This window comes from Palaemon carinicauda, chromosome 31, assembly GCF_036898095.1.
Source record: "Palaemon carinicauda isolate YSFRI2023 chromosome 31, ASM3689809v2, whole genome shotgun sequence".
In the NCBI taxonomy this organism is placed as follows: domain Eukaryota; kingdom Metazoa; phylum Arthropoda; class Malacostraca; order Decapoda; family Palaemonidae; genus Palaemon; species Palaemon carinicauda.
This window is the reverse complement of record NC_090755.1, coordinates 72,398,964-72,471,052: the sequence shown is the minus strand read 5'-3', so window position 1 is coordinate 72,471,052 and position 72,089 is coordinate 72,398,964. Positions and strand designations below refer to the sequence as shown.

The following is a 72,089-nucleotide window of genomic DNA, read 5'->3' as shown; positions in this document are numbered from 1 at the left end:
TGGGGACTGGAGACCTTGCTGCTAGTCCATCAGGAGGAGAGCCGCAAGAGTCTGAGCATGCCTTCTGGCAAGTTCTGACTCTGATGAGGAACCTTAACGGATTCTCGGATCCAGAGATTCCTCCTTGAGAGGGCAAGAAGCCCCCTAAAGCCAGCGCGGCTTTGTCTTGGTCCCAGGGGGTTAAGAGTGCCAGAGATAGGGTCGAGAGCCAGCTCTCCGACCTAGCCTCCTCCAGCCGTTCCAGTGCCGGAAACAAACTCCTCCTACCTCCTCGTATCCACCAGAGGAGGTACTTTGAGATCATGGAGGAGTCCTGTTTAGCTCATCTCTTCCACCACTCAGTGGAAGAGCTCTCCAGGGGAGTCCCTCTCGAGAGACTCTCCAACCGGCCAGTGTCGTTCTCGGCCTCAGAGATCCTCTGCTAGGAGAAGGTAGCAAAGTGTGCCATGCAGGCCACTTCGTGGCTGGATATCTGGCTAAGATCTCTTGGCATCCTGATACGATCCGAAGGCGTCTGGAGGCTGGAGACCAGTCATCGACCTCTCAGCTCTGAACAGGTTTGTCAAGCAGACCCCGTTCAGCATGGAGATGGCAGACACGGTCAGACTCGCAGTGAGACCGCGAGACTTCGTGTGCACAATAGATCTGAAGGACGCGTACTTCCAGATCCCAATCCATCCGTCTTCAAGGAAGTACCTAAGATTCAGCCTAGACAACAAGATCTACCGGTTCAAGGTGCTGTGTTTCGCTCTCTCCACAGCACCTCAGGTTTTCACCAGAGTGTTCACCCTGATATCTTCGTGGGCACACAGGATCGGCATCCGTCTCCTCCGTTATCTGGACGACTGGCTGATCCTAGCAGACTCGAAGTCAACCCTTCTTCGTACCAAGACAAACTTCTGGGGATTTGCCAAGATCTAGGGATCATGGTAAATCTCGAGAAGTCTTTTCTGCTTCCTACCCAAAGACTGGTATATCTAGGCATGATATTGGACACCAATCTCCACAAAGCCTTCCCATCAGACAACAGGATAGCAAGGCTGAGGAAGGTCGCAAGTCCTTTCCTCAGACGAGACGAAGTCCCAGCCCAATCGTGGTTACATCTCCTCGGCCATCTCTCATCCTTGGCCCGTCTAGTTCCCAACGGTCGTCTCAGAATGAGATCCCTGCAATGGCGACTCAAGTCCCGGTGGAGTCAAGGACACGATTCCCCGGACGTCTTGATCCCTATGGGTCTCGCGGAACGGACGGACCTTCAGTGGTGGGTGGCAGACGAGAACCTACGAAAGGGAGTGGATCTTCTCGTGCTCCCCCTGGATTTGATGCTGTTTTTGGACGCCTCAGAGAAAGGGTGGGGGGCCCACGTTCTGAACCACAGGACCTCAGGCCTGTGGTCAGAATCAGAAAAGTGTCTCCATATAAATCTGCTAGAAATGAAGGTCGTTTTTCTGGCCCTTCAACAGTTCCAACAGCACCTGGTGGGTCACTCTGTGGTGGTGATGAGCGACAACACCACAGTAGTGGCTTACATCAACAAGCAGGGTGGTACCTATTCAGAACAGCTATCCCATCTTGCAGTAGATATACTGACATGGACCGAAGTCCACTCGATTCCACTATCGGCTTGCTGCATTCCAGGTAAGAGGAATGTGCTCGCCGACAGTTTGAGCAGAGCGTCTCAGATAGTGAGTACCGAGTGGTCTGTGGATCGTCAAGTAGCCAACAAAGACCTGACTTTGTGGGGTTCCCCGATTGTGGATCTGTTCGCGACAGCGTTGAACTTCAAACTGCTGCTGTACTGCTCCCCAGTCCCGGACCCCAAGGTTCTCTGGCAAGGTGCTTTCCAACAACGGTGGGACAACATCGACGTCTACGCCTTTCCCCCATTCTGTCTGATGAGGAGGGTACTCAACAAGACCAGACTATTGGTCAACCTCTCGATGACTATCATAGCTCCGCTGTGGCATCACTCGGAATGGTTCCCGGACCTTCTGCAACTCCTTACGGAGCCTCCGAGAGAACTCCCTCCGCAACACGAGCTACTCAAACAACCACACGCCAACATCTTTCACAAAGCCGTAGCTTCGCTTCGGCTTCTCACCTGGAGACTATCCAGCATCTCCTCGCAGCGTGAGGATTTTCGCAACAAGTTACTGAAAGGATGTCTGGACACCTGGAAAGTCTTCCGCAGGGGTCTACCAGGCGAAGTGGAGAGTTTCCTGTGGTTGGTGTCGTGGAAGGGGTATCTCTCCACTCGATGCCACTATTCCAGCAATAGCGCAGTTCTTTGTGTACTTGCGAGAAGAAATGCGCCTTTCAGTCTCGGCAGTGAAAGGCTATCACTCAGCCTTGAGTCTAGCCTTCAGGCTCAAAGGAGTGGACATTTCTTCTTCGCTATAACTTTCCCTACTCATACGTAGTTATAAACTTACCTGCCCTCAGTCGGAAGTGAGACCTCCTCCATGGAACGTGGTTCGAGTTCTCAGGTCTCTTAAGAGACCTCCCTACGAATCATTATGCCAGGCTTCAGATCGCCACCTGACTTGGAAGACGGTGTTCCTACTAGCTTTGGCGTCAGCCAAGCGAGTTAGCGAACTTCATGGTCTCTCGTATGACATCGCCCATTCAAGGGGATGGAGGGAGGTAACGTTCAACTTCGTCCCTGAATTTATTGCTAAGACTCAGAATCCGGGAGTGCCGGACCCTCGGTTCGACTCCTTCCGGATTTCGAGTCTTCGTTCCGTAACAGATTTACCAGACCATCTCCTACTGTGCCCAGTAAGGAGTCTGAGGCTATACCTGAAGAGAACAGCTGCAGTTTGTCCCCAAGTGCAGGCATTGTTTGTTAGCACTGGGAGATCGAAGAGGAGGGTTACCAAGAACACCATCTCAGCATGGATTCGAAAGGCAATCCATCTGTCCCTGAATCCTGACCCTCCTCCATCACGTCGTCCTAGAGCTCATGATGTCAGGGGAGTAGCTACGTCCCTGGCCTTCATGAAGAACTTCTCAGTGACGCAGGTTCTACAAGCAGGGGTATGGAAGCGTCAAACGACCTTCACAGCTCACTACCTGCAAGCCGTGACCCACAGGAGGCTCGATACGTTCTGTATCGGCCCTGTGGTGGCTGCACAACAGCTAGTTTAAACCTCAGGCTCCTTAATGGACAAGTAGCAGAAGGTTGAGGGCATTGTTACCCGGTTTTAGTCTGCATGAATGAAAAGGTATGTGTGGCCCTCATTCTTTTCTTCATCCTCCCCTCTCTTGGGGAAAGCAGCATCCTGGGTTCTCTGCACAGCTGACCTCAAACCACTGCAGGTAAACCATGTTCCCTTGTGTTCCTAGTATTAAGTTAATACTGTCGCGTCCCCATACCCTGACGAGGTGGTATTGGGAGAGTCCTAGCCTAAAGTTTCCATCTAAAGAACTTCAGGTCAACTTCCTAGGACGAGTCACACTTTTTCCTTCACACACAGCTTACGTAGGCCGCAGCCATTGCATAGCAAGGTGCGAGCGAGGTGCAGGGACTCTTTATTGTTGAGTGCTGACACACTCAGATAATGAGTCCCTGGGCAAAGCCAAAAGCCAGTATGGCTGGGACTTATTCCATCCTTCCCCAGGGTTAAGTCACCCACTTTAAATAGCGTGGTTTGTATTCCAGTTACGGAACAAATGACAAATTCGGAGATAATTTGTATTTTTCCTAACTATACAAACCTTAGCTATTTAATCAAACTTACTCGCCAGCCCTGTCCCCCATGAAGTCCTACCTCTAAGCAAAGTGAGCTTACCACACAGGTGTGTGAGGGGGGAGGGTAGCTAACTACCCTCCCTAACCCCCCCCCCCCCGCTAACTAGCGGTGGGGTAGTAAACCTTCGTTAAAATTCTAATGGCTCGTCCTTTCAGCTACGCGGAAAGTAATTACCCACTTTAAATAGCTAAGGTTTGTATATTTAGGAAAATACAAATCATCTCCGAATTTGTCATATTGTTATCCTCACCTTTCCATATCCAAGGGATATACTTTCCTACTTCTTTTCAATACTTTGCCCATACTGTATGTACTGATCTTCCTTTTACCTCCTTCTAATACCAATTATGGTTATCTCCACCTTTCCATATCAAAGGGATTTCATACTTTCCCATTTCCTTTCAATACTTTGTCCATACTGTATGTACTGGCCTTCCTTTTACCTCCTTCTAATACCAATTATGGTTATCCCCACCTTTCCATATCCAAGGGATTTCATACTTTCCCATTTCCTTTCAATACTGTATGTACTGGTCTTCCTTTTACTGTACCTCCTTCTAATACGAATTATTTTTATCCTCACCTTCCCATATCCAAGGGATATCATACTTTCCTATTTCCTTTCAAGACTTTGTCCATACTGTATGTACTGGTCTTCCTTTTACCACCTCCTAATACGAATTATTTTTATCCTCACCTTCCCATTTCCAAGGGATATCATACTTTCCTATTTCCTTTCAAGACTTTGTCCATACTGTATGTACTGGCCTTCCTTTTACCTCCTTCTAATACCAATTATGGTTATCCCCACCTTTCCATATCCAAGGGTCTTCTTTCAGTTGTGTTTATGTACAAGGACAAAATACCATTAGACACAAGTATTTTTACACAACTTTTAAGTTTGTCTCAGCCATATTTGGTTTTAGTAACACTTACACCCCATGTCCAGACGTAGAATGTCCTCTGTACCTCACCTTTTTTTCCACTTACTTTTAGGTATTTACTTACCTTCATTGGATAATCTTTGAATACTGTAATTCAGGGCACCAGCTGGCCAGACAGTAATGCATTGGATCCCGCTCTCTGGTCACGGCTTAATTTTTTCTTTGCCTACACTTACACAGATTAGTCTGGCCTATTCTTTACATATTCTCGTCTTTCCTCATACACCTGACAACAATGAGATACTTAACACTTCTTCACCCAAGGGGTTAATTACTGTACTGCAATTTGTTCAATGTACTTTCCTCTTGGTAAGGGTAGTGGAGACTCTTTAGCTATGGTAAGCAGCTCTTCTAGGAGAAGGATACTCCAAAATTAAACCATTGTTCTCTAGTCTTGGGTAGTGTCATAGCCTCTGTATCATGGTCTTCCACTGTCTTGGGTTAGAGTTCTCTTGCTTGAGGGTACAATCAGGCACACTATTCTATCTTATTTTTTTTTCTTCCACTTGTTTTTTTGAAATGGTGTGTTGGGCAGGCTTAATAGAAGGGCCATGGATGCCTGGTGGTTAATCAAGAGGTTGTCTTTTCCTTTTTCTGACTCTTTTTCTTCTCAAAACCATCCTTACTGTCCTCCCTTCAGCTGAAGTGGCTATCCTGGAGGGTATTTAGCCTTGCATGGTGTATCGGCTCCTCCATGTTGACCAGTTTTTCCGACTTTTTACTATAGTCTATGGGTATCATCAATCACTTTATTTATAATTCTGTACATATTGTTTTTGTTATAATTCTTGTTAATCTAGTTTTTAAGTATGATGTCTTTTTTTTATTTCTATTAATTCTTATGCTGTCTGGAGACATTGGGCGAAATCCGGGACCAGTATGTCCTAGATTTCGTCAATGTCGTCTTCTGTATTGCAATATTCGTGGTCTTCATGCAAATATCCAAGACCTTACAGTTGCGTACAGACAGTATGATATTCTTTTGTGCTCAGAAACTTTGGTCTCTAATATGAGGCACTCATCTGAGCTCCTTATAACTGGTTTTAAGAAGCCAATAATGTTGAAACGTGATGCCATCCCTAGGGCCAGGGGAATGGCGGTGTGTATTAGGACCGAGTACCCTGCTTCTCATAAGTCCTGCTATCAATGTGGATGTCATGAGATTCAGGTAATAAAAGTTTGTGGCAGGCATAACAACTTTTATTTGTGTTCGATCTACCGGAATCCAGACATGGATGATTCTATCTTCGATTGTCTTCTTACCATTATGGCTAAGATACAAGATGATAGAAAGGCTTCTTTTGTCTTTGTTGGTGATTTTAATGCACACCATAGGGAGTGGTTAAGTTCTATCTCTCCTACCGATCGCCATGGCTTAAGAGCTTTAGACTTTGCCTCTGAATCAGGCTGTGAGCAAATCATAGATGAAGCCACTCACAGGTCTGGTAATTGCTTGGACCTCGTATACACTGACTCTCCTGGCGTTATATCTAGTAAGGTTGGTTCTCCAGTCGGGACATCTGATCATGCCTTGATTTCATTATTAGTGAAGACTGAGCAGCCTGTCCCTGATATATCTTATTCTTGTAAGATTTTTATGAAATCCCAAGCAGACTGGAATGGGATTTTGCATGATCTTTTGTGCTTGAATTGGTCACAATTATATAATAGTGTAGATCCTGTTGTCCCTTTGAATGAGAATCTAGTCAACATAATTGATAGGCGTATCCCTTCTCGTTTGCTCTGGTACCGAGTGAAGGACAAACCGTGGTTCAATGATGACTGTAGACATGCTTATTTGGAGAAGCAGGAGGCCTATCACCTTTGGAAGGGTAACAGATCAGATTTGACCTGGAACAACTATACTCAGCTTCGAGCTTTTGCTCAGAGAGTTTATGCCTCAACTGAAAAGGAGTACAATTTAACCATAAAAGAAACCTTTTCTGGTACAACTCAGGAACATAAATGGTGGTCTACCCTTAAATCTGCACTCTTTGGTGTAGATGCAAAAGCTCCTCCTTTACTTGAACCAGATGACTCAGTCACTCACTGTCCAAAGGAAAAAGCAACCCTTTTGGCTGATGTTTTTGACAGTAAACAGAGTAATGAAAAACTTGAACTTCCTCATTCCTGTTTTCCTGAGGCTAAACTAACTAGTTTAGCTTTTCTATCTCGTGAGATTAAAGCTCTGTTGATGGACCTTGATGCTTATGGAGGTGTAAACCCAAATGGTATTTTTCCTTTGTTTTTTCATAAAGACAGCAGATTTCTTAGCTCCAAAGTTATCTGTTATTTTGCGCAAGTTAGCAAGAAGAGGAGCTTTTAGCACTTGTTGGAGAATTGGTAATGTTACTCCTCTACGTAAATGTGTTTGTGGTAGCTCAAGTCCCACTGATTACTGCCCAATTTTCATAACTCCCATATTATCTAAAGTTTTTGAACGTGTTCTGGCAAAACGTCTTAATAGGTTTGCTGAAGGTAATCATCTACTCCCTAGTTTGCAATTTGGTTTTCGTAAAGGCCTTGGAGCATGTGATGCCCTTCTTACAATCTCCAATGCTGTACAGAAATCCCTTGATTGTGGTCAGGAAGTTCGTATGATTGGCCTTGATTTTAGTGCTGCCTTTGACAGTGTTAATCATGAGGCCCATGTTTTCAAACTCAAACAGTTGGGAGTGGGTGGGTCGTTTCTTAGTATTATTATTGATTTTTTAAGTAATAGATCTCCAATTGTTGTTGTTGATGGGCACCATAGTGATTATAGGAATGTGATATCCGGTGTTCCACAGGGTAGCGTTCTTGGCCCATTACTTTTCATACTATATAACATGACATGTGGTTTGGCCTAGAAAACAAGCTTGTTGCATATGCAGATGATGCGACTCTCTTTGCATCAATTCCATCCCCTGAATGTAGATCTGGGGTTGGTGAATCCCTTAATAGAGATTTAGCTAGAATTAGTGCAAGGTGCAAATTATGTGGTATGAAGTTGAATCCTAACAAAACTCTAAGTATGATTGTAAGTAGGTCAAGGACGGGGGCTCGTCAACATCCGGATCTCAGTATTGATAATGTTTCTTTAAATTTGTATGACTCTTTCAAAATTTTAGGTATGATTCTCGACAGCAAATTTACTTTTGAGAAACATATAAGGTCAGTGTCTTCTTCAATTGCACAAAAAATAGACTTATTGAGAAAGTCTTTCAAGTTTTTCGGTGATCAATCTATTCTGAAGAAGTGTTTTAATTCTTTCATTCTACCTTGTTTTGAGTATTGTTCTCCTGTCTGGTGTTCAGCTGCTGATTCTCATCTTAATTTGTTGGACAGAAACTTACGGTCTATTAAATTTCTTATTCCTGATCTAGATATTAATCTCTGGCACCGTCGTTCAATTATTTCATTATGCATGTTGCATAAGATTTTTCATAACTCTGACCATCCTTTAGATTCAGATCTCCCTGGACAATTCTATCCTGTTCGTAATACTAGGCAGGCAGTTAATTCTAATAGCCAGGCCTTCTCCCTCATGAGGCTCAATACTACGCAGTACTCTAGAAGTTTTATTCCAGCTGTTACCAAGTTGTGGAATGATCTTCCTAATAGGGTAGTTGAATCACTAGAACTTCAAAAGTTCAAAGTTGGAGCAAATGCTTTTTTGTTGACCAGGCGGACATGAGTCTTTTTATAGTTTATTTATGACATATTTGTTTAAGATGTTGTTAATAGTTTATCTATGACATGTCTGTTTTGACGTTATTACTTTTCTTTTATAATGATTTATTGTTAATTTGTTCTCTTCATTTATTTATTTCCTTATTTCCTTTCCTCACTGGGTTATTTTTTCCTGTTGGAGCCCCTGGGCTTATAGCATCTTGCTTTTTCAACTAGGGTTGTAGCTTGGATAGTAATAATAATAATAATATATCCCTTCATTCAGGTAATATTATTAGACTTGTTTCTTTTATGAATTTACTGTTATTTAAGAGAACTTGTCTTCGATTCCATTTCACTATAGCACTCACTCCTCTCTCTCTCTCTGTTTTCTATTCCTCTCACTCTCCCCTGTTACTTACCTAACTCCTCTCTCTCTCTCACTCTCTTGCTTGCCAGCCCTCTCTCCTCCCCTGTATGCCCTAGCTCCTTTTACATCTCTCCTCTCCCTATCTCTTTTTCTCTTTTCAAGATCGCAATGCTTGCTGTCACACCTTCCAATCCCCATCTGTAATTATTATCGACGTGGCTGTATGCCTTAACTACTTAATTCGCTGTAAAACTAAAGCATGCTTAATTATAAACTCTCTCACACCCTAAACCCTCTCTCTCTCTCTCTCTCTCTCTCTCTCTCTCTCTCTCTCTCTCTCTCTCTCTCTCTCTCTCTCTCTAGAATACTTTTTCATACATAAACTATATAGACTAAAAAAAAAAAAGAGGAGAAACAAGATAAAAAAAAACAAGAGGAGAAACAAGATAGAGTAGTGTACCCGAGTGTACCCTCAAGCAAGAGAACTCTAATCCAATACAGTGGAAGGCCATGGTACAGATGCTATGGCACTACCTAAGGCTAGAGAACAGTGGTTTTATTTTGGAGTGTCCTCCAAGAAGAGTTGCTTACCGTAGCTAGAGTCTCTCTCCTACCCTTATCAAGAGGAAAGTAGCCTTTAAACAATTGTGTTGCAGTTGATCCCTTGAGCGAAGGAGAATTGTTTGGTAATCTCAGTGTTGTCAGGTGTATGAGGACAGAGGAGAATGTGGAAAGAATAGGCCAGACTATTATGTGTAGACAAAGACAAAATGAGGCGTAATCAGAGAGAAGGATCCAACGTAGTTCTGTCTGGTCAGTCAAAGGAACCAATAATTCTCTAGCGGTAGTATCTCAACTATGAACTATGTAGAATTCCTGATTCAACTGTAGTTTTTTTTTTTTTTTTTTTTTTTTAAACAATCTTCTTTTATAAATAGCCCGCAGTTATAACAAAATAAGATTGCATGTTTCAAATATTTGATCAGATTTTAACCATATGGGCTACTTTTTTTAATAAAAGTGTTTATTTGTATTTATAACATGGTAATTATTTACACGCAAATACGCCTTCATGAATGTTATATTTGACAGTTTTCTTAATGACTTACAATGCATATCATTATCATAAATACTGTAGGTTACTCATCCTTTCTTTCCAAAGTGTTTGTATACGAGATTTGTGGTTTCTTTATTTTTGTATGGTTTTTTACATACAAATGTGTTGTGGTATCCAAAGATTTCCAAGTTTCATATTCATAATTTAATAAGAAAAGCATTCAGTAGCTTTGTAGCACATTACACTTTCTAATATATTCGGCAAACATTTTATATTCCTGCTATTATAGCCACAATTCTAGAATATTGAAAAAAAATTGCATTTGCTGGTGAATATACCGTATACCTGTGTATATATATATATATATATATATATATATATATATATATATATATATATATATATATATATATATATATATACTGTATATATGGAATTTAAATTAAATGCTTTCAAGTTCATTACACATTTATTAACGACTCGATCTTTGAAATCAAGTCTCTCTCTCTCTCTCTCTCTCTCTCTCTCTCTCTCTCTCTCTCTCTCTCTCTCTCAGAGGATAACAAGGTGCATTAGTTTAGTGGTTTAAAAGTTTAGAGAATGCACGCGAATTAGTGACCAGAAATTCTCTTTACAAGTGATGGAAATAGACTTGGGGTCTAAGCTACGCTCCAAGAAGCGGAAAACCAAGGAAAACTTCACCAGCAAATGATCAAAGAATTTTAAGCAGCATTACGAGATATTCTAACACAAATGGTATTGAAGTCCGTGATGTCTTGTGACTATACGTTTCATGAAGGTAGTAGGTTGGTTAGGGCACCACCCACACTTTGAGATAGTACCACTTGAGAGTTACGGGGTCTTTTGACTGGCCAGACAGTACTATATTGAATCCTTCTCTATGGTTACGGTTCATTTTCCCTTTGCCTACACACACACACACACACACTGAATAGTCTGGCTTATTCTTTACATATTCTCCTCTGTTCTCATACACCTGACAACACAGATTACCAAATAATTCTTCTTCAGTCAAGGGGTTACTGCACTTTAATTGATAGTGGTCACTTTCCTCTTGGTAAGGGTAGAAGGGACTCTTTAGCTATGGTAAGCAGCTCTTCTAGGAGGACACTCCAAAATCAAATCATCGTTCTCTAGTCTTTGGTAGTGCCATAGCCTCTGTACCATGGTCTTCCACTGTCTTTGGTTAGAGTTCTCTTTCTTGAGGGTACACTCGGGCACACCATTCTCTTATTTCTCATCCTCTTGTTTTGCTATAGTTTTTATTGGAGATATTTATATTAATGTTGTTATTCTTCTTAGAATATTTTATTTTCCTTTTTCCTTTCCCCACTGGGTTATTTTCCCTGTTGGAGCCTCTGAGCTTATAGCATCCTGCTTTTCCAACAAGAAAGTAGCTTGATTCCTAGGACTTGCTGAGTATTACCGTATATATATATATATATATATATATATATATATATATATATATATATATATATATATATATATATATATATATATATATATATATATATATATACATGTATATATATAGCCTCGATTCCTGGAATTCCCAAGGTGGGCAAGACAAAAAAATCATGTCTAAACTTCAGACTCCACCTTGAATTTGACGTTTGTTGTATGGTTTATGTGTAGTTTATTTCCTCCTGACGTGTCAAGAACAATGGATGCCGCTGGCTGTAATGGATTTGATGAGAATCTTTTTTCAATCAATGAAACACTGGCTCGTGTCAATTAGTGCTCGAATGGATTTATCTTGCAGGTCGATCCTAACTGCTAACATTCCTAGACGGCCAAAAGATGGAGGTCCCAGTGCCTGCTCTGTCACGTTTGTCGTCACTGCTTCCTCGGCTACTGCTTGTGATGTCATGCGGGGGCGCATCGAACTCCCTCGTCTTCCCCTTTCTCTGTTTCCTTTTCTTCGGATGTTGGGCGGGGGGAGGTGTGCGTGTGCCACAGCCCGCCTGCCATGGCCGTTTTTTGCTGAGTACTCTCGAGATAGATGACCGTAGGCCTGACAAGTGTAACAGCGGGGGGATCCTTAGGTGGGGCACTCCACTCGTCGGTGCCCCTCTTCCCCACAGTGCCAACATTTGAAGACTGCTAATCTGCTGACTGCATTCCCCCTTACCTCTCTTCAGGGGTTGACTGCCTCTCATGGTTGCCAACTTCTCGGAATTGGCCCCGTTATTCCCAGACCTTTTTTCTTCTGGCAAACTGTCTAAAATTTTTTGTATCACGCTCACTATGTCTGCTAACGAGCGATTGTCATCGAACAAATAACTACATAAATACGGGATTACTAATCAGTGAATATGTTTACGGGCAATTGCCTCTTTATCACCTTCCGGGAGATTGGCACTCCGGGTAGCAAACGAATCGCAATCCCGAAAAATGCGAGTTGCAATACTAAGAACGGATTCACCTTCCCGTATTTTGGGTTTGTAATTCTCTTTTAGGTCTCCCTTTCTCGCATCAGGCAAGGTATACTTTTCAATTAAATGTCGTTTTATTTCAGTGTAACCTCTTAAACTGTCTTGTGGCCAACACCTTACCTCCATTGCTGGAGCATCTTTCAGCAATCTGATTACTTAAATAGCTTTTTCTCTTTCCGACCACCCATATGTAGCTACTTCAGTCTCTCAAAAACACTTCAATCGATTGAAACCCTTCATTAGGTCGTTGATCATCAAAAGGCATAACACTTGCCTGGAGTTCTGGCAACTTCTGAACTATGATTTGCCTATTTTCACTCGGCTGTGCATGTGTACTTTCACTTGTGTGCTTTTGAACTTCATCCATGTACGTCGGATATGCTGTGGTTGCGCGATGCTCCTGTTCTCGTTCCACCAAAAGTCTTTATTTACTGTTGCAAGTTACCTAACTTATTTGCCAATTCTTGCGTCCTAATTTCCTGTCTATATTCTTCATCGGCAATGCTATATCCCAGTGCTCCTTCGTTCTCATCTCCTGAAGCAGCAGCGTCTGCCATGTTAGTCTTTGTGTATCTAGGCATCTTGAACTTTTATTTCACCGGCTCAAAGAACAACTTCACTCACAGCATACACAAAAGATGTATTTTTTACACCTGACACCAATATGACCCGTGTAGATGGATAATGAGATATCAGCATGTGTTTTCTTCATTTATTACAAAAGGTTCATTCGTAAGTACGCTATACACAACTACCCTCTCAGGTGAGGGACTTATCAACTCGAGCGCCCACCGGCAACTAAAACTCCCTTTGCTACCAAATTGCAACCTCTGCAATAATAAGCTAAGACATAGATTTTTGTGGAATACTCATGAATATTGAGTTCATTTAACTTGTCGTACATGACATCTCTGCACACATGAATTAAGACATATATATTATGAATGTGTATATAGATATATATATATATATATATATATATATATATATATATATATATATATATATATGTGTGTGTGTGTGTGTGTGTGTGTGTGATGTGTGTAATGTGTACGTTTTGTATTTGCAGTGGATAATTGAGACGTCAAATGATAATAAAGAATTGAAATATGGCAACTCAATTTGTAACTTTTGTATGCTTTTGCTAACAAAGACAGCCCTTTACTGTCTTTGGTTTGCTAAGGTTGGAGAAGGCTCCGCCCATTTCGTAGAAGTAGTAAGAAGAGCAACGCCCTGCCTATTTTTGTCATGGGAACACTAGAGACATCTAACGAAAGATCCTCTGAGTGTTGGCGTTCTTTTGATTCGAACTGTACCTACTTCAAATTTACCTACTGCTGATTCTCCTCTCTTTCTTTGACCTACTCTAGCATTAGAATCACCCAAAACAAATGTAAATTGAATCATATGTTATTTTCATAGATATCTCTATATCTTCATAAAAGGTGTCTAATTCTTCCTCTGTAAGGGATGTTGTTGGTGCATACCTTTGAATGATAATGATAATGACTGATGATAGGTAGACATCTTATTCTTTTCTTGTCAAAATAGAAAAGTTAAATACACACACACTGTATCATGTCGACCAATAGTTTATATGCACTCCAAGTGAAAAGTCCTTACATCTACTGCTCTCTTTCGAGACGGTAGGTTGATCCTGACGTTACAACCACGTTAACTAGCGGCCAGGCATTTCTGTATTTAAAGACAGATCTCTCTCTTTCTCTCTCTCTCTCTCTCTCTCTCTCTCTCTCTCTCTCTCTCTCTCTCTCTCTCTCTCTCTTTCTGAGTGAGTCCCATTTTGTGATCCGAGAAATCAGCTGTTTTAACGCGAATAACTAAAGCCTATCGAATGCAATTTAGCTACAAGTTTTTGTGAATAGTCGGTGATTAGTTTGAGGTCAGAAAAGTAGGATAAAATGTCAGCATAGGATAGTTATCTTGTGAATTACTAAAAATCTGAACAAGATAACAGCCTCTAACACAAGCAAGGCATGGTTGGATATTGCTGCAATCAGCAAGAGCAAGAGTAAATTCCATGAGTTGGCACAACAAGAACTAGATCTACTGATAATAGAGGTCACAAATAGCTCCAACCAGTGTGACGGAAAAATATTCTCAAACATATTGAAACAATATGATCCAACAAACTGGAGCAAGTCTGCGGAAAACATCATCAAAATAATAGAAGAAATTCCAAAGAAGATCCAGGTGATAAAGAGAGTTATAAAGAAAGTTTACAGAAATCAGCACATTCCATTCAAGAACAATAAGAAGTCCAATATGGTGAATATGCTGATTGATGCATTGGGAAAAAGAATGCCAAAATGGTGCAATACTTGTAAGATGTGCTACAGTATTCTCAATCCACAACAATTATTAAGGAAATGCGATAAATGTCATGTACCAATACACCTTACTTGCGCTGAAGCACAAAAAAAAAAATTAATAATAAAGTCACATAGATATTCTGCTTAACATGCTTAATCTGGATAGAAATTATAATTAAGTCGAGACAGAATCTGCAAATAGTTGAAGAAGAAGAAGAAGAAGAAGAAAAATAAACAGGATATGTGTAAGGATGCAGAGGAAATCATTGATACAACATATGATGTCATTCAGCAACATACTTACGAAGAAATAGATAATGGAAACAAATAATAGACCCAAGAGACTCTACCCAGACCTACATAATTTTAGGGAAGAGCAAGAAAAAAAAAAAAAGAAATATATATTCTGCAATTTACTGAAAAGAGGAAATTGCAGATTTGGCGAAAGATGCTACTACCAGCATCCAAAGATATGCCATAATTATGAAATATATGGTAAATGTGCATATGTAGACGGATATGGAGACGAATGCAAAGATCTCCATCCAAAAATATGCAAAAACCTAAAAGAAGGAAAAGGGTGCAAATTCAACAAAAATTTTCGAAATATGCATCCTGCAACCATGATTGAAAGTCAGAAAATTCAAAAGCAAACAGACAAGAAAAAGGAAAGCAAAAATGAAACAAAAAAGAAACAAAAAAAACAAAAAAAAAAACAAGCCAAGTATATACCGCGCTATGCACAAAAGGCCCCAAGATATTATGCCTTTCAACCCAAATATGCGAAAATGCCAGGGGTTGGTGCAGATATGGGAATAATTGCACGTATACACACAAAAATAAATATGAAGGCAAAAGAGCAAATATAATAAAAAAGGCTGGATTTTTTAATGGCAGAATTCCTGGAAATGAAGAAAAGAACATCATATTAGAACAGGAAGGAAGCATGGGAGAATCCATATTATCACCAATATTATATAATGGGGATGAAACACAAACCATCATAGTGATGAATTGATGAATGCACAAGGATTAGTCACGAGTAACTCTAAAAGGAAAATAGAGTTCTTAGAAGAACTAACCCAAATTGAAAAAATAGATATATTAAATATAAATGAAACACGGTATTCCCAAGAGACTGACAGTGATGACCAGATAAAGGGTTTCCAAACATATAGATCAGACAGAACAAATAGGAATCAAGGGGGAATCGCAATATATGGAAGAGACATAAATCAAGGAAAAGTCTGTGAAAAAATACAGCAACACAGAATGTGAATTTATTGCGGTAGAATTTGAATACGAAAAATTAGTGAATTTTATAGTTTACAGACCCCCAAATACTAAAGAGTTTGACATAATAATAGAAAAATAGATTATATATGTAGAAACCATAAAGACTGGAATATACTCCTATCCGGAGATTTTAACTTTCCTTGGAAAGAATGGATAGAAAAAGTGGTTGTATATATGCATATAAAAAAGAGAGTAATAGTAGCGCAGAAGATAAGAGGCAATTTGAAAAGCTTCAAGATATGCTATTAGAACATAATATGCAACAAATAAACCACATTCCAACAAGAAAGGAAAATGTCTTAGATCTAGTATTTGTGAATGAGGTGAATTGTGTTAAAGAAATAATAGTGTATAACACGGGAATTTCAGACCACAATGTCATAGAATTAACACTCCATTCCAAAGCGAGTGAACGCAGATATAAACAAAGCACAAAACTATGGGAAGGATATGGAAAATATAATTTTTATAGTAAGAATATAAAATGGTTAGAAATAAATGAAGAATTTATCAAAGATTGGAAAAATGTATTAGTAAGTAATAATATATAGGTAAATACGGATATACTGCACAAAATACTGGATAAAATTGTTGAAAAATATGTACCGAAAAAGAAAAATAAACATCAGACATGCATACCAAGAGACAGAAGGATCTTATTTCAGAAAATTAGAAAGTGGAAGAAAAATCTTGCAAAAGAAAAAACGTATGGAAAATGATTGAAATAAAAAGTAAGATAGAAAATGCATAAAAAAAGATTATACAATCGAAAGAAAATTTAAAAAGGGGACTTAAAAGAAAGGACACTTCAAAATATCCAGAAAAACCCCAAAGTACTTTACTCCTATGCAAAAAAGATGAATAAAGGGAGAGTAGAAATAGGCCCTCTAAGAATTGAAGGATGGGTAACGAATAAAAAAATGGAAATATGCAACATAGCAGAAAAAGATGAGAGTGAATTCACGCCAAGAATTGCGAATGAGAATAATGAAACAGAAATGAGAGAAGAAAATATTGAATATCTAACGGATATAGATATTAATGAAGCAGATATTGTGCAGGCTATAAGCGAAATTAAAAATGGATCAGCTGCCGGGCCAGATGGAGTTCCAGCGATTTTGTTAAAAAAAAAACTGCACACACTATCGAGAAGTCGCTTGCAATACTGCTAAGACAAAGTGTTGATATGAGCGAGATATATGTTAAACATAAATTAGCATATATAACCCCTATTATCAAAAGTGGATCAAGACTAGAGGCAAGCAATTATAGACCTGTTAGTCTAACATCACATATTATGATTGATTGATTGATTGATTCAAAGTTTTCAGGCATCCTGACATCTGAGGTCATTGACGCCGGTAACATTTAATTTATGTATACAAAAATAAAAGATAAAATAAAATAAAAAATAAAAGAGTATTCAATTAAAATCATAAAAGTTGAATGTAATAAAAGTTAAATATTTTTCAGAAGACCTGCTTCTGAAATAAATCTAAAAATGCCACTTGCATGGTAGGACACATCATTTCCAAGAATCTTGGCAAGGATGAACCTGCCACCCTCACCTCGAGCCTCAAACAAATATCTATTCCGCAAGTTGTTATAATTGGGGCATTCGGTCAACAAATGCCTTACTGTTAGAGGTACTACACAGTCGTCACAATATGGTTGGTGTTGGCCCTTCAGCAAAAACTCGTGTGTAAACCGAGTGTGACCAATACGGAGACGACAAAGAGACGTCTCCCATTTTCGGGGCATCATATTATACCTCCAAGGAGATATGTCATTTGTTATCTCTCGCATTTTATTGCCATCTTGACTATCCCATTGCTGTTGCCATTTATTGCAAACCAATTTCTTGATGTCAGGTAAGAAATCATCACAGGGAATGGGATACCTTCTTGGCAGCAACTCTGATGCAGCCTCCTTAGCCAGTGAATCTGCCTTCTCATTCCCAGACACACCTACATGTGCTGGAACCCAACAAAATTGAACTGTTATACCTCTCCGTCCAATTATGAAAAGCCATTCTAAAATCTTTAAAACTAAAGGGTTATTAGAATTAAAAACTTCCATAGCTTGAAGGACACTCCTTGCATCACTAAAAATTGTAAAATTACCCTCCTTCTCCAACGCTATTTTCTCAATAGCGGTTAATATGCCATACAGTTCGGCAGTAAATATGGAAGCGGTCAGAGGAAGTGCACCTCTACAATTAAAACCATTACTATGTACTCCAAATCCAACGCCAGCATCAGATTTGGAGCCATCAGTATAGATAAAAGTTGATCCTCTATGTTCTCTAACATGTTCATTAAAAAGAGACCTGGCTTCTAGGTCTGACATATTCTTCTTATCTCCAATAAAATATTTACAAAAAGATATCTCTGGTAACTTCCATGGAGGCGTTGGTGATACCTTGAATGGAAGTACCTTATTTCTAATTAAATCCAGACTATTTAATAATCGTTTCACCCGAAAGCCATAAGGTTGAGGAGATTTTGGGTGCAACTCAAAGTATGATGCGTGTCTTACAAGGCTTGCAGTCTGAAAGGCGAGAGAGTTAGGGAGTCTTTGCAATCTAAACCAATACCGAAGAATGGAAGACATTCGGTATAGGTCTAGAGGTAACTCTCCAGCATCAACAAGGAGACTTGGGATAGGCGAGGTTTTAAAAGCTCCAGTAGACAATCTAATACCTGCATGATGTATCGAGTCTAATATTTTTAACCGGCTTGGGGTGGCTGAAGAATATACCTCACAACCATAACTAATTTTGGAAAAAATCAAGGCCTTGTATAATTTTAAAATAGTATTGCAGTCTGCCCCCCACGATGTATGGGACAATACTTTTAAGATGTTCAGAGATTCAACACATTTAGCTTTTAATGCTTTTAAGTGAGAAACCTATGTCAGCCTACAATCAAATATCAAACCTAAAAATTTAGCTTCTCTTGCACATGGTATCCGTTGACCTTTAATGTATATATCCGGGTCTGGATGTACTCCCCGGATACGACAAAAATGGACAACGGTAGTTTTACTTGTCGAGAACTTAAATCCATTCATGTCAGCCCACTGGATAATTTTATCAATAGAGTGTTGGATTTTTCTCTCAACCATTGCCATTCTAGTGCCAGCAAATGATATTGAGAGATCATCCACAAATAATGTTGAGAGAACATCCTGGGGAATGGCTTTGGATATCCCATTAATTGCTAGTGCAAAAAGGGTTACACTCAGCACACTACCCTGAGGAACTCCTTCTTCCTGGCACTTACTCTCAGATAGTGTTTCCCCAACTCTCACTTGAAAAACTCTACGTGAAAGAAATGCCTGAATAAATAGTGGCAGCTCTCCTCTCAATCCCAATTCATGAATGGTTTTAAGTATACCATATCTCCATGTGGTATCATATGCCTTTTCAAGGTCAAAAAATACTGTAACATGGTGCTGTTTGGAAGCAAAGGCTTCACAAATAGAAGACTCTAGTCGTATCAACACATCAGTCGTTGAGTGCATTTTTCGGAATCCACATTGAATCGGTGATAAAATACCTTTCTTTTCAAGGTACCATATCAGCCTTGCATTGACCATCTTCTCCATGATTTTACATAAACAAGATGTCAATGCAATAGGACGATAGTTTGCTGCTAAAAATTTGTCTTTACCGGGTTTTAAAAAGGCTAAAATAATGGCTAGTTCCCAAACACTTGGGTAACTATGATCATGCCATATTCTATTAATAATACTTAAAATAAATAGCTTTGTATTAAAATGTACATGTTTAATCATTGCATATGGAATTCCATCGGGTCCAGGGGCTGTATTGTTGCAATGAGCAAGTGCGGAATCAAATTCTCTTTCAGTGAAAGGAGAATTATACGACTCTTCCCTTCTTGTTGCAAAATTTAAAATTTTCTTTTCTTCAGCGCTCCTATACTGGTGACCAGGGGCTCCTTCACACTTGCTGGATACATTTGAAAAATGATTAGCCAGGGCATTGCTAACTTCATTTGCTTCAGTTACATACTGGCCATTCACCTTCAACACTGGTGGTGGGTTGGGGGTGAATTTGCCAGCTATCTTTTTTACTTTCCTCCACACAGAAGATGGTGGTGTTCTACTGTTAATGGAGGAAACAAAAGACATCCATGACTGGCGCCTTGCTTCTTTCATGGCACGACGGAACTGTGTTCTACATTTCTTGTACATAATTAAATTCTCATCAGTTCTGCGTCTACGCAATCGTGTTAAAGATCTTCTTGTGGCTCTGTGCAGGGCAGTTAGTTCTGAAGACCACCACGGGACTGGTCGTCGTTTGAATAACCCTGTTGTTTTTGGAATTGAATTGACTCCTGCTGTATGGAGAGTTCCATTCAGTAAGTCTATGGCATCATCGATATTTTCAACTTGTCCTGCATCCCCCTCAATTTCGCTTAGCTCACGAAATTTACCCCAGTCCGCCTTGTCAAGATTCCATCGTGGCGATCCCTGTAAAGGTGGACCATTGTTGGTGTTTATAATGATTGGTGCGTGATCACTAGTATGCCAATCATCTAATGTTCTCCAATCGAAGTCTATTAGGCAATTAGAGCTTACGATTGCTAGGTCAATACATGACAAGGTACCTGTCTGGACATGAAAGTGTGTGGGCTCTCCTGTATTAAGGAGTCCCACATCTTCATTTTCCACAATTGATGATATGATATTTCCCCTCGTGTTTGCTAAAACATCACCCCACAAAGGATGTCTACCATTCAAATCTCCAAGTAAAAGAAAAGGTTGAGGGAGTTGTTGAATCACCTCCACTAAGTTGTCATACAAAATGTTATCATTTGGAGGCAAGTACAGAGAACAAATTGTATATTTTCGCCCTATGTCGATCTGTACAACCACTGCCTGCAGAGGTGTACGAATAGACAGAGAAACTTGGGGAACATCTCGACGAACGTATATGAGACTTCCGCCATGGCTCCCCACTTGGTGATCATATGGTGTCCTATAACTAATGTATTCGCGAGGACATGGGGTATTATGATCAAGTTTGCTCTCCTGTAGACAAATAATTATGGGGGAATGCTCATGAATAAGGAGCTTAAGTTCTTCATATTTGGCCCTTAAACCCTGACAATTCCATTGCAAAATGGAGGAAAAAACTATGGTTTATAATTTGGTAGACCCCTTGGATGGAGTCTTCCCATTAGCAGTTTTTGATCTAACACTATTTTTAGGTGGTTTTATTAAAGAAGGTCTTGATAGATTGGGTTTAGAATTTATGATTTTCTTTTTGTCTTTTTGATCTGATTGTTGAGGAGGTTGGTGGACCTCCACTTGAATTTCCGATTTATTTAAATTGACTTCCAGATCAGAAATATCAACAGACAAATCATCATATTTATTTGACGTCGTAATTTTGATATTTCTTATGGAAGGGGGTGAGAGAGATGGAGGTCTCTCTCTTTTCCGATTAGTAGGTTTTGAGCTACCAGGTTTTTGCACCTTCCCCAATACAGGTGCACCTGGTAACTTAGTGTCAGGTGGCATCTCCATCAAATCAGGCAAGGACATGGCCTGGGAGAGGTTAGTACTAATGTTAGTAATGGGGGACGAAGGCTGTACAGAAATGGGCAATGACCCATTTTTAATACGCTGTGGCAAAGCCTCAGAAGGCAATACGATTACTTTGTCATGCAGTACTTTATCATCAGAGGTTGTATTTCTTTTCTTAGAATTACTGGCAGTGCTAGGTGGGGTTGCTGTCTCCTGTGGTAAATTTACCTTTGATTTTAAGGCCTTTACATAGCTGGTTGATTTATTCAACATTTTTTTGCATGTCCCACACTTATGTGTTCTAAACTTGATTTGTTTAGGGCAGCTTCCTCCAACTTATACAGTTCGCATATCCTATCAGTTGATTTATGATTCAAATTGCAATTTGAACACCTGGCCTCAAGTGTACATTCTCCATGATAAGTTTTGGAGCAAATACCACACATTTTTCCATTTTTGCAAACTTTGGATGGGTGTCCAAATTTAAAACAATTAAAACATTGCAGGGGCTTTTGTTTGAAAGGTCGAACTTTAATCCTCTCATTTTCAATAAAAATATGGAAAGGTACATCAGCATCCTGGAAAGTAAGTATAATCATTGAAGTTCCAGGAACCTTATGCACTTTCCATACATTTAATGGACACATAGAAAGTATCTCCTCCTCTGTAAATTCGTATAGGTCCTTATTAAAGACCACTCCCCTTCCATAATTAAAATTTAGATGAGGTTTCATTTCCAATGTAATTTCATCACTGCCTGTCTGTAAGTTAGACAGTATTGCAGACTGAGTCGAAGATTTGGCATGGATGAGATAACTGTTCTTCCCAAAACGAGATATATCTCCAGGTGCTATGGTTCCTACTTTTTTTTTGGATAAACTTACATATCTTAAAATAATTCCCTATTATCCCTTTAGGTTCAGCTAAGAGCCACATAGGTGGTTTGGGTTTTCTCTGTGAAGGCATGGGTACATTTCTATCTTTTTCAAACCAATCAGCAGGTTTGTACACATCCAATTCCTTTGGGACCTTATCACAAAGAGCTCCCATGATGTTCAATTCGTTAATTTTGATACTACTAATATTACTTATGGCATTAAACGCTTCATCATGACTTTCAAAAGATATCCAAGAGTCCCATTTTTCATCTCCAAGTCGCATCCGTATTTCCTTTATCAATCCATAGCACTCAAATGCTCTATATATATCATCATAATTTGTCTCTAATGGGATTTGGGAAACATGAAGGAATCGTAGTTTCCCTGTGTTACCCAAATTGCTAGATTTTTTAACATCAGTAGAGTGGTCCTTTTTAGTTCGAAGGTCGTCAACAGAGTTTTCCTTAATTTCAGTAGCAGAAGTCGTCAACAGTGCCGGGGGGGAGTCAGCAAATCCAGGGGATGGGGAGTCAGTATTTGAAGGGTCCATATTTAAGGGAGGGATTTTCAGGTTTTTTGTTGTTTTGTTGGGGTACCTGCTTGAGAATTATAAGAAAGTATCATACGTTGGAAAGGAAATTTGCATTCGCCACTATCAGCACAATGAGAGTATATTTCCCCGATGGTCCACTCCATACCCTACCCAAAGGATAGCATCAAAACAGATATAGAGGCACAGGTGTAAGCTAAACCCGCCTGTTAGGACTGAGACCAAAGTAATATGGAATCATCCTCCCCATATCTGTAATGATGGGCTTCCGGCCAAAAGCCAAGAGTCCCACCTCAAGGATTGGATCCCCCTGGATTCCGATGACCCAACCCTTGAGAGTAGTTCCGCCAAAAAGGTCCAAACCATCTTTGGGATGGCTGAGATCATCCAATACTCTCATATATAGCTTTGAATGCGAATACCTCCCAACCGTGATCCCTTCTCCCATTCATCTAAGCAGGCAGTAATAACGAATGTGGAAATATCCACGCCATTTAAATAAAATAGAAAAAAAAATAGATAAAAAAATAAATGAACAAATAAAATAAATAAATATATATATATGCATACATCTACATATATATATATAACTAAGAAAAATAATAATCATAGAGATAGGACAGCAAGATGAAAGAAAGGAAATTTGATAAAATTAGGAGAAGGTCGAAGTAATGTTAAGCAGAAGAAAAAGATGAAAGAGAGAAATTTAGATTCGAACTGGGGGAGCAATTTCCCGAAGTTCGAGAGCCCTCTTGCCCGTCACCAAGATTCAGCACGGGAATGAAATGCCGTGCTGAAGCTCAATGACTTCATCAAGGCATTCTCTCATTAAGAGGGATCACATATTATGAAAGTGTATGAGAGGGTAATAAAAAAGAATATAATGAACCATTTGGTTAAAAATAATTTATTTAATTTAGGTCAAACACGGTTTTGTGCCTGGAAAAAGTACACAAACCCAACTGATAGCACACTATGAAAACATATATAAAAATATGATAAATGAAATAGACACAGATGTGGTCTATCTAGATTTTGCAAAAGCCTTTGACAAGGTAGACCACAATATATTAGAGAAAAAATTAAGAAAGCATAATATTGTTGTGGGAAAGATAGGAAAATGGATAAAAAAAATTCTACAAAACAGATAGTGGTTGCAAATGACGAGAAATCGGATGAAGCTCAAGTAATATCTGGCGTGCCATAGGGTACGGTATTAGCTGCACTGCTGTTTGTTATTATGATCTCAAACATAGACTGTAATGTTAAAGACTCTGTAGTGAGAAGTTTCGCAGATGACACAAGAATAAGTAGAGAAATTACTTGTGATGAAGATAGGAACTCATTACTAAGAGATCTAAACAAAATATATGAATGGGCGGAAATGAATAGGGTGGTATTTAACTCCGATAAATTCGAATCAATAAATTATGGAAACAGAGAAAGAATGGAATATGCATACAGGGGACCTAATACCGAGACAATCACAAACAAGGAAGCAATTAAAGACCTTGATGTAATGTTAAACAGGAATATGTTATGCAACGACCAAATAGCAACACTTGGCTAAATGTAAAGCAAAAATGGGAATGCTATTCAGGCACTTTAAAACAAGAAACGCTGAACACATGATTATGCTGTACAAAAACTTATGTATGTAGTACACTCGAGTACTGCAATGTGATATGGTACCCACACTACCAAAAAGGATATTGCACAAATAGAGAGTAAACAAAGGTCCTTTACTGCTAGAATAGAAGAAATTAAGGACCTTGACTACTGGGAAAGACTGCAATTTTTTAAATTGTACAGTCTAGAAAGGAGAAGAGAACGCTATATGATAATACAGGCATGGAAGCAGATCGAAGGAATTACTGAAAACATCATGGAGCTAAAAATATCAGAAAGAGCAAGCCGAGGTAGATTAATAGTGCCCAAAACTATACCAGGAAAACTAAGGAAGGCACACAGGACATTAATCCACTACGCACCAGCATCGATAATGCAGCGACTATTTAATGTGCTGCCAGCTCATCTAAAAAACATATCAGGAGTGAGCGTAGAGATGTTTAAGAATAAGCTCGATAAACACCTAAGATGCATCCCAGATCATCCGAGACTGGAAGATGCAAAATACACCGGAAGATGCATTAGCAACTCTCTGGTGGATATACGAGGTGCCTCACACTGAGGGACCTGGGGGAACCCAAACATAGAATAAGGCAATAAGGTAAGGTGAGGCTCTCTCTCTCTCTCTCTCTCTCTCTCTCTCTCTCTCTCTCTCTCTCTCTCTCTCTCTCTCTCTCTCTCTCTCTCTCTCTTATTTCCATCCTTATTTAAAGTTACATATATAGTACAATAAGTGTCGATGTTTCCGATTATAACAACTAATTGTTAAATTCTATGACATTAATTATTTTCCATGTTACCACCTTAAGGTGTGTTCCCTTAGATCGAATGAGGAGGTAGGTAGGGAGGCGTGATTCTTATAATTAAAAAAAAACTCGAAAATGAATAATGAATAAATGCTACATAAAAATAATATACGTCTAATATATATATATATATATATATATATATATATATATATATATATATATATATATATATATATATATATATATATATATATATATATACACATGCGTACGTATATTATTACCAGCCAGGTTGTTGCAGCCCTATTTATGTTCGATCTACTGGGTTCCTGACATTCTCTCTTCGATTACCTTCTTTCCATTATGACTAAGATACAAGGAGCTGATAGAGAGGTCCCTTTAGTTTTTGTAGGTGATTTCTATGCTCACCATAGGGAGTGGTTAAATTCTGTTTCTCCCACTGAGCGCAGTGACGTAACGGTCGGTCTCTTCTTCAATTGCACAAAAAATTGGCTTATTGAGAAAGTCTTTCAAGATTTTCGGTGATCAATCTATTCTGAAGAAGTGTTTTAATTCTTTCATTCCACCCATTTTCGAATATTGTTCTTCTGTCTGGTCTTCTGCTGCGGAATCTCATCTTAATTTGTTGGACAGGAACTTCCAATCTAATAAATTTCTTATTCCTAACCTAGATATTAATCTTTGGCACCGTCGTTCAGTTATTTATTTATGCATTTTGCATAAGATTTATAATTCAGACCATCCTTTGTATTCACATCTGCCCAGACATTAACTTCCTGCACGTATTAATACACTTAAAAAAAAAAACTGTAATTTTAATCGGAAATTCTCTGCATGAATATACTGTTTTCATCCGTATTTCAGTAAAATACAATCGACCGTCATTTTTACCCTACTTTATCATTACGGTTCGGTGACCGTAATATCAATCCTTAACGTCAGTATATCCGTTTTTAAAACGGTTAATGCCTGGGAATATTTATTCCAGGATTTTTACCGTTTTTAAGGCAATTTTTTAAGTGTGGGTATGCAGTTAATTCTAATAGTCATTCTCTCTCCATCATAAGGCTTAATACTGCACATTATTCTGGAAGTTTTATTCCGGCTATTTTCAGATTACTGATTGTTCTTCCTAATCAGGAAGTTGAAGAGGCTGACAAGTCTCGCTTCACAGTTTATATATGATAGATCTATTTCAACGTTGGTACTGATCTTTAGAATATTTTATATTAATCGTTCATTACTTCTCATGTAGCTTATATATTCTTTTATTTTCTTACCTTACTGGGCTGTATTTTCCTTTTTGGAGCCCTTGGGCATATAATATTCGTCTTTTATTATTATTATTATTATTATTATTATTATTATTATTATTATTATTATTATTATTAAAGCACAATGCTGTAAGCCCAAGGGGTCCAACATGGAAAAATAGCCCAGTGACGAAAGGAAACAAGGAAATAAATAAGCTACGAGAGAAGTAATGAACAATTAGAATAACATTATAAGAACAGTATGAACATTAGAATAGAACTTTCATAAATAAACTATAAAAAGATACTTATGTCAGCATATTTAACTTGAAAACATTCGCTGTAACATTGAACTTTTGAAGTTCGTCCGAATTAACTTCCTCTTTAGCAAGATTATTCCACAACCTGGTCACAACTAGAATAAAAATTCTAGAATACTGTGCAGAGTTGCACCCTATGATGGAGAAGACATGACTATTGTAATAAACTGCCTATCTGTTATTACGAACAGGATGATACTGTACGGGAAGGTAAAATATAAAGCGTGGTCAGAAGCATGAAAAATCTTATGCAACATGAGCAATGAACTGATTGAACGACGGTGCCAGAGATTAATATCTAGATCATAAATAAGAAATTCAGTAGACCGTAAGTTTCTGTCCAACAAATTAGGATGAGATTCCGCAGCTGAAGACCAGACAGAAGAACAATATTCGAAAGGAAACTGAATGAAAGAATATGAAGAATAGATTGATCACCAAAAATCTTAAAAGACTTTCTCAATAAGCCAATTTTTTGTGCAATTGAAGAAGAAACTGATCAAATATGATTTTCAAAAGTGAATTTGATATCAAGAATTACACCTACAATTTTAAGTGTCATACAGAGTTGAGAAAAAAAATATTAATGCTGAGATCCAGATGTTGAGGAGCCATTGTCTTCGACCTACTTACAATCATACTTTGAGTGTTGTTAGGATCCAACTTCATACTCCATAATTTGCACCATGCACCAATTTTAGCTAGATCTCTATTAAGGGATTCAGCAACCCCAGATCTACATATAGGAGATGGAATTGATGCAAAGAGAGGAGCATCATCTGCATATGTAACATACTTGTTTTCTATGCCAAACCACACGTCATGTGTATAGAGTATGAAAAGTAATGGACCAAGAACACTACCCTGGGAAACACCAGATATCACATTCTTATACTCACTATAGTATACATCAATAACAACTCTTTGTGATCTATTACTTAAAAATACAATAGTTATGCTATGAAAAGACACACCCACTCCCAACTCTCTGTGTGCATCGTTTTCTTGCTGCCACTTTATCATCAACATTTCTTTACCAAATTGTCGAAGTTATTCCTTTACGTTCTTTTCTGTTTTTTTATTGGAGATATATAAATATTTTTATACTATTTATATAATTACACACACACATGCATATATATATATATATATATATATATATATATATATATATATATATATATATATATACATATATATATACTGTATATATATATATATATATATATATATATATATATATATATATATATATATATATATATATATATATATATATGATCGTTGAATTGCTATGAGCGATCAGACTAAAATCTCACAATATCGCCAATCTGCAGTGCCCAGCGTTGATGAAAAATGGCCAATCTACATACATGAATAATGACCTGTCTTAGACCTTTTAACTGCAGTAGACTAAAAACGGCTATATTTGTTGTACATTGATATTAATAATTATATCATAAATAGATATTTTTGCTATTTGCTATTTTTTCAATAGCAAATAGACATCAGAAATAAATTTTATACACACACAGATATATATATATATATATATATATATATATATATATATATATATATATATATATATATATATATATATATATATATATATATGTGTGTGTGTGTGTGTGTGTGTGTGTGTGTGTGTGTGTGTGTGTGTGTACAATAGCATTATATATAATAACATATATATATATATATATATATATATATATATATATATATATATAAAACGCACACATATATATATGTATATATTTACTGTATATATCATCATCATCATCATCTCCCTCTTACGCGTACTGGCCCAAAGAACTTCAGTTAAATTTCGCCAATCGTCTCATTCTTGAACTTTTAAACAATGCTTCTCCATCCATCATCTCCTACTTCATACTTTATAGTAATTAGCCATATAGGCCTGGGTCTTCCAACTCTTCTACTGCCTTCTTGAGCCTAGTTGAAAGCTTGGTGAGCTAATATCTCTTGGAGAGTGCAAAGAGCATACCCAAACCATCTCCATCTACCCCTCGCCATGATCTCATTCACATATGACACTCGGGTAATCTCACTTGTAGTTTCATTTCTAATCCTGTCCTGCCATTTAACTCCCAATCTCACTAAACTGATATATAGCCAGATTTCATATGTAATTTCAGGCGATTTGATTTCCATATTTTACTTAACCTAGCCATTGTCGGATTTGCTTTTTTCAGTCTTTCATTAAACCTCATTTCTAAAGATCCTGTATTAGAGATCATAGTTCCTAAATATTTTAATGATTCCACCTCATTAAACCTTTCTCCTTCTAACATTATTTCATCATTAATTGCATTTTCCGTTCTCATCATCTCTGCCTTTTTATTATTTATCCTGAGCCCAACCTCATATGATATTTCATGCATTCTGGTAAGCAAGCTTTGCAAGTCCTGTAATGTTCTGCTGATAAGGACAGCGTCATCAGCATGCTCCAGGTCAGCTAATTTCCTGTTACCAATGCAGTCCAATCCTTTTCCACCCTCCTCAACTGTTCTATGCATTACAAAATCCAGGAGAAGGATATACAACATAGTTGACAACACATTCCCTCTGATTACACCACTGTTCACTGGAAATTCATTTGATAGGACTCCACTAAAATTAACTTTGCACTTGTATACTGATGAACACAGTAGATCAAATTTACTTATTTAAGAGAAGCTCCATAGTAACGCAGGACTCTCCACAAAATTGGCCGGTGCACACTATCAAAGGCTTTTTCATAGTCCACGAATGCCATAAAAAGTAGATTTCTATATTATACACATTGTTGTACAACATGTCTTAAAATGAAAATTTGGTCAGGACAATTTCTACCTTTTCTAAATCTGCTTGTTCGTCTCAGCTTTTCATCAATATTTCTCTCTAGTCTCTTTAGAATGAGTATTCTATTTATGTTGATCACAATTGACGTAAGCATGATGCCTCTGTAATTATTACAATCAGTCAGAGCTTCCATTCATTAGGGGTTGCCTCTTCACGCCACATTCTACAAGATAATCTTGTAAGTATTCCAGGGATTGATGCATTTTCGGTCAATATTATTCCTTCGTATCCAGGGGCTTTTCATCCCTTTAACTTTTTAATGATAGCTTCGACTTCAAACACACTGATTACATTCATGGGCACATTAAGGTCTTCCTCAGCTTCAGGTATATCAATCAAACTATTCCCTTCATATCTTCCATTCATAACCTCACTAAAATGTTCCATCTAGCGTTGCCTTTCTTCATCTTTTGTTGTTATAAAAGATTCATTTATTTTTTTGATGGGTATGTGTTTCTTCTTTGCTCTAGTAGAGATTTCATTAATAATTCTATGAAAAAATCGTACACCATAGCCACTCCATGAATTCATAGTTTTGTCAGCCTCGTCTGCTTCCCTGTCTGAATATTCTCTCCAGACATTCCTGGCGTTTCTTGTGACCTCACTATCAATACTGGAATACTTAGCATGCTCTACCTTGTAATTTTCATCACTTCCTCGAAAACTATCAACAATAAATTTCTGTCTTTGTCTCTTTTATAGTATCACAAGTATCATTCAGTATACATGGTTTTCTCCTTGTAACTGCAATTCCCACAACTCCACTACCAACTGACTGATAGGCTATGTGTTCTTATTATATCACCATTCTTCATTGTACATATATGTGTATATATATATATATATATATATATATATATATATATATATATATATATATATATATATATATATATGTGTGTGTGTGTGTGTGTGTGTGTGTGTATGTGTGTGTATATATATATGTATATATATATATATATATATATATATATATATATATATATATATATATTGTCTCGCTTTATATATACGTGTTTATATGTACACACACACACACACACACACACACACACACATATATATATATATATATATATATATATATATATATATATATATATATATATATATATATAAGATTGAATACCAAGTGGTCATTGTTTGTATAATAGTAAACATTAAAGGGGTATTATTAGAGTACTGTCTAAAGAAAGATATATTATCAGCACTTATATGATTATTGATAGGTAAACATTCGTATTTCGCAACAGCAAATCAACACTGACTAATTTACGCCACTGTTAAGTAATGAATCATGTTTATCTCTCGCGTTTTCCATTAAATTTTTGGAGAGAGAGAGAGAGAGAGAGAGAGAGAGAGAGAGAGAGAGAGAGAGAGAGAGAGAGAGAGAGAGAGAGAGAGAGAGAGAGAGAGAATTCTGTATCAGGGGTTTTATTCATATGATCATATTTAAAGTTTGATTAGGTTGCCTAGCGTCCAACTAAGGTCATTGACACTAGGCGGCGTCAAACTGCCAGGGTCACTGACGCCTCAAGGTAGAGTGAAACGCAGTAAAGAAGATATTATTTAATCATCATCTCATATCCCTGAAGACAGAGAATTTTGGAACGATTATGTCAGAGCATTTTTTTCAACTTAAAATTTTTTATATTATGTAAATTTATGAGAAATTAGACATCATTGAATTTTTTAGCGCTTATTTTAGGAATGAGAATTACTTTCACAGTAAACAAAAAAAATAAAATCATATTTCTAATTGGTTCTCAATTGTTATTTTAATGAATATTCAACTGTATCAAGTTGAAAAACTTATTCTCCATTACACTTCTTTAATTCCACCTTAAGTGTCCGGACGAGTTCTTCAAGATTTCTTTTGGAACTCCGGAAGAAATTCGCTTGGAAGTGATTGATACAAGACTTTTCACTCTACTTCGAACATATAATTGCGTATAATAGATTTTATTTTATAGAAGCAAATATACATAGATATAATCAATATTTTTATCAAAAGTAAAACTTATTTTGTTTTTAAAACTATTCAATAAATATAATATTAATGTCTACGGACTCAAGATGTTATTTCAAATTCTCATTATTATTTACTTGAAATCTTCATTCATATAACGTGTGCAAAGTCTTCTCCTTCTTTCGGGACATAAGAGAATCATTAATTAATATTTTCGCTCTCTGTCTGTACATCGTTTTCTTGTTGCTCCTTCATCGTCGACATTTCCTTTACCAAATTGTTGAGGTTATTCCTTTACGTTCTGTTCTATTTTTATTGGCGATATATCAAGTTATTTATACAGTATATATATATATATATATATATATATATATATATATATATATATATATATATATATATATATATATATGTATATATATATATATATATATATATATATATATATATATATATATATATATATATATATATAATCGACAAAGCTGTACTAGTAAAAGCCACCCATATTAGATTGGAATTTTCATGAGCGATCAGACTAAAATCTCACAATATCGCCCATCTGCAGTAGCCAGCGTGGTGAAATAAAATGGCCAAACTCCAGACAAGAATGATATGTCTGAGGCCTTTTTCTTGCAGTAGACTGGAGTCGGGTGTGTGTGTATATATATATATATATATATATATATATATATATATATATATATATATATATATATATATATATATATATCTATCTTAACATATTTCCCATCAAAGAATAGAAGGGACGGCCATTTTTTTCAAGATCGTCCTTCAGATTTCAGACTAGACTGCTGGTAGACATAAAAAATGATATCGTTCCTCTTGTAGTTACTACTGTAGTATTCCACCTTTGGTAGAATGTCCTTGGCGTATTCTTCAAATGTCTTCGGTGTTTTGGGTGTGACTGTATTCACCAGGCAAGAAACGTCCGCAATGAGTGTGTCAGTTTCTGGCTTTGTTTCTGGAAGCTCTACCATGCTTTGCGGGACTTAACCAGATCTGACTTACTAGTGACGTATAGTTTGCCCTGTTTGCTGAGTGATGAAGGGAAAGACTGTTTCTCATGTTTGAAAAACTAATAAATCACACCCTCTGGATTGACAGGATATGAAAAGACAGGAGTAAAATTTACAATCCTCCTTTAGTAGCTGTGTCTCTGACTTCTCTGTTGGATCTTTCTTGATTTTGCAAAAGTCTTTGTTGTTCCGCTTCATTAGCTGACAGAAATGCAGACTTTCAGTCTTCAATTTTTCCATGAATGTTTGAAATTGTTCCCCTCTGGATGTGCTGCAACCAGCAGTGCTGCTGAAGGATCGACAATATCTTTCATGTCAAGTGAAAGTAAATCCTTAGATTCCTCTGCAGATGGATTCCCCATTTCTTCTATTACGCTTGTGAGCCGCTGCACCTGTTCAAAGAACATTACTGCCAAATTTCAGGTTCATATTACAATATGAACTGTGGTTTTTTAACAAAGCCACAAAATGGGTATGCATCTGGCGGTCATCTTAAAAAAGGCCGCCATATTGAATTTTCTTGAGGGCTACTACTTTTAACTGATAACATGACGTACACAGAACATTACTGCCAAATTTCGTGTTTATATGACAATTTGGTCTGTGTTTTTTTTCAACAAAAACTTGAAACGAGGATGCGTCAGGTGGCCATCTTGAAAAAATTACCGCCATATTGAATTTTTTTTCGTGGCTAGCATAAAATGCCAAATTTCATGCTTATATCACAAAATGAACGGTGGTTTGCTTAACCTGCTCTACTATTGGTGCACTTTTTTTCAAGCTTTCGGATCTGGCAATACATGCATATGTCCTAGTCCACCTTGACCACAACAGTTAGTGTTGTATGTCGACTTCTATTTTGATATTTCAAAAGTGCAAACATGCAGCAAATGTTTTTATGTTGAAGAGGCTGACATAAGTCCCTTTTTATAGATTATATATGAAAGATCATTTTTAATGTTGTTACTATTCTTTAAAAAATTATTTTAATTGTTCATTACTTTTCATATAGTTTATTTATTTCCTTTCCTCATTGAGGTAATTTTTCGTGTTGGACCCCTTGGGTTTATAGTATTCTGCTTTCTCAACTAGGGTTGTAGCGTAGCAAGTAATAATGATATGATAATAATGACGATAATACAAATACCATAAATACCTCTTTTGAATACGTATGTTACTTAGACTAGGAAAATGCATAGCAACTTTTGTGCCATTAGGGATGTTTGTCTCCTAAACTTTATATAGATCTCATGATATTCATGAATGGTTTCAGCCTATTTGTTATTTCTGTCTCTGTGTACTCACTGCAGCTATTAAATACTGCCGCAACCTTTGCTGCATCTTGATCACTGAATGACATAATGATTCTAAGGAAGTTATAAACTAGCAGAGGAAATCGTGAACAAAACTTGAAGAGTAGCATACTCAGTAAAATGACATGCTAAATAAGTAAATAAATCCTTTGAAATGCATCTCCAAATGTTAATATAAATTAAAAGTCATAAATTTCCCTTATAACATTAAAATCATAGACTTATGAATATCTGGAAAATACTCCACAATTTGAGAAAATATATCTGCATATCAAAAGAGTGGTGGGTTCAGTTTCATGCCTATATATGGCACACGTCTGGTCCTTATGTTTAGTGTTTATTATTAGCTCTTAATTCAATGTTTAGTGATAATTTTGGTGGAAATATTTTGTGAATATCTAATCTATGTGTCAAGTTATAGTTCAGATTACAGGAACAAAAAATCTAAATAGAAATTAATTATTCTTTCATTTTCCACGTACTTTCACTGTACAATTCTATCCTGTTCGTAATACTAGGCAGGCAGTTAATCCTACAGTAATAGCCAGGCCTTCTCCATCATGAGGCTCAATACTACACAGTATTCTAGAAGTTTTATTCCAGCTGTTACCAAGTTGTGGAATGATCTTCCTAATCGGGTAGTTGAATCAGTAAAACTTCAAAAGTTCAAAGTTGGAGCAAATGTTTTTATGTTGACCAGGCTGACATGAGTTTTTATAGTTTATATATGACATATCTGTTTTGACGTTGTTAAGTTTATATACAGTAGGATATATCTGTTTTGACGTTGTTACTGATTATAGAATGATATATTGTTAATTTATTCTCATCATTTATTTATTTCCTTATTTCCTTTCCTCACTGGGCTATTTTTCCCTATTGGGGCCCTTGGGCTTATAGCATCTTGCTTTTCCAACTAGGGTTGTAGCTTGGCTAGTAATAATAATAATAATAATAATAATAATAATAATAATAATAATAATAATAATAATAATAATAATTCGGCAACCAGAGCATAACGTATAATGCATGCGTATACAATGATGTTCTGGCGTTAATTCAAAACCAAAATCACCTCAATAGGTTGAGCAGAGCCAAAGCTAGAGGGATTTTTCGATAAACAAAAACGTGGAGAATCAGCGGTTAAATGCTTGTGATTCGGTAAGGTAAAATTCTGCAACATGACAACCGGGTTCTATATTCCTATTGGACCCCTTCAACATATAGTAAAGGTTTCAGGTATATACATTTATGTGCAAACTAAATTCTAAAATAAGGCATTTTCTGGGATGGTGATGCTAGACTAGAACATTTCATGGTGAGATGGGGGATAGGTGGTGTGTGTGTGTGTATATATATATATATATATATATATATATATATATATATATATATATATATATATATATATATATATATATATATATATATATACACACACACACACACCATCTACTGTATCCCCCATCTCACCATGAAATGTTCTAGTCTAGCATCACCATCCCAGAAAATGCCTTAATTTGGAAATATATATATATATATATATATATATATATATATATATATATATATATATATATATATATATATATATATATATATATATATACTAATTCATTATGACCTGCTTAATTTCAAATATTAGAATGAGAGAGAGAGAGAGAGAGAGAGAGAGAGAGAGAGAGAGAGAGAGAGAGAGAGAGAGAGAGAGAGAGAGAGAGAGAGAGAGATTGTCATCCCAATAGATCCCTAATGTGATATTTTCTACAAGAAATTCCTACTTTTCTTGAACAGCTGATAATTATCCCTTGAATATTTTTTATAGTCTATTTTAAGATATGATGTAGGATATATATTGAATTAGAAGCTCCATTGATCAATGTTATCATTAGTTGTTCTACCATACAGGATATGCTTAGATTTTCATCAAAATTATAAAGCGAATGTAAATTTGAAAGAATGATGGTATTAAAAAATATGTCTAGTTTTTTAGCGTTACATAAAGACAATTCGTATAATTGTAACCGAGTATTGCAAGTATTAAATGAGAGACATTATCCGGCAGAAACGGAGGGTACACCTGCTATGGAAGGTAGACCATGAGACTAGACCTTTCTGGCAGCCGGACAGGAAAGAAACTTATAATGGCGTTAGACGATATTGCAATTATTAACGACGACCCTGAGGAGGAGGTGAGAAATAATATAGAAATAGACTGCTAAGAAGTTTGTTGATTGTATTGTAAATAATAGTCATTACTTAAAGCAAATGATGTAATCGCAGTGAGTGAAATGAGGTCAGCGAATTACATGTCGGCTGATTTCGTCATTGGTGTTGGTGTCCATGACCAAGTCTCAGCTGATTGCATCTGCTCTTCGCTTTTACCTTAATTTCTCATCTTTGGTTGTAACCAAACATTATAATATTTTATTTAATTCACGTTAGGATTTGTAGGAACCCAATTAGTTATTTTCTTTATGTAGATAATAGGCCAAGCAAGGCAGCTCCGTATAATGTAACGGTGTACAGTATTTATATTGAATAATGACAATTTAGTGTAGTATAGTGTAAATATGTTTTGACTAGTTTTTTTTTCTCTTTGTAAATTATTCTGATTTTAATTTCCGTTGAAAAGAACTTTATTTTTGAAGGTAAGAGGATGCCCTCTTAGTGAAAATAATGGGGACCTCATCTGACTTGACCAGGTTTAAAAAAAAAAAACCCACTTGTGGTATTATTATTACTTTTACTAGCTGAGCTACTACCCTATTTTAAAGTGCTGTATGTTTTAAACCCTCATAACAGAAACTGGTGGGTGAAAGTCCTAACCCTGTCTCATTGTCGGTTTATATGATGTTTTCAATGCCTTTGCATAACGACGGACTGGGCCTTGCGCGTGCATAGAAAATTTAAATTTTTACTTATTTGCTAGGCATTTGTATAGCTGTGGCCGTTGTACTACTAAACTTGTGTCCATCGTTCTGCAAAATCTGTTCACAAGAACACCACCTAACCTAACTATGAGCTGTCCTTAGCTGCTTACCTAATGTTAAAGCAAACACTCCTCTACGACCCTCCATGGACTGCTGTATTCTTAGCTTAACCTGTGTTTGCTTTACAACTCGCTTCACTTCTAGCAAGGTAACAATCATATTTTGTAAAGGAAATCAAGTTCACCCCACATGTAATAAAGTTTACACTTTTCCCAATGAACTACATTCACCACTTCATGTGGTATCATTGTTTCAAGGGCCAACTTTACTTGTAGCAGATGAGATGAACCGGCAGTTAGCTGAAGAGGAGGAATATGATGGTGAGACGTATCAGGACCTAATTTAAGGGCTGCTCATTTGATCCTGTACAGCAGGGGAACCTTACTCGGTATTGTTGTATTGTATTACAGGGCAATGTAACCCAAGGAAAAAACTACTTTTTCGTTAGAAATAATTCCACTCTCTTCGAAAATGACACTCGTTCCCGTCGCAAGTGTAGTTTCAGAAATATATATACTGTACTGTATCTATATCCAACGATAATGGGGGACCCCCAGTGGGAACCCGGGGTTTGGGTGGGGAAAAAATCCTGGGGAAACTGTATATAATGGTAAAACAAGCCTTTTCTTCTCAATACATGATCACCTTGGATGTATAATAAACCGATGAAAAAGTACGGTAATGTTGAGCTGGGTAAGCGAACATTAGCAATGTTAGCGTAACATGCTAACATTAGAAGTGTTTTTTATTAATTTTTTGACTTTATACGGGACGATTGTATTCGCTCCCCTTCGTTCGTTTGTACGTAGCAGGTTTCGACCTTCTGCGCATAAACTCCGCATGCCAGAAAACTTTCAATCAATCAATCAATCAATCGACCAATAGGATTCCTTCTTCTCTACTTGCGAAATTCAACTATTCGACTTCATTCAAGTATTTGACTTGATTACCATTCCTTTTATTAATACCCTCGTATACATATTACGTTTGACCCAAGAATTACTCGTTTTATTATCCGATACCTTATAAAATCACCTCATTTTATATTCCCATTAAATATTTTTTATCATACTCCATTTTACCTTTCTATATTAATTTTATAAAATTTGCTATTACCTTGTTACTCCCCAATTTCACATAAATACTTGCTCTGGACAAGTTTCCCATTCTAGTTCATTCATGTTTACCTTCTAGACTCCGTTGTTTTTCCGTTAACCAATCACGAACCCATACTTATGGAAAGTATGCACTGGGGGTGGGGGTTAATATTTTCCAACCCCCTTCCCTTATCTCTTCAAGTGGTCTCTTCATACCCCTTCCAACAAATCCTTTTCCGTGGAAACCTTTTGTCCTAGTCAGATCTTTGTTTTTCAAGTGAAATTTTTTTCGTACCTGTAAAGGCTGCAGTATTCCATATTTAATGGCATTTGCTAAATTTCATGGGGAATTTTTTGATCGTCATCCAGTGTTGATAATTTCCTTAAATCACATAATGTAATACCCAACGTTTACAGTGTCCCAAGTGCCGTTCATAGAAGTTAAGACGTCACAGTCTCAACACCCCGGTGATCCACAAGTTTTGTCGTCCGGGTCATAAAAGTAAGTCATTAATTTCTTTAATTTAAATGTTTTTAGCATGCGTATCTCAACATTACCGATTGCCAGTACAAATTTGTGACCTGGGAAGGGGGCCCGACTAGGGGTTTTGACCTGGGAACTACTAGGTTAGGTGGGTTTGTTAGGTTCTGTACCCTTTTATATATCTTGTAAAGGGTATATGGAAAAATGCTTTTAAAATACTGTACACATTCAAATATTAACGTTGCATTGCTAACATCGGCAATGTCAGCGTAACATTGCTAATGTTAACGTGCGCAGTACATACGTTCTTGATGAGTGAAGCGAGGACGGAATTTGAACAAGAGCCGATATGTTTAAACATTTTAACGGAAAATATATGTTTTCCTGTAGAAAATAACGTGATTTAACTGGTTTTCACCTTCATTTCATCCACAACAACAACAACCAGTTCGGCTACTTGAAGTTAGTCGAACTGGTTGTTCTGTTTGTCTGCGGTTGAAATGAAGGTCAAATTCGGTTAAACCACATTATTTCCTACAGGAAAACATGTTTGTTCCGTAACTGGAATACAAACCACGCTATTTAATTGAGGTACTACTTTCAGCGTAGCTGAAATGACGAGCCATTAATTTTTAACATGGTTTACTACCCACACCGCTAGATAGCGAGGGTAGGGGAGGGTAGCAAGCTCACACACCTGTGCTTGAGCGAACTTTGCTCTCAGTTCGGATGGTAGTCGGACGTGTCTGCTTTCATCCTCGCCGTCATTTGGCAGCCATTTAATGCTTTTTTTTCTTTTTCTAGTTCTGTTTGTGAAGTTGGCCTCTGCGATTATGCGCACCTGCCCTGGGTTTCCCGACCGCCCCTGTGGAACATTCATGTCGGCAGTCGAGACCGATCCTCATGCCCTTTGTCCTTCTTGTAGGGGCCAATGGTGTGATAGTAATAACAGGTGTGGTGTTTCGCAATGACGGAAGAAGGTCAAATGGGATATTTCTGCTTCGAATGTTTCTTCGAAAGGAGAAAAACGCAAGGCCTCTTCTTCCGTTGCCCAAACCTCCTCCGAGGCTCCCACTCAGTCGGTCTCTTTCGAGAGAGAGACCGTCGAGTGGTAGCGTATACTGATGTACTGTTTACCAAACTCCGGGCTCGAGAGATGACGTTGCTTCCCCTAGAGAAGCCGCTCCACCTCTCCTCCCGGGGGAGGATATGTCACTAAGCCCCCTTTTTCAGATTTGGTCCTCCTTGGGGCTTACGGGTTCGCCCTCCAATGTGGATTTACTTGACTACATCTGATTGGGTGCCGCTGTCAAGCAATCGCCGTCACCAACAGAGGTTGATCCTCTGCCTCTTCAAACCCTATGGTAACTGACGGCTTAGTTTCTCCCGTTCCTGTTCAACCAACAAGGGAGAAACTAAGTCCAACAGTCTCTCCTGCTAGTGTTTCTTTCCCCCGCAGAGGAGCCTCGACAACAATCACCGACTGTTCCTGTATTGGTCCTGGACCTTTCTGCAGATCGTTCGCGATCTCCTTTGGTGGAAGGTCGTCCTTTTAAAGGACACGTCGACCTTCCACCCAGATACGCGCTATGTGCCAACGAAACCTGACGAACGCGCTCTAGTAGCTCGTCAGACCCCATCAACAAACCCTAACACAGGTCATCAAGGGCGTATGCGCCAACATGCACATACGTCCCAACAGGAGCACAGCTCCACTACGCATTATGCACGCACTCATGCATGTATGCGCCCACGTTACCCCTGAACCTAAACCTACGCCCAGCTGTGCGCCAACTTTCACCTGCGCGCCAGCGCTCTCCCGCGCGCTAGCACTTACGCCCAACAGTTAACTCTCCTGCGCACCGACGATCGACTGATCTGGGCGCTACTGGGAAGTCAACTAGACTGACTTCTCCCACGCGCCAGCTCTTGCCATCGCCTGCACGCATCCGCGAGGATACGCGCGCATGCACTCACCTATCCTCTCCTACAGATTCACGCCCACATTCTGATGCGCGCCCACGAGCAGCACAGGCTTCAACTGCGCGCTAGGAGTCTTTCTCCTGTCAAGCAATCGCCGTCACCAACAGAGGTTGATCCTCTGCCTCTTCAAACCCTATGGTAACTGACGGCTTAGTTTCTCCCGTTCCTGTTCAACCAACAAGGGAGAAACTAAGTCCAACAGTCTCTCCTGCTAGTGTTTCTTTCCCTCGCGGGAGTTCACTTACAGAGACTCCTCTTCGGAGGACTGCAGAAGGTCAGCTCGCTGACCCTACGGGCCCGAGAGTGCGCATTCATCGCAAGGCTTGCCTTCCTCTTCGCCAGAGAGGCTTTCCTTCACCTGCGGTGAGGAGGCGCCTCTTTGGTTCAACATCTTTGATGCAGTCCCCCGCAGAGGAGCCTCGACAACAATCACCGACTGTTCCTGTATTGGTCCTGGACCTTTCTGCAGATCGTTCGCGATCTCCTTTGGTGGAAGGTCGTCCTTTTAAAGGACACGTCGACCTTCCACCCAGATACGCGCTATGTGCCAACGAAACCTGACGAACGCGCTCTAGTAGCTCGTCAGACCCCATCAACAAACCCTAACACAGGTCATCAAGGGCGTATGCGCCAACATGCACATACGTCCCAACAGGAGCACAGCTCCACTACGCATTATGCACGCACTCATGCATGTATGCGCCCACGTTACCCCTGAACCTAAACCTACGCCCAGCTGTGCGCCAACTCTCACCTGCGCGCCAGCGCTCTCCCGCGCGCTAGCACTTACGCCCAACAGTTAACTCTCCTGCGCACCGACGATCGACTGATCTGGGCGCTACTGGGAAGTCAACTAGACTGACTTCTCCCACGCGCCAGCTCTTGCCATCGCCTGCACGCATCCGCGAGGATACGCGCGCATGCACTCACCTATCCTCTCCTACAGATTCACGCCCACATTCTGATGCGCGCCCACGAGCAGCACAGGCTTCAACTGCGCGCTAGGAGTCTTTCTCCTACACGTGCGCGCCAACAGTCTCCCGCACTCGCTCCTGTGCGCCATCAGTCACCCGCGCGCGATGCCCGGTATTCTCCTTCGCGCAAGTATCAATATCCTCCCATACGCGAGACTGCTGAACTACGCACGGCAAGGACGCCATCGCCTCATTCCCCCCTCCCCGCAAGCGCATACCAGCGCGCATTGTGGGAGAAGGGAAACATCTAGAGGGGTCCAGGATCTCAAAGCCTTTTCAGGCGAACCCGTCAATGATGAGAACTCCTCCAGGGATCCTTCAATTCCTGTCCCTTCAAGGGGTATGTCTGACAGCGCGTCTGTCGGCCAACAGCCCTGGTTCGGTGCACTAATCAGAGCCGTAACGCAGGCGTTCAAGCCTGTCTTCTCTGAATTAGGGCACAGATACCTGGCTGCTTCTACCCCTTTGAAGAGAAAAAGAGGAGTTCCAGATGCGGTAACTTCTCTAATGGCAAAACTGACTCCACGCAAGCCTTCGAAGCAGGTTCCTTCGTTCCCCCAGACTGTGTCTCCTTCGCTTTCGGACGAAGATTTCCCGTCCTCGGGAATCACGCGAGGAGAGACTTTCCCCCATCGCACCAATGAGGGAAACCTCTCCTTGGGCCGAGATGTCTTCCCAGGTGGGGACTGAAAGGAACATGCCTTCTTCGTCAATGTTGGAGTCCTACATCCTTCTCAGGAAGGAATCTAAGGACTAAAACATTGCCGAAGTCCTCTACTAGGACTAGGATGGAGCCAGCTAGCCACTCGGAGAACGTCCGCGACTCTCCTCAAGAAGAGCAACGTCTTGAGTATCTTCAGCTGCCTGGAGAAGTCCCAACTGATACCCTCCACCAGGATGACCTACCTAGGGATGGTCCTAGACTCCTGGTTGGCGAGTCTCTTCCCCTCCGCGGAGAGACTGGATAACCTAGAACAGATACTCCGGCCCTTCCTGTCGGGCCAGCCCAGGAGAGCCAAGGACTGGCAAAGACTGATAGGACTCCCCGTACAAGATAGTCCCGGTGTCCCCGGGGACGAAGGAAGTCCTGGAGTGGTGGCACGTCAGAACGAACACCCTCAAGGGAATGCCCTTCGCAGCCGACCCTCCGGAGATGCTCCTGTTCAGGGACGCATCCAAGGAGGGCTGGGGTTCCCATCTTCTCGACAAAACGGCAAAAGGGAAATTTGAAGTCGAGGAGACGAACCTGCTCATAAACTGTGCTGGAGATGATAGCCGTACAAAGGGCGAGCCTAGAGTTCGTCCATCTACTCCGGGAAACGCCGAGGCTCTGATGTGCGACAACGCCACAGTGGTGGCCTACGTGAAAAAGCAATGAGGACTGAAGTCGAAAGAACTGTGCAGTCTCACGTTGGAGTTCCTAGAATGGGCCGAAGTGGAACAAATACATATTTCAGCCAGGTTCATTCCGGGGAAGAGGAACGTCCTGGCCGATAGCCTCAGCAGGATGGGTCAAGTGGTAGGGCCTGAGTGGTCCCTACACCCAGAAGTGGCCAAAACCCTCATCCTGAAGTGAGGCTCACCGGTGATAGACCTCTTCGCCATGAGACTAAACGCACAGTTCCCCATGTGCCAGATCCAGTAGCAGGGTTCGAGGACGCCTTCCAACACCCTTGGGACAACCTCGGCGTTTACGCCTTCCCTCTTGGATGCTCAGACAGGTCCTCAACAGGGTGAGACGGGCGCCCAACCTGTGGATGACTTTGGTAGCGGCCTGATGGCCGGAGAGAGAGTGGTTTACGGATCTGAAGGAACTGGCATGCCTTCCACCTTGGCCACTTCCAGACAGACCAGATCTTCTCCGGCAGCCTCACTTCCAAAGGTTCCACGAAAACCTTCGGTCCCTCCGCCTTCATGCGTGAAGGTTATCAAGCATCTCCTGAGAAAGTAAGGATTTTCGTCGAGAATGGCATCGAGGATGTCAGGGTACCTGAGATGTTCGTCAGTCGCGGTGTACCAGGCGAAGCGGACTACCTTTACTAAGGGGTGCTCCTCGAAGAACATCAGGCCGTTAGGGGCCCCCATTCACGAGATAGCAGATTTCCTGGCGTATCTCAGGGACGAAGTGGGCTTGTCCATCCCAGCCATTAAAGGAGTCCGGGCAGCGCTGAGCCAAGTCTTCCTCCTGAAGGGCATCGACCTAGGTGCCTCCAGACATATCTCCATGCTCATCAAGAGCTTCAAGCAGTCGTGTTCCCCCCAAGCCGCTATAGTGCCCCAGTGGAATGTGGCTAGGGTACTGAAGATGCTTTTGGAACCTCCCTACAAGCCTCTCAAAGACATTCTAGACAAGGAGCTCACCTTCAAGACAGTCTTTCTGTTACCTCTGACATCAGCCAAAAGAGTAGGTGAGATTCATTGCCTGTCTTACGAGATCTCACACTCGAAGGGCTGACGAGAAGCTACCTTCAGATTCTTACCCTCCTTAGCCAAGACTCAGAATCCAGCTGGTTAGGACCCCAAGTTTGAAGGGTTCTCATTGCCAGCTAAACCGCGTTCAGACAACCCGAGGGACTTGCTTCTGTGTCCAATCAGGGCAGTACGGAAGTACCTAGAGAGGACGGCCCCGAAACCAAGAGTCTGTTCGTCTCCTCAGAACTGGTGAAGAAGCCGGTCTCCTTCTGGCTACGCCAGGTGATCATGTAAGCCTACAGCAGTGCAGGGGTCCCTCTTCCAGGAAGGCCTAAACCCCACGATATTAGAGGACTGAGTACTTCGTTGGCCTTTGAAAAAAAAATAGCAGTGGGCCAAATCCTGAGGGCAGGTACATGGTTTAGACAGTCTACCTTTACGGCTCGCTACTTGAAGGTTTGTTCGAGGGGATCCTTGGACGGGGTCTCTTTCGGTCCCGCCATATCTACGCTCCAAAAAATTTAAAGGTGTAGCCCCTGGGAAGCCGCGGGCGGTAAGTCCAAGATACACCAGTTCCCCTATATGACCCTTAAATTCTTTAACTGCCATGAGATACACTGTCAGTGGAAGAATGCATCTCCAAGTATTTTTGTTGAGCTGGGTTAGTTAGACGCTAGAGAGTTTTTGCGTAGTTTTTCCTATTTTCTTGTGTTTCCTTTGGGGTCAGCAGAACCTAGCCTCCTATCTAGGTTCCTTTTCTCTCCTCATCACGGTCTCTTGGTCCGGAAGGCCACTCTCACCTCCTAAGGTGTAAGTCTCCTAAGAAAGTAGTTCGAGGTAAGTATTCCGTGTTGGAACAAATCACAAATTTTAAGTAATTTGTATTTTTCCTAACAGTACTTATCTCGAACTACTTTCGCGTTATGGCCCGCCCATCCTACCCCGAGTGCCTTACAGGACTTTGTAGAAACCTATCTGTCAAAAACTTACTGGAGCTTGAGACCTGAGCAAGCATGCTCTCTGACCCCGGGTCACCTCATGGCGCACATCACTCCACCAGAGGTTACCCCGCATAGAAAACGGGAGTAGGGTAAACTACACAAAATTCTGGTCGGTTGGGAGGAGATCCCAGATACTCCTAAGAAAGTAGTTCGAGGTAAGTACTGTTAGGAAAAATACAAATTACTTAAAATTTGTGATTTTGTTACAGTTTTGACGCTGCCGCTCTCCTTCTCCCGTCAATGTCAGCTGGGGAAGGGAGTTCACAGTCCTTATTTTGTGTCTGTTCTCTTGTTCTCTTGTTGGAAACCTTTCCCATCCGCGGACTAGGTCCTCCTCCCGAGGGAGTTTTTTGTTACATAATGTGTTTTATTTTTCTTCAGTTAGTGATGCCGTTCTCCTTCATTCGGCTATACTGTAGTAGCAGACGGAGAAAAGCTTGCCTTTAGTCCCTGGGTAATCTGTTATTGTGAATCTGCTGTCACTGTGCCATCACTTTCCTGTTCTCCTGCGTCTGCGGCGGCTCCTGATCATCATGCTAACCTCGAGGAACTAGCTCCGGCTACATTTTCTCAGGTAACGCTCGATGCAGACCTTCAACTTGAACAAGGCTTGGTGACGGAAAGCAAAGAGCATTGCCTGGAGGTCCGCCTCCAGAGTTGGATTTTTTTCTCTTCCAAGGGAGCAGTTTCCTCCCCAGATGTGGGGATCTGTTTTTCCCTTCTGAGGGAAAACTTCCCTTCATCTTCTCTTGTCTCTCCTGCGAGGGCTCCCCTTCTAGTGAGGGGGCTCTCATACTCCCTCCTCTTCGGAGACCTGCTGACAGTCAGGTTGCTGATCCATCTGTTGGTGGCAGAAGTCCTCACCATGTTCATCCACCTCTTTGCCTTCAGGGTGCTCCTGCTCTGTCGGCTAAGAGATGCCTCTTCACATCCTCGCCTCTGCAGTCTTCCTCTTCGGAGGAACCTGCCCAGCCTGCTTCTTTTGGTTCCCGACCTTCGTTTCCATCATTGACCTTTCTTTAACGAACGTAGGTTCGTTCGTCGCCTGCAAGGGATTGTTCTTGCTCTCCTGAGTATGTGTCGCCTCACGAGGGTCTCATTTCTCCGCCTGAGCTCCCAGCTGCTGTTCATCGGCAGTGTTCTCCTCTTCAGGCATCTGCTTGATGTTCTCCTGCTCGTCAGATTTACCATCGACCTGCAATGCGGGATTTGCACGCTGTCCCATCAGCTCGTAGATCGTCTAGCCATCGCGTACAGGTGTCGACTCGTGAATCGCTTGCAGTTCGATTATCGCCTGCTCGTTCAACCTCTTGTACTTCGTCCGCTATGCGAGAATTGCTTGCAGGTCTACAACCGCCTGCTCTTCCTTCTCCCACTCGGGAATCGTCTGCTACGTGTGAACCGCTTGCAGCTCAACAATCGCCTGCTGTTCCAGCTACTGTATTTGGAATCGCATACTTGTCAGCGTCGGGAACTTCAATCTCCTACCCACCAGCGTTCTCACGCGTCTCATAACTGAAATGCGTTGATCACCGTCAGAGCGTAAAACGCCCAACGGTATGTGAATCGCCTTGGCGTAAGTCGTCGACCCACCTCCTCATCCAGTGATTCGTAGCTCATTGATGCTTAAACTCTCATCGCTCAACAAGCTAGCATTGGCTTGTTGCTCAGAGCGTTTCAGTCTAACACGTCTCTCTTCTTCGGAACGCAGTCTTCCTCCTGGGTGTGAATCGCTCAGTGTTCACAACACTCACCGGCTCGATAGTCTCGCCATCGTCTGGCAGAGCGTGAATCACCTGACTTTTGTCAACGATCGACATTTCGTGTACCACCAAAGCGTTCTGTTACACGTGAATCTCCGAAGCTTCAATCAGCTCGTGGATCGCCTGACTATCGTCAACGATCAACAACTTGTGTACCACCTAAGCGTTTGGTTACACGTGAATTGCTTGTGCATTTTACTTCTCGTCAAGCATCTGCTACGCGAAAATCGCCTGCTCTTCTACCTTGGAATTCTCCTCGTTAGCAATCATCTTACCAACAGTATTCACCAAAGCAACCACACACATCGCTGAGGCCTTCACGGAATCGTTCATCCGTCACTTTACTGACCAGTGTTTGGCCGTACCTTAGAGTGTTCCCAAGCCATCACATCACTTAACCTTCGTAACGTGTTCGCCCACCTGTTCGTAATTCACTTCAACGTGAATCTTCTTTCATCTGTCGGTCTTCACGCTCGGCTATGCGTGACTCGCCTACTTGATGATCGTCGACACACCGACTTGCCTCTCGTGCAGTGGTAACGATCAATCCCGCGTTATCGCGGTATTGCCTGTCAACACAGTGATACTTTCCCTCTTATAGATCATTGAGTCGTTGGACTTCACGTTGGTAATCACCATCATGTCTTGGACAGGAGGTTTCCCGACGCTCTCCAATGTGTCTGCGGCCGTCGCATCCTCATGCATGCACCATTGACTTTCTGGCTCACTAGGTAGTGACCCTGTGGGCCAACACCAGTCTGAAACATCCAGCGTTTCATGAATCGCCTCCTCGAAAGTTGTCAATTCAGCGCCCTGCCTCTTGCTTGGCGGTAGTGATCGAACCCACGTTTTTAGCGGTATCGCTCATTGACTCTTATTAGCATCAGCATCCGGACGTTGTCATTGATGTTGTATTGGAGAGCTCGTCTGCTGCCCAGCCAGCTGCTCCTGCAATGGCGTCTTCTTCTCCATCTTCCGCTGCCGAGGTCTGTGCTCCTTCCCCTGGGGAGAGCAAAGTCCGTGGCACGTCTCGCCGACGAGCGTTTCCCTTTCCAGTAAAGGGTCTCGCATAGTCTCCTCTTCGGAGGCCTGCTGATCCCACACTTGTACATAGTCAGTCGGTGGAAAGAATCCTGTCTCCTTTGGTTACTAATCTTCGCCTCCATCTCCGATCTTGTCTCAATATTCTCCGTCACACCACGCTTTTGCTAGAAGAGAGGCAGTGGCTGAGAAATTTCACCAGCAGGTCCCTAATGGCGAGATCGCTAGGCTCCGAAACTCCTCCATGGAGGAGTTCTTCCTCTTCGAGCCAAGGAATGTCCAGTATGCTGCGGGGAGATGGAGGAAGTCCAACTCGTATTCCCTCCTCCTAAGGGCCCTAACAGCTTGGTCCTACAGACCTCCAGCCCCTCCCAAGACTAGCCTTACGAAACCATCGACTATTAAAACGGTTGCAGTTTCGGAAAAAGAAACTATCCAGGAAAGGAAAGGCAACAAATCCAATCATGTAGGAAAACATCAGAGAGGTGGCGATAAAAACCCAAATGCTAGGAGAGGTCATCTCCCTATTTGTTCACCAGTGGGGGATGAGTAAATAGCGGCTGGACCAGGTGGATGCAGCCCGGGGCAGAACCTTGGACGATCTCAGTGATTCGTTCAGGGTATCACATCCCATTCATTTCATCTCGCCCTCCACTGACCAAGAATCCAGTGCTTGCGAGCTTCTTTGCGATGGGATCAGCAAAGGGGCAGGCTCTTCGGGCCAAAGTCCAGATCATGTTGGAGAAGGGCTCTCTCCAGGAGGTCCTCGACGGTTCCCCCAGGCTTTTTTAGTCAAATTTTTCTTGTTAAAGAGGCATCTGGAGGCTGGAGACTCAGTCACTGATATCTCAGCTCTGAAGATGTTTGTTGAATAGACTTCGTTCAGTATGGAGACAGCAGACACGGTCGGTCTAGTGATAAGACCAGAGGACTTCGTGTGTACACTGAAAGTAACAAACGTATACTTCCAGATCCCAATTCATCTGTCTTAAAGGAAATATCTGAGATTCAACATCAACAACGACATACCAGTTCAAGGTGCATTGTTTCGGCCTTTCGACACCACCTCAGGTCTTCACGAGAGTGTTTGCCCTGGTGTTATCTTGGGCTCACAGGTTTGGCATCTGTCTCCTTCATTACTTGGTCGACTGGCTAATCCTAGCAGACTCGGTGGCAACCCTGCTTCACCACTGAAACAAACTTCTGAGACTTTGCCAAGATCTGGGGATCATGGTAATCTCGAGGTCTTCTCTGCTTCCCACTCAAAGACTGGTATAACTCTCCCAAGCATTGAGATACCTGAGCATGATGCGACCTACTTTGGTGGCTAGACAAGGAGAATCTGTTTTGGTGGCCCCTCTGGATCTCCTTTTTACAGATGTTTCAAAGAGAGAGTGGGCAGCACCCATCTCCTGAACCATCTTGCATTAGGATAATGGCCAAATGAGGACAAATTTCATCTCATCAGTATTTTGGAATTGGAGGCAGCTAACCTAGCACTTCAGCATTTTCTACTCTGGTCAGTCATTCGGTTGCACTGATGAACAACAATACAACAGTGGTGGCATGTCAGAAAGGAAGGCAGCACAGTATCATACTGTTAAATAGCTGTGTTGGTGCAGAATGGACAGTCTGCAATGCTGTAATCCTCTCAGCCCAATTCATTCTTTGGCAAGAGGAATATCATAGTGGACTCGTCGAGTTGGGAGAGTCGGATAGTTAGGTCAAAATGGTCTATACATCCCCACGTAATGACAAAGCTGATGACTTGTGGAGTTCCCCGACAATAGACATCTTTGCCACGTCTTGACAAAAAGCTATCAATCTTCTCACCCAGCAGCAGCTCTCGGAATTTAGCCAGCCAGTTAGGTAAAAGGAACTTCTTCCCTTCTAAGGAGGAGTCTCTTAATTAAAGGACAAAGAGTTGTATTCATGTAGGGACAAATCACAAATTCTAAAGTTATTTTGTATTATTCCTAACTATGGAAACCCAATTCCTTTTAACTTAACTGCCTGCCATCGACTTCCCCAAAAGTGCCAGATGCAATTGAAATGACTGTTCGGTGTACCTGTCATTCTGGCAACCACCGGCTACTTTCAACACCTTGTGAGTTTTAACTGCCAAGTTCCAGCTGAGCTTGAATGCGTCTCCTAATCAAAGGAATCGGTGTTGTATACTGTAGTTAATAAAAATAAAAATTACTTTAAAAGTTTTTAATTTTTCCAGCATTCATCTTATTAGCATCTTTTAAGGACAAGCAATTGTTAGAAATGCCAGTGATTTTCATAACTAGATATAGAAAAAATTTCTTCATGAATATTTTGGATTTGTGTTCTATTTGAAAATTACAGGATTTTAGTGGTGTCATGTGAAATAAATTTTGTACAAATATTTAATGTTATATCCCTTTATTTTCAGGAGGCAGAGGAGGAGGAGGAAGAAGAGGAGGAATTGCAGGTAACAAAGGTTCCATAGTTTGTATATTACTGGGTAATTAAATTGTACTTGCTAATGGGGGAGTTCTTTGGTGGAATACAAAATTACATGTATAGTTTAATGTGGAGAATTATAAAAATATTTATATGATTCAAAGTTTTGAAGGCTGTTCTTTAAAGCAAGCCATCAATTCTATGACTTTAATCTGAACCTTAAATCCATTAAAATTAAAGTAAGTTTTATCGAATCTTATTTTTAAATTTAAAGTAATTTTGATCAACAGTTACTGCTTAACTATTGATTTTAGTTAACATAGTTTGAAATTTATATTATGGTAAGTTAATTTTTTGGTTACCAGAAGACAATCCCCGTAAGTGGCTAGTGCTATCGGTGCCGTTTCAGTGTGCACTAAAGACATAAATTTTTTTACTGCAGCTTTCTGCCTTTAATCTTGCTGTCCAACCTTTTAACTTGAGTTATAGTGCTTTCACATCATTTGTTGAGGAGTAAAAAGTCAGACGGAAAATGATACTTATCAAGCTACCCTAAGTTTATTTTATTCCATTTTGTGCATTCTATAAATAATCCTTTAAGTTGCGGAATCTTTTTGCCTTACATTTTATACAGCCTTCAATAAAGTGAACTTTGGGAAAAATGAGAACTAATTTGTTAACTAGATCTGGACAAGAATTTTAAATTCTTTAGACTATTATTAGTGCAATATACTTATACAACATAAAAGGGATGCCTATACAGTTTGGGTTACCAATTCAATCTTCCAATTTCATGGACTTTCATCGTAGGTGTTCAAATTAGTGACTGCCACATAGATCTAGGTATTGTTTTTTTTTTTTTCTTTTTTTTTTTGGGGGGGGGGGGGCGGGTTTCCCGGATAAGTTTTATTGTAACAAACTGTACTGAGGTGTTAGCAATTTTTTTTTTCTGTGTATAAGGTTCAACAATTTCTTCTTAAAGTACAAAAACGTTTTCTTTCTGTTCAGCATTCCCTTTTAGCCATACGTGTAACCATAGCCTTGTGTAATGGCACCCTAGCCAAACATATGGCTTACCTTGTTATAATCAGACAAGCATTTTCCTGGATTTGTTCCTACATGTATACAAACTTTTCATCCATTAAAATAGGGACTGTCTTCAGTGTAAGTAGTAACGACCATCAAATTTATTTACTAGTAGTTGGCAACAGGTTGTACGCATGGCTGAGTACCTCCTCATCTCCTGCCAAAGACATTTCACTTTTGCACCTTTATCTCTGCTTTGATTGATACTTCAGATCGTCGTCTCCCTGATGATTACCCCCAATAACATTATGGGTTCTGTTCTTAACCCTTTCGCTGCAATGATATTATATGTCAAAACAGGCCTGGTAATACACCGAGGTCAGAATACATCTTCATTATTATTATTATTATAGTAAGCTAAGATATAAAAGAGTATAGCACATGGTTGTACAGTATATCACACAGTTCAAACTAAGTAAATTTCAATAAAAAATCTTACCGCCTCCTGCTTTTTTGAGCCAACCAACAAAGTCTTTGGGATTCTAGCCTTTGTTTATAAATATATAAGAGCTATTTTAGTGTGTTTTTTTATCCTGCACTCCCGAAGTAGGCAAGGTTCCATATGCGAGTCTGCTGCGTCATCACCACATCAGGTTGATCCTCGAATGTGCATACAGTTGGGAGGAATTCCTCTTGGGAAGAATAAAGTTGGCAGCCTTGGTGTCTTTTGCCATGGCTACCTTCCAAGCAGTCTTGTTGCATGACTGGTGGTAGTCGGGCGCGGCAATGTACTTCACAAGAATGACGTAATAATTGACCCCAGACTCTTTGGAGAAGTACAGAAGTCTATGCAGTTGGGTGGAGAGGGAGTGACCACTTTAGCATGTCCAACCGCATTGAGTTGATAAAAAGGAGGACCGCTTGGGTTTCGTGATTTTCAAAACAATTTGGTCCAGAAGTAGCTCCAATTTTCTGAAACACTTTGGTGCAGGCTGCCATGTGAAGAAGTGAAATGTTTTGCAGGACTGATGAATTGGCAGTGCCCTAGGATTTTGTGGGATCATGGGTTAAAAGCAGTTGTGACCTTGTCTAGACCCTAATTGGAGGGAGGTGCTAATATCAGCATCCCCCCCCACCCTGCTACCATAAGTAGGGGATAGATGGCATGCCATTGGGCAAACTGGTACACACGGGGAAGAGTCTTTGGTAGGGATTGGGACAATGTAGCCCCCCTCAACATCTTGCAGAGCAATGGTGTTTACTAATGATCCTCAAACATCACAGAAAGCCCTAGCTTTGTTGGTAGATTGGTCTTCAGGTTTCTACAGTCAACTTTTCTTTGTGAAGTCGACTTGGAGGCTGGTGACTGGTGATCATCTTTTCTGAACTAGTATGTTAAAAAAAAGTTAAGGATGAAAATGGTACAGTTTGTACAGAGTTCCATGAGAGGAAACTTTATGCTTTCATTGATCAATCCTCTCGGAAGTACTTATGCTTCTTCATCAATGTTACAGTGTACCGGTTCAAGACCCTGTGTTTTGGACTGTGTACTGCTCCCCAGCTTTTCACTCTGGTAGCATAGCAGCATGGGTTCACTTGCACAGGAGAAGTATGTTGATGTAACTCGTGACTGATCCTTGCTTCCTCTGTGAGGTATTTGCTACAAGATTGAGATGGGCAACAGAGGCTGCTGTAACAGGATCAAGGCAGGCTTCTCGCCTTTCACTATTTGCTAATTGTTAAATTGTAAGTTGAATCTCATACCTAAGCAGAGGTGAAGTATCTGGGTATGCTGATAGACACAGCAGCCGTAAATGCCTTTCCATGAGATGATTGCATCACCTAGACAGTACTTACACCTCAGTGCTGGCATATTCTTCTCGGCCACCTTTCCTCACTGCAGCAGCTTGTTCCTCACAAGCTCCTCCAACAGGCTCTTCCACTAGAGATCCATTTAGTAGTTTCAAACCTCACTGAATGACTTCCAGGGATTCCCTGCATCATCCTGTTCCAGTGGAACAGAAGGCATGGGCAGATTTTGCCTGATGGTTGGACAAGGAAATCCTCACCTTGGGAGTCTTCACTCGACTCCTCTCCGGCTGTAGATCCAGATGAGCTGTTTGCCTTGGGCGTGTGGTCTGTAGAAGAAATCTGCACTTTGCCCTGGAATTGCAAGCAGTGTTTATAGCTCTGCAAGTATTCCAAGATCATTTGAGGGCACTCAATAGTGTTGATGAGCAACAACGTTAATGTTGTAGCCTACGTCAACAGACAAGGAGTCCTTTTTCTTCCCCCTTTGCAAGCTGACAAAGCAGATCCATGTCTGTGCGTTATAGCAGACTGTAGAGTTGTCAGTCAGGTGCATTCTGGATTAAAGGAATATAACCAGATAGCTTAATTGCCAGGGGTAAGTTGTGAAATCAGAGTTGTCCCTACATTCTTTCATAGTAGAAAGCGTTTTTTTTTTTTTTTTTTTTTTTTTTTTTTTGCAATATGACTTAATGGGAAGCGCGCGCTCTCTCTCTCTCTCTTTTTTTTTTTTTCCAGCCCCATGGGCCTGTGTTCATGGACTTCTTCGAACACTTGAACGTGATCACCTGTACTCCTAAGGTTTTTCTCCTTTCAGCCTGATTTGCCACCCTAGTTGATCTGGATATGTTCGCACCTTTAGTCAAGGTCCCGAGAGGACAAACCGTATGGCTCGCCTTCAGAGGTGGCACCAGTCCATGAAGTTGCTTGCACTTCATAGTTAGCAACTATCCAGTACTTCCTTACTCAGACCATCTTTAGCCCAGGTCATGGACTTCCTAGTTTTCCTCTGCTTCAGGCAGTCTTGCCCACCTGGGGATCTCAAGCTCCCAAAATGGGATGTGACTTGTTCTCAATGCTATAATGCCTATCCCATATGAGCTTTATCCGTTGATAATTAAGAGGAGATGGTTTTGTTTCCATGAGGGCCCAGCATTGCTAACTGAAGAGGAATCGACATCTTTGGCCTGATTGTAAACATCGTCAGAACCAAATAGGAGTTGTCAAAGAACACTGTCCCTTTTTTGTCTTCTTGAGATGATCCGTAGGGTATATGCCTTCAGTACCGAGATAGCCGAGGTACCAGCTCGGGCTAAAGCTACAAATTCAGGGGTATAGGTACCACCTTAGCCTTCAAGAGGAATCTTGTAGTTGGCCATGTGTTGAAGTCAGGAGTCAGAGTGCTGAACCACCTTCAAAATCTTTTACTTATGGAAGTATACCCATAAGTCCATGGACGCATTTGTCCTGTGATGTCTGCTCAAGTAGTAGCTGACCCAGTTCCTTTAAGGGACGGATAGCATCTTGTCAGTGGTAATATATAGACGTCCCTCTAGAATGAAAGGTAGAATGACTGACTTCTTTCCTTCTTCTCTCTCTCTCTGAGATGGAGCAGTCGTACTGCTGGATCTGACATTGATGCTGGAAAGGTAAGCTGCACTTCTAAGCAACATCCTTATCAAACTAGATCCATGACTATTAGTTCTTTATCCTCCCTTGATAAGGGATTTCACTCCAGTCTGCAACTCTTTAGTAGAGAAAGATTCCTTCATTGACCACATACCAGTTATGTACCAGGTGTAGGCTAGGCCCTATCAGGATACTCAACCATGTGAGGGGCAGATCGACAATTATTAATATTATTATTACTATCCAAGCTACAACCCTAGTTGGAAAAGCAAGATGCTATAAGCCCAGGGGCTCCAACAGGGAAAAATAGCCCAGTGAGGAAAGGAAATAAGGAAATAAATAAATGAAGAGAACAAATTAACAATAAATCATTCTAAAATAAGTAACAACGTCAAAACAGACATGTCATATATAAACTATTAACAACATCAAAAACAAATATGTCATAAATAAACTATAAAAACTCATGTCCGCCTGGTCAACAAAAAAGCATTTGCTCCAACTTTGAACTTTTGAAGTTCTACTGATTCAACCACCCGATTAGGGAGATCATTCCACAACTTGGTCACAGCTGGAATAAAACTTCTAGAGTACTGTGTAGTATTGAGCCTCGTGATGGAGAAGGCCTGGCTATTAGAATTAACTGCCTGCCTAGTGTTACAAACAGGATAGAATTGTCCAGGGAGATCTGACTGTAAAGGATGGTCAGAGTTATGAAAAATCTTATGCAATATGCATAATGAACTAATTGAACGACGGTGCCAGAGATTAATATCTAGATCAGGAATAAGAAATTTAATAGACCGTAAGTTTCTCTCCAACAAATTAAGATGAGAATCAGCAGCTGAACACCAGACAGGAGAACAATACTCAAAACAAGGTAGAATGAAAGAATTAAAACTTTTTGCTGAAGTCTTCTCATTGTATTGGACTGGGAAGACTGGAATATTCCGGGGAAGAATAAGACCCCATCAGTTTGGTTCTTCAAGTTCCTACTCATCAGTGAGCAAGTCTGTTTTAAAGAATGGAAAGTTTGTATATACAAAGGAACAAATAATGAATTATAGAATAATTTTTTCCCTTCTTTACAACCTGAGTCCTTTATAGTGAAACTTCCCACCTCAACCACCTTTCTGTCTTTGGCCGAAGGTCGAAAGTGACGTCTTTGACAGGAATTTGGATGGTGCTAGTCAGCCACGTGCACCCCTTTTAATTACCTCAATGCGCTAAAGACATTATTATTATTATTACTTGCTAAGCTACAACCTTAGTTGGAAAAGCAGGATGCTATAAGCATAAGGACTCCAACGGAAAATATCCCAATGAGAAAAGGAAACAAGGTTAGATAGAATATTTTAAAAACAGTAAAAATGTTACAATAATTATTTTCTATATAAACTACAAAAACTTGAATAAAACAAGAGGAAGAGAAATAAGATAGAATAGTGAGCCTGACTATACCCTCAGAATAGTGAGCCTGACTATACCCTCAAGTAAGAGAACTCTAACCCAAGACAGTGGAAGACCATGGTACCAAAGAATAGAGAACAATGGTTTGGTTTTGGAGTGTCCTAGAAGAGCTGCTTACCATAGCTATTCTCTTCTCCCCCCTTGGCAAGAGGAAAGTGGCCACTGGACAATTACAGTACAATAGTTAAGGAGAATTGTTTGGTAATCTCAGTGTTGTCAGGTGTATGAAGATAGAGGAGAATATGTAAAGAATAGTTTAAGAGTATTTGGTGTGTGTATAGGCAAAGGGAAGATGAACCGTAACCAGAGAGAAGGATCCAATGTAGGATGGTAAGATTATTCCCTATTTTGGGTTAATGTATCCTTTTGCAAATGAACCATTGTTTTGAAAATTATTTAAAAACTTCTCTTCCCCATTCAATGATTTGGAAGATATATACTTGGCCAATAAACAGGAATGAATTAGACTATTGAACATATAATAATCCCTTTATATGATGACAAGGATTACTTTTTGGGGTGGGGTGGCTATTACCAATGCCAGAAGTGAAGCTCAGGGTTACAATTTTAAGAAAATTGAAAAATATACAATACTGTATGTATATATTTGTTAACCTTTTTTTAACAAGATTTTGTTTGAACGTTAACCTGATTATCAAGCTCTCAAAAAAAACTAATTACGAGCATAAGATGACATAGATACGCTGATAATGTATGTTTGTTAGTGCTATATACAAAACTCATAAATATGCTTACAGTACTTACATTGTTACTGTTTTATTTTTCATACTGTAGATTGCAGGAAACATTATTTACTCTTTGTGATCCCTAGTTATTATAGGGTCTATCTTCTCGAAGCATTGAGATATGATAGTGATTGCTATAATAACACAGGTATACTGGATTTGTTTGTGGTTGGTTATGAAATTTTAGTTTGTTCCGTAACTGGAATACAAACCACACTTTAATAGGGGTATTACTTTCAGCGTAGCTGAAATGACGAGCCATTAAAATTTAACGAGGGTTTACTACCCACACCGCTAGTTAGGGGGCTAGGGGAGGGTAGCTTGCTACCCCCCCCCCCCTCACACACACACACCTGTGCTTGAACTCTCTTTGCTCTCGGCTCGGATGGTAGTCGGACATGTCCGCTGTCATCCTCGCCGCTCATTGGCAGCCATTAATGCTTTTTTGCTTTCTCTTTTTGACAGTTGTGTGTAAAGTTGGCCTCTGCTATTATGCGCACCTGTCCTGGATTACCCGATCGCCCCTGTGGAACATTCATGCCGGTGGTCGAAACAGACCCTCACACCCTTTGCCCTACTGTAGAGGTCAACGGTGTGATAGCGATAATAAGGTATAGTGAGTGCAGGGAGTGGTCTACCTCCCAGTGGGAGAGGTTTTCGCGGTGATGGAAGAAGTAGTCCAGACGGGATATTTCTCCTTCGAAGGTTTCTTTGACAGGAGAAAAACCCAAGGCCTCTTCTTCCGTTGCTCAAACCACCTCCGAAGCTCCCACTCGGTCGGTCTCTTTCGAGAGGCTGTCGAGTGGTAGCGTAGACCATTGTACTGTTTTCCAAGCTCGTGGTTCGAAAGTTGGCGTTGCTTCCCCTAGCAAAGCAGCTCCACCTCTCCCCCCGGGGGAGGATGTATCACTAATCCATCTCTTTCAGGTTTGGTCTTCCTTGGGGCTCGAGGGTTCGCCCTCCAAGGAAGTCTTACTTCACTACATCCGATTGGGTGCCGCTGTCAAGTAATCGCCACCTCCGGCAGAGGTTTATCCTCTATCGATTGTCGACATTGTGGTCAGAGGTATCCAATGCGGTATCTCCCATTACCTCTGCCTCTTCAAACCCTACAGTAGCTGACAGCTTAGTTTCTCCCGTTCCTGTTCAACTAAGTCCAACAGTCTCTTCAGCTAGTGTTTCTCTCGCCCGGGGTAGTTCACTTACACAGACTCCTCTTTGGAGGACTGCAGAAGGTCAGCTTGCTGACCGCACGGCTCTTAGAGGGCGTATTCGTTGCAAGGCTCCCATTTCTCTTCGCCAGAGAGGCCTTCCTTCACCTGCGCTGAGGAGGCGCCTCTTTGGTTCTACATCTTCGTTGCAGTCCTCCACAGAGGAGCCTCGTCATCGATCACCGACTGTTCATGCTTTGGTCCTGGACCTCTTTGCAGATCGTTCGCGATCCCCTTCGGTGGAAGGTCGTCCTTTCAAAGGACACGTCGACCTTCCACCCGACAGACCTGCCGACCTGCCGTCGCCGTTCCTGGATGCTGATGCACTCTACGCGCCAACGAAACCTGACCTCCACGCTCGTCAGGCATCCTCTTCTAACTCTAATACAGGGCATCAAAGGCGCATGCGCCAACGCGTGCATATTTCCCTCGCGCTATGCTGAGCATACGCGCCCACGTTCTCCTGCGTGCCAGGCTTTGCCTGAGCAAGCGCGCCCACGCCCAGCTGCGCACCAACCCTCGCCTACGTGTCATCAACCTCCTGCGCGCCAGCGCTCGCCCACGCCCAGCAGTCACCTCTCCTGCGGGCACACGATCTTCTGATCTGGGCGCTGTTGGGAAGTCTATCTTGACTTCTCCCACGCGCCAACATGCCATCACTCGCCTACCCGCCAATTTTCTCCAGCACGCCGACACTCGCAGTCACCTGCACGCATCCATGAGGATAAGCGCGTGCTCGCCCTCGCTCATCCTTTCCTGCAGTTGCGTGCCACCATTCTGACGTGCCCACGAGCAGCACAGGCTTCAACTGCGCTCCCACGCGCAAGGGGTATCTCTCATGCGCGTGCTCGCCCTACGGCTTCTTCAGGGGCGCGCGAACTCTCGCCCGCGCATTCAACGCCCTGATCCTGCGCGCGAATATTCTTTGACGCACGCCATTAGTCTCCCATGCGCTCCCCTGTGCTCCTACAGTCTCCCGCGCGCTTCTGTGCTCCATCAGTCTCCCGCGCACCCGCACCAGCAGTCTCCCGCAAGCGATTCCTGGTATTCTCTATCGCCCGAGCGTCAATATCCTCCTCCGTGAGAGACTGCTCAACAACGCACGGCAAGGTCGCCATCGCCTCATTCCCCTCCCCGCAAACGCATAACAGCACGTATTACGGCGGAAGGGACATCCAGAAGGGTCCAGGATCCCTAAATCTTTCCAGGCGAACCACTTATAGGAACTCCTCCCAGGGATCCTTCTATCCCTGGCCCTTCAAAGGGGGTGTCTGACATCGCGTCTATCAGCCAACAGGCTTGGTTCGTTGCACTAATCAGAGCAGTTACACAGGCGTTCAAGCCTGTTTTCTCTGAATTAGGTCACAGAGCCTTGGCTGTCTCTACCCCTCTGAAGAGGAAAAGAGGAGTTCCGGATGCGATAACTTCTCCAAGGGCTAAGTTGTCTCCACGCAAGCCTACGAGGCAGGTCCCTTTACTCCCCCAGATCTCTCCTTCCCTATCAGACGAGGAATTCCCATCATCAGGGGAATCACGTGAGGTGAGATTTTCCCCCCATCTCACCAATGAAGGAAACCTCTCCTCGCGCTGAGAGGTCTTTTCGAGTGGGGGCTGGAAGGAGCTTACCATCTTCGATGTTAGAATCCGACATCCTTCCCAGGAAGGAATCGAAGGATTCTAAGACTTTACCAAAGTCCTCTACAAGACCAAGGACGGAGCCAATTAGCCACTCGGAGTACGTCCGCGACTCTCCCCAAGAAGAGCCTTTGGGGACAGAAGACTTCGCTGCAAGTCCGGCATCAGGAGGAGAACAGCAAGAGTCAGAAGAACATGCGTTTTGGCAAGTTCTGACTCTAATGAGGGCTCTCAACGGGTTTTCTGACTCAGAAACCCTCTAAGACCAGTGCAGCTCTGCCCTGGTCTCAAGGGGGTTAAGAGTACTGTACTAGAGACAAGATCGCTCTACAGCTCTCCGAGATGTCCTCCTCCAACCGTTCCAGTGCCGCCAACAAGCTCCTTCCACCTCCTTGCGTACAGCGGAGGAGGTACTTTGAGATCTCTCAGGAGCCTTGTTTAGCTCTTCCTCTCCACCACTCGTTGGAAGAGCTTACCAGGGGAGTCCCTCTTGAGAGACACTCCAACCGGCAGGTCTCGTTCTCGGCAACCGAGATCCTTAACCAAGAGAAGGTTCCGAAGTGTGCTGTGCAAGCCACTTCGTGGCTGGACATCTGGTTAGGGACCTTAGGTATCCTGATATGCTCTGAGGATTTCTCCAAGACGTACCAGGAAAGCTATGGAGACATTCCTACTCTCAGGCACTCGCACGATCGAGTTTCTGGCCTACCAAGTCTCGAACTTGTGGGCAAGCGGCATCCTGAAACATCGGGATGCGGTGGCTGAGAGATTCCATCAGAAGGTCCCTAGCACCAAGATCAATAGGCTCAGACATTCTTCCTTAGAAGGATCCATCCTGTTTGAGCCTAAGGATGTGGAACAGGCCGCTGAGAGGTGGAGGAAGTCTCACCAAGACTCCCTCCTTCATAGGGCTTTGACATCCAAGCCCTATAAGCCTCCAGCACCCCAGCAGTCCCGTCCAACCAAGACCGCAAAACCAACGACAGCAGCGAAGACAGTGGTCTAAGCCCTTTCCTGTCAAGGATAGGAAAGGCAAAAAGTCCTCCAGGGAAGGTAAGAATCCTAGAGGGAGCAGCCAAGGCTGCAAACGCTAGGATTGGCAGTCTCCCTGCATGTCCACTAGTGAGGGATGCCTACAAAGTTGCTCAGACAGGTGGCAGCAACTCGGGGCCGATTCCTGGATGATTTCCGTAATCAGTCAGTGATATCGCGTCCTGTTCACAACATCTCTACCTCCCCTAACGATGAATCCAGTGTCATTGAGCTCCTTTGCCATGGGATCGGCAAAGGGGCTGGCCCTTCGGGCAGAAGTCCAGACCCTGTTGAAGAAGGGTGCTCTCCAAGAGGGCCTCGACGAGTCTCCAGGCTTCTTCAGTCGACACTTTCTTGTAAAGAAGGCGTCTGGAGGCTGGAGACCAGTCATCGACCTCTCAGCTCTGAACAAGTTTGTCAAACAAACTCCGTTCAGCATAGAGACGGCAGACACGGTCAGACTAGCAGTGAGACCGCAAGACTTCATGTGTATACTGGATCTGAAGGACGCGTACTTCCAGATCCCAGTCCATCCGTCTTCAAGGAAGTACTTAAGATTCAGCCTAGACAACAAAATGTACCAGTTCGAGGTGCTGTGCTTCGGTCTCCACAGCACCACAGGTTTTCACCAGTTTTCACCCTAATATCTTCATGGGCACACAGGATTGGCATCCGTCTCCTCTGTTATCTGGACGACTGGTTAATCCTAGTAGACCCGGTGTCATCCCTTCTACAACACCGGGACAAACTTCTGAGACTTTGCCAGGATCTGGGGATCTTGGTAAATCTCGAGAAGTCCTCACTGCTTCCCACTCAAAGACTGGTATATCTAGGGATGGTTATAGACACCAATCTCCATAAAGCCTTCCCATCAGACGACAGGATAGCAAGACTGAGAAAGGTCGTAAGTCCTTTTCTCAGACGAGAGGAACTTCCAGCCCAATCGTGGTTACGTCTCCTTGGTCACCTTTCATCGTTGGCTCGTCTAGTTCCCAACGGGCGCCTCCTGTGGCGACTCAAGTCCCAGTGGAATCAAGGTCACGATTCCTCGGACGTCCTGATCCCTATGGGATCGGCGGAACTGACAGACCTCCAGTGGTGGGTGGCAGACGAGAACCTACGACAGGGAGTGGATCTTCTCGTCCTCCCCCCGGATTTGATGCCGTTTTCGGACGCTTCAAAGAAAGGGTGGGGGGCCCACATGCTGCACTACACGACCTCAGGCCTGTGGTCAGAGTCAGAAAAGTATCTCCATATAAATCTCCTAGAGATGAAGGCCGTCTTTCTGGCCCTTCAACAGTTCCAACAATACCTGGCGGGTCACTCTGTGGTAGTGATGAGCGACAACACCACAGTAGTGGCTTACATCAACAAACAAGGAGGTACTTTTTCACAGCAGCTATCCCATCTAGCAGTAGACACTGAGATGGGCCGAAATCCACTCGATACCACTATCGGCACGCTTCATTCCAGGCAAAAGGAATGTGCTCGCCGACAACCTGAGCAGAGCGTCTCAGATACCGAGTACCGAGTGGTCTTTGGATCATCTAGTAGCCAACAAAGTCCTGACTTTGTGGGGTTTTCCGACTGTGGATCTGTTTGCAACGGCCCTGAACTTCAGGCTCCCGCTGTACTGGTCCCCAGTCCCAAAGGCTCTCTGGCAAGATGCTTTCCAGCAACAGTGGGACAACATCGACGTTTACACCTTTCCCCTGTTCTGTCTGATGAAGAGGGTGCTCAACAAGACCAGAACATCGGTCAATCTCTCAATGACCCTCATAGCTCCGCTATGGCATCATGCGGAATGGTTCCCGGACCTTCTGCAACTTCTAACGGAGCTACCAAGAGAGCTCCCTCCACGACACAATCTTCTCAAGCAACCACATGCCAACATCTTCCACAAAGCTGTAGCTTCGCTACGACTTCACGCCTGGAGACTATCCAGCATCTCCTCTCTGAGAGAGGATTTTCGCATTTAGTTGCTGTCAGGATGTCTGGACACCTGCGAAAGTCATCTGCAGCAGTCTACCAGGCAAAGTGAAAAGTCTTCTGTGAGTGGTGTCGTGGAAGGGGTATCTCTCCACTCAATGCCGCTATTCCAACAATAGCGGAGTTCCTCGTATATTTGCGTGAAGAAATGCGCCTTTCAGCCTCGGCAGTGAAAGGCTATCGCTCAGCCTTAAGTCTAGCCTTCAGGCTGAAAGGAATGGACATTTCTTCATCGCTAGAGTTTTCTCTACTCATACATAGTTATGAACTTACCTGCCCTGAGTCTGAATTGAGACCTCCCCCCATGGAACGTGGTTCGAGTTCTCAGGTCTCTTAAGAGACCTCCGTATGAACCATTACGCCAGGTATCGGATCGCCACCTAACCTGGAAGACGTGTTCCTGCTAGCTTTGGCTTCGGCCAAGCGAGTCAGCGAACTTCATGGTCTCTCGTATGACATTGCCCATTCAAGGGGATGGGGGGAGGTAACGTTCAGCTTCGTCCCTGAGTTTATTGCTACCCTCCCCTACCCGGGCTAACCAGCGGTGTGGGTAGTGAACCCTCGTTAAATTTTAATGGCTCGTCATTTCAGCTACGCCGAAAGTAATACCCCTATTTAAATAGCTAAGGTTTGTATAGTTAGGAAAAATACAAATTATCTACGAATTTGTCATATTTGAAGGTATGTATGGAAGTAATACTTTAATTTAGAATGTAAATTTAATGTATTGAAGAATAGTTCAACTCTTACCTTTGAGGTAGATCAAGCTGGAGCTAGCTACCAAACAGCACTATAGTTACTCTAGTTTGTTGATGTATACTTGATATAACACTTGCTTTTTCTACTACTTTCATGTAGGTTATTTCTATCTTTGGGTCTCCTTTTAATGTCAAGGGCAGTGAGTGGTTTAGTTAGTAGAAGGGCAAGGGGAAGACAGGTACCTTACTTTATTGAAATACCTCCCCAAAGTACAACTAATCAGCTTCAAAATGACAGCAAAAAATTTTAAATATGTAATTTTAGCAAAAATGGTGAGATTTGTCACATTGTAATCCCAATATGTCCATAAGGTGAATTTGTTATTGATATGGGGTTACTAAAGACAAATCTGTGAAAAAGATCTTTATATAAACACTTTACACAGCGTATAGACACTTCTCCCTGATTCTTACTTGTTACAAGTTCATCCAGGTTGGTTTTTAGAGAAGTTGAGTAAGAGTTCGTTCTACTGTACTCCACTTAAATGTTGTGTGACAGTAAAATGTAACCCATGGTGCATAATTCTTTTAAATGTTTTCTTCATTTTGCTTGGTCAAGGATCAATGTTGAATTAGTTTGCTCACTTGAATCTCACTCATGCGGTACTTCATTTCTGTAGAATAAAAATTACACAAGTTTTCCTTTGTAGGGTCAAGTTTCCAAGTATTCATTAATCAGTTGTGCTTAGTTGAAGGCTCTTGATATGAAAAGTTCAAGTGGTGCATTGTTGGCTTTACTTGAGTATTTATAGGATCCTTTTCCCCCCTGGCAACTCTCAAGCATTCTTCTTTTCCCTCTTCCTATCTTCCAGCATATTGAGAATTGTCCAACCTCTTAACTTTTACATCATGCTACAACTGCAGTGTTCAGCAAGTTGCCTGGGCCTTACAGCCCTGAATTCCAATCCGGTAAATCTAATCATGATGATTTCCATTATTTACAGGATCCTTTAGATTCATTGAAGGTAGAATGTGGAAATTCCAAACACTGTGCGTCTCTAAGTGAGAAATACAATGAATGTAATGACAGAGTATCGTCACGCACAAGAACAGAAGAGACCTGCAGTGAAGAACTGTTTGACTACCTACACTGCATTGATCATTGTGTAAGTTATGTTTAGAGTATTAATTCCTTTTACCCTGAATTTGGTCCTTTGAGACATAAATGGCTTCTGTTAATATTGCTTACAAATATATCTGCAATAGATATTCAGATTTGGCTCTCTGCTGATGCTAGAATAAGATTGAGAACATGATTAGAGGTTTAGTAACCTAAATTTTGTGTAATATGCTGTATTTGCTGTAACATGAATTTTATGTAGTGTTGTATTTGCATTTACTTTGGTTATCCTGTTTCTTTTTTATGGTTGGGTTGTATTCTTAGAGTATCAAGGAACATTTGCTCTTGAGCAAGATATTTAAATAATACCGCAGGTTTTTTATTCGAATAGAAATGAAAAAGCAGTAACGAATAGAAATGAAAAAGCAGTAGTAGCTAGTAGCTTTAAAAGATGAAAAAGAAATGAAAGTTGGGGATGAGTTCTATTTTTTTTTTATCTTTTTTTTCCCATTCATTTTTCCTACACAGATACAAACTTCTGAGTCAGTTATATGGGTTTATTTGATAAATTAGATTCCTCCCACTAGTGTGCTCCGTGGTGAACATAAATTTATTTCAGATTTTACTAAGCAGGGGGATTTCACTACAATCAAAGTATTGAAAATATCTCATTCCCAGCCGAGAACACCCCACATAGCTGATATTAACGCTACCTCTCCCAGTCAGGATGCCAGAGAACTTCAAATCATTAATTCATTCTCCCCATACGGAGGTTGCCCTCTCGGAAGGTGCAGATTATTTCTTGATTGCACGCATACAGTCTGGCTTACCTCGTACACAAAGAGGTCCACACCCTGATTTTTCTCCAGAGAAAAATCTTCCTGGCTCGTTAAGGAAACATCACAATCTTTTTAAGGCAGTTTTGGGACATCGACAGTTATTTGCAGTGGATTCTAGTTTACAGGTTTGGCCGATTCGCCCGACTGCAAATTCAAAACCTCTCTCTCTCTCAATAATCCTTACAGTAAGCAAAAGTTATTACAGTTTCTACCGACGTTTCAGCTCCACGTGTTACAGCCATATGTGTAATCATACATGCAAGCTGTTGTCATGGAATGCGGTGCCATCCCTGCGAGTGATCTTGCTAGCTATCAATGTTACCATGCTGCTATCCATGTACATCCTTGCACTGATCATGCTGCTGCTCATTGCCTACTCGCACTGATTCACTTCCTGAACGTGCTGACATCACAGAATGCACAGCCATCCCTACTCATGATCTCGCTGGTGCTCATTCGGAACACTTATCCCTGTGCACTAAATAAAGGTGCTGCAATTCCAACTTCTATTGGAAACCAGATAGCCACTATCTCAAAAGCCTATAGTCATTCAGACTTGAATAATCCTTTGTCTAAGTACAATAGATTGCCTACAACCACTCTTCCTAGGTCTGCACAGACCACAAATCTTAATTTACTTAAACCTCCAGCAATTTAGAGTAGCAAAGCCAGATTTTTCTAATTTTCAGAAATGTTAGAAGAGGAAGGCAGCGGAGCCCTATTTCCCCCCCCCCCCCCATTTCCTTGCCTTGACTGAGCGCTGCTAATTCACCTGCAGACGACTGATCAACATCACTGTGTTTGCTGATCTATCTTTAATCTTGTTCACAAGGATGGTATGTATTGGGATCATACCCATCTCTGAGCAGTACATGATACAGTTGTTCTTGCACCTGTTACAAGCATGTGAACCCTTGATCTAGGATAAAGGGTACAGCCCTCTTTCCCATCCTAAGACAGTTCTTTAGAGATGCTGAGGTCACCACCAAGGAAGGCTACAGCATATCTGAAGGATCATGGTGTAAAAGTTACCCTTTCATATGAGCAGTGGAAGGATGCAAGTGGACAACAGGGTGGAATGTACTGCCTTCTCCAAAGCATACGGGCTGGGACTGAAACACTCCATCATGTCAGATCAAACTGTTCTCCACATTCCTGGTCTTCACTGCACAATAGGACCCTTCTTGCTAACTCTTCATACTATCGTATCGTCAGTCACAGGGCGCCTATCACTTGCTTCTCAATTTTCTACACAGACATTAAGATCCTTCCATGCATCAATATAATCCACACACAATAGGGAAACCATCAAGACTAGTCAATAACAAGATAACTTCCCACTTGTCCACTTTTTTTAGCCTAAACAGGTTATAGTCATTCACATGCCTGCTATCACAGCCCTGTTCTTGTGGTTGTGCATCCCCAGGAAGGATAATAAGCATTACTTTTGTCCCTTTCTCTCTTCCGAGTTAATTATGCAACAATTAAGCAGGAGGAGCATGTTGGAGTGTATGATCAACCAGATACGCAAATGTAACGATGTTAGCAGACAGTCATATCTGCTGAACGATTCCATATTCTCATCATTCCATATTGCCACTTCTGTGCGACCAGTCACTCTGGGTTTGGTCTTTTGTGCCCTTAGATAATTCATGGTCATTTTTCATTGATTTATGGGTTACAATATCTGGCAGCTTTTTCTATCTACAATACCAATGAAAAGGGGAGCTATGATTGTTCTCATCACTTGTTGTGGTACGAAATTTTCCCTTCACTAGCACTGAGGTTTCCTTGTGGTCTAACCTTTGCATTTTATTTAAACAAACATTTCAGTCTTGTTCTTTTCCCTCGAGACTGGATTCCTTAAGCTTATTTTCTCAAATTGAAATTTGCGCTGGCTTTTTGGGTGAGCGTTACTTTGAGAGTTAGCAGGGAATTAAAACAACTCTCATCAGTTTTCACACCCCAGAGATCTTCCATCAAGCTGGAATCTTTCAACAATCACTGTTTTATGACTGATCTTCCCATGCATAAAGATTTTGAGATTTTATTAGACTCCTGGATCTTGGAACTCATTCGCAACAATAGCAATTGTAACAGGTGACTTCTCAGGCCCGATCTTAGTACTTGTGCAATCAGATACCACATTGTGCTTGCATGGTTGTTGGGAAAAATCCTTGACAATCAAAAGCAGGTTCTCTTATGATGCTATCTGCTGCATGGTGACATGCTTTCCAAAGGCTAGTCACTTTGTGCCCCTTAGCTTTGGAGAGCATGAGTATCAGTAGCAGTTCAATTATTGAAGGAGACCAGCCAACGCTCAGTCGTCTGTTCTACCTCTAGTGGGGATTGCCCTGTTCTGTATTTGGATAGACTGATGAAAATGTCTTGGAGAGAGAAATGATTACTCGAACAATATCAAGAGAATCGTAAGTCCTATGGTACCCAACTTTAGTCTGTTATTTTTTAAAACATTAACGGTTTGGTTTACGATTACCAAATGGTTTGCATTCTTTAGAGTTGTCTATGAGCCTTATTTTGTTGACAGAGGCTAGTTCTTGGTGGCTCACAGCAATCACTCCAGTATTATCTGAAGCGTTATTAATCATTGTTCCGCTTACCCTCTGGTTTTGTTGGGGCTGGAATACAGTGTGATTTACTATGGTAGCTGCATCCTCATCGTGGGATTCGTCTCCTCTGGGGGAATCTGCTGTCCACAGACGTATCTGGGGAGGGATGGGGTACCCACTGGAGTACTTTATCCATATTGGGTATGTGATCCAGAGAAGAAACGTACCTACTTTTCAATCTATTAATAATGCATGTAATGTTGCTACTATAGAAGCTTTCCAATGAAGTTTGGTAAAGCACTGGCATTGACGAAAGGCAATGCACTGTTTGTGACTTGTTTCACAGACCCATAATGAGCAGCTGCAATATTGGAAAGTTGATAATGATAAAACTGTTTGCAAGGTACATCCAGACAGGAGGATTGTTTGAGGAAACACTTTGTAAGGATTAATTTTGATCCCTTCATTTTGCCTAGCAGAAAGGCTTCTTTCTATTGGCTTATACCATCGGATGACTGGCTCACCATTCAGTTAAGCAAGGAACTAATATTATTGTATTCTGCTCCCAAGTCCCAGTCTGTTGCCAATATTTGAGGATGTCTCACAGCATTGCTAGGAATTCTAGTCACTCCTTTTATGCCAATTACTCAAGTCTGATTATGACAATGAGGCTCTACATGACCCTCAAAACACTATATTCTGAAAGATATCAGATTTGGCAGTCATATATATATCTTTGTTGGGGAAGATCCTCAATCTTTGTAGTGAAGGATACTTCTCAGCCCTGGATTCAGATCTTTCAACTAGGACTTTGATGTGGACTTCTTCGCCAGAACTGACAAAACACTGTCCAACTTCCCTAAGAGTTCTAATCACCTACTCCATTTTGCCAATTACTCAAGTCTGTCAATGACATTGAGGCTCGGCATGAGCCTGATCGTCACCAAAATGCCATACGCTGAAAGGTACTCGGATAGGCTTTCTTATTCTTCCTTCATCAGGGAAGAGCCTCAATCTTCGTAGTGAAGGATACTGTTCAGCCTTCGATTCAAATTTTCAACTAGGACTTTATCTGGATTCTTTACAAGAATTGGCAAAAATCCTAAGGAGCTTATGGTATGGGCAACAGATAGGACTTCCACTCCCAAGACCAGTCTCTACTAGCCTATTCCTAACAATGAAAGTAGTAAATGGCATAACTTATCCTGTGTCAGAAGTCGTTTTGAAGGATAGGTCACCGTCACCTTGGTTCAGGAGTATGTGGCCAGGACCTAGTACCAAAGCCATTCATGATTTAGTCCTTCCTAATCTCTTCCCTTGAAGTGGCCAGTGTGGTGCAATATCACTTGCTGTCATGCCCTTGAAGTGCCCAGCTTGGAGCGTGATCACTTGCCATCCTGTCATGGGAGGACACTGCAACTTCATACTGCAATGGTAGGAATAAGACAAAAGATCTTGGAATAGTTTCTGTCTTTGTGGAACAGTTAAAAGTGCATTTCCTGCAGGCAAGGAGGCGAAAAGACCATCCCAGGTTTGAGCCCATGAAATTTGACATTGGACCCATCCCAGCTCAACAGGAAGAATGTGTCAGGGGCACAGTTTTTTTTTTTTTTTTTTTTTTTTTTTTTAAGAGTTTGGTAATAACAAACTAGATTCCCTGCCCTTTACTTACAGGAATATAACCTCTGATCCTTGGATACACTTGGCCTATACATAGTTGCTCAACAAACTGTAGCAAACCAAGCTCCTTCAGGAGACAGGAAACATTTTTCCAAGTTAAAGCTCTTGACAAAGTCGAAAATGACTGGCAAGATAGACTGCCCCTCTTATCCCTTATTCTTTAGACTGCCCCTCTTATCCCTTATTCTTTACATTCTAGAAACTAGATCAGAAACTGGGTTTAGGAAAGCTACTTTTGTTGTTGCAGCTTTTGTCAACAAATTAGTAGCTTTAGAGTAACTACAGTATCTCCTCACCCTCCCACTGTTGGGAGGATAAGTACCCACCACACAGATAAAGGTTTGTCGTTGATTGTACTAAGTCCCTGATAGTGACCTAGCTTAACACTTGTCCTATCTCCATGCGAAGATTGACAGGAGTCATCACTCTAGCTACTGTACAGGACCTTAGTGCTTTAAGATTTCTCTGGGAGTGTAAATTAACCTTTCCTCCTTTTTAAGGATGTCTCCTATTAAAAGATGAAGGTTTGTATTTGTGTTGGAACAAATCACTAATAGTTGTTTTACAAATTCAAGTATTTCAAGTTAGAATTCCTGCCTCAACCACCATGTAAGTCCTAGGTTTAAGCTCAAAGTGGGAACTTGATAGGTTGTCGGTGGGGCGGGACTTGTTAACTACCACCACCTCTCATGAAGTTTTAAGTTATCACCATTATTGAAGGCAAAAGGCAAATTCCTATAATAAAGGACTCTGGTTTGTACGCATAGCAAGGAAAAAAAAATAAGAATTAAGAAATTTATAATTGTATAAAAAGCCAAAGAAGAAATTGAGGCCTTATATATGAATATGATTATTAATTTGATATATTTTGTAACACTCCCTTTTTTTCAGCTAACGAATTCGCTGTTCCAGAAATTGAAGTGAGTCCTCAACTCTTGATATTACAGTTAGTAAGCAGGAATTGCAGATTATGCTTTTTATTCTCTATAACGTTGATCAGTTTCCTGATGAGTGAATACAGTGTTTGGAGATCAAAGGACCAGAAGCTTTATTTAATTTTGTTTGTCATGTATCTTCAAAGATGTTTATATGTAAATAAAGAGCTTTCCAGGCCCTTAATGGTTATCAAGAAATAAATTCTTGTTTTTTCTTCATTGTTTTGTATCCATAACCCCTTTCTTTAATTAAAAATTACTGTCCATCATATTGAATTTTTTTTTTTTTATGTATAAATTTTAAGACAAATATATTTAGTTTTGAGCTGCTAGTTCTTTAACCCCTTTTACTATGAGACATTGGATCCCCCCCCCCCCTCTGCCATCATCAGCTTTACAAGCTCAGCCATTCTATGAGAACTTATTTGTTCCCATACTAACAAACCTTAAGTTATTAATGTGGATTATCTCGGCGAAGCTGGAAGGTAGCCATTAGACTAAAAGTGCGAGGTGGCAACCCTGCCTAACCGCCTGAGTGGGTGGGCTGGGGGTTACCCAGCCACCTCTATACTCTCACAGCTGTGAGCTATATCGCTTTCTTTTGGCTCAGTGTAGAGCAAACATATCTCTCTCTCTCTCTCTCTCTGAAGGCTGTCGTTGGAAATTGTAATCATTCTTTCGCTTTTCAGGTGTGCTTGCTTCTGATTGCCTTCATGCAGGCCTGTCCCAGGCGCAAGGGTGCTGCGTGTAGTACCTTGTCATCGCTGGATACCAACCCACACACTGTCCTTCGCATAGAGGGCATCGTTGCGAGCAGGGTTCACCCTGTGTATAGTGTAGTGAGTGGCCTGCCTCCCAATGGGAGAAGTTTGGACAGCTCGGGAAAAAGAAGGCTAAACACGATCTTTCTCCCTCAGGGGCAAGGAAAATGCGTTCTTCCTTTTCCTTCCCCAAACTTCTTTCCAAAGCTCCTCACTCACGCTCTTCCAAGGGGCGATCGAGCAGGAGGGCAGACTGCTCAACTCCTTGCCAACTACAGGGTACTGGGGGTTAGTTGCTTCCCTTAGAGGCGCAACTTACCCTCCAGCTGCAAGGGAGCCATTTTCCCTTGCAGATGTGTTACAGGTGTGGCCATCCCCAGGGGTTTCTGAATCCCCTACAAAGTAAGAGCTTGTTAGACTCCTTCAGTGTTGTGCCAGGAAGGACCCTACTCCAGAGCCCTCAAAATCCGATGCTTTGGAGGTCTGCAAAGTTCATCTGTCGCCCACTCCTGGACCTTCCACGTGTGGACAAGGCGATCACTCTAGTTCTCCCCTCCAATTAGTTCTCCCCTCCAATGACCTGCTGACGACGATCCTACTCGCCATTCTGGGCATCGTCGTCTGTTACCTTCAGCCTTCTATTTCTCCCCACAGGAATACTTCGGGTGTAGGTGATCTTCAAGACAAACCAGCACTCCTTCCACCAGATGCACACGAGGATGAGTTAGTCCATCTTGTCGTCCTTCGGGACACTCTTGG

At 41.3% G+C, this 72,089-nt stretch overlaps 1 protein-coding gene across 1 annotated transcript; it reads left to right on the top strand.

Moving 5' to 3' along the window:
* The first annotated feature begins 36,078 nt into the window (after positions 1-36,078).
* Positions 36,079-70,788, top strand: LOC137624534 (cytochrome b-c1 complex subunit 6, mitochondrial-like). Its single transcript, XM_068355408.1, has 4 exons — positions 36,079-36,194; positions 50,170-50,208; positions 64,430-64,591; positions 70,526-70,788. Exons 1-4 carry the CDS (start codon positions 36,102-36,104, stop codon positions 70,556-70,558), a joined length of 327 nt encoding a protein of 108 aa, XP_068211509.1. The 5' UTR covers positions 36,079-36,101; the 3' UTR covers positions 70,559-70,788.
* Positions 70,789-72,089: the final 1,301 nt, after the last annotated feature.

Excerpts from the sequence above, each read along its gene's own strand:
- LOC137624534 (XM_068355408.1), top strand. The coding sequence starts at position 36,102 with ATGAGACTAGACCTTTCTGGCAGCCGGACAGGAAAGAAACTTATAATG. Across the intron at positions 36,195-50,169 it reads ACGACGACCCTGAGGAGGAG|GAGGCAGAGGAGGAGGAGGA; the intron begins GTGAGAAATAAT and ends CTTTATTTTCAG. Across the intron at positions 64,592-70,525 it reads TACACTGCATTGATCATTGT|CTAACGAATTCGCTGTTCCA; the intron begins GTAAGTTATGTT and ends CCTTTTTTTCAG.